This window comes from Cricetulus griseus, chromosome 4 (genome assembly GCF_003668045.3).
Source record: "Cricetulus griseus strain 17A/GY chromosome 4, alternate assembly CriGri-PICRH-1.0, whole genome shotgun sequence".
In the NCBI taxonomy this organism is placed as follows: Eukaryota; Metazoa; Chordata; class Mammalia; order Rodentia; family Cricetidae; genus Cricetulus; species Cricetulus griseus.
The window spans coordinates 221,567,294-221,638,140 of record NC_048597.1 but is presented as its reverse complement, the minus strand read 5'-3'; the positions used below and the strand labels follow the sequence as shown (position 1 = coordinate 221,638,140).

At 48.4% G+C, this 70,847-nt stretch overlaps 1 protein-coding gene across 1 annotated transcript; it reads left to right on the top strand.

The window, feature by feature from the left end:
• The first annotated feature begins 15,696 nt into the window (after nucleotides 1–15,696).
• Nucleotides 15,697–64,124, top strand: Trim71 (tripartite motif containing 71). The gene is made up of 4 exons (XM_027415544.1): nucleotides 15,697–16,509; nucleotides 51,149–51,316; nucleotides 60,071–60,205; nucleotides 62,673–64,124. The coding sequence occupies exons 1-4, from the start codon at nucleotides 15,697–15,699 to the stop codon at nucleotides 64,122–64,124; spliced, it is 2,568 nt and encodes an 855-aa protein (XP_027271345.1).
• Nucleotides 64,125–70,847: the final 6,723 nt, after the last annotated feature.

Below are 70,847 nucleotides of genomic sequence, written 5' to 3'. Positions count from 1 at the left end.
GCTCAAAACTGTCTATAGCTCCATTTCCAGGAGCTCTGGGACCTTCACAGACAGACATGCAGTCAAAACATCTATGCACAGAAAATGGAAATAAATAAATCTTTTTGTTTGTTTGGTTGGTTGGTTGGTTTTTAGAGACAGGGTTCCTATGTGTAGCTTTGGAGCCTATCCTGGCATTCTTTCTGTAGTCCAGGCTGGCCTCAAACTCACAGAGATCTGCTTGCCTCTGCCTCCTGAGTGCTGGGATTAAAGGCGTGCACCACAATGCCCGGCTGGAAATGAACAAATCTTAAATAGCAGAGTGGCCAGATTTGATGTAACCCCAGCCCCAGTGCTCTTCCTGTCAGCTGGGCAGAAGAGAAAGAACGGGTCAGAAGCTTGAAAATACAGTGACAGAAAAAGAGAGACCCTGTCTCTAAAATCAAGGTGGAAGGGGACATCCACTATGGAAAAGATGTCCCCTGACTTTTATACATGTATAGTATGAAGTATACAAATAACCACACAAATCCACAATCAGTAAGTCTCTCTCTCTCTCTCTCTCTCTCTCTCTCTCTCTCTCTCTCTCTCTCTCTCCTCTCTCTCTTTGAGACAGGGTTTCTCTGTGTAGCCCTGGCTGTCCTGGAACTTGCTCTGTAGACCAGGGTGGCCTGTGAACTTGCAGATTCTCTAGCCTCTGCCACCGAGTGCTGGGATCAAAGGCATGTGCCACCACTGCCCCAGTCAGTAAATCACTCTCTTGATGGCCAGTGGTAGCCCATGCCTTTAGTCCCAGCATGCTGGAGGAAGAGGCAGGAGGATCTCTGTGAGTTCAAGGACAGCCTGGTCTACAGAGCGAGTTCCAGGACTGTTTCACAGAGAAAACCTGTCTCAAAAAAACTTAAAAAAAAAAAAAAAGGAGGGGGCTGGAGAGATGGCTCAGAGGTTAAGAGCACTGTCTGCTCTTCCATAGAACCTGAGTTCAATTCCCAGCACCCACATGGTGGCTCACAACCCTCCGTCAAAATCTGGTGCCCTCTTCTGGCCTGCAGGAATACATGCAGGCGGAATACTGTATACATAATTAATACAAAAAAAAAAATGTTTTGCCAGATGGTGGTGGTGTGGGCAGGCAGATCTCTATGTTCAAGGCCACCCTAGTCTACAAAGCGAGTTCCAAGACAAACAGGACAGAGACACCCTGCCTCAAAAAAACAGAAACAAAATATAATAATTGTATTTATTTGTGCTGGTGCAATGGAGAGAGACAGAGGGGTGGCACCTCTGAGGGTATGGGATACTTGCCCTGGGATGAGTGGAGGTCAGAGGACAGCTGGCAGGGGTGGGTCCTCCCCCACCTCCTGGGTCCTAGGTATCGCACATAGGTCACCATGCTTTTACCTTCTGAATCCTCTCCCCAGCCTGAGTGAAGTTTAAAGCTGGCAGGCCCAGTAGAGAGATTGCTCAGTGGTTAAGAGTAATGACTGCTTTTCCAGGTGACCCAAGCTTGGTTCCCAGCACCCACACCAGTCAGCTCACAACCTCCTGAAACTCTTGCTCCAGGTGGTCCATACCCTCTTCTGGACTCCTTGGGTGTCTGCACTCACCTGTGCATATTCCTACGTGCAGACATAGGGTATACAAAAAGAAATACAATTAACTGCTTTAAATTAATTCATTTATTATATATACACAGTGTTCTGTCTGCATGTATGCCTGCACAGCAGGCCAGAAGAAGGCATCAGATCTCATTACAGATGGTCGTGAGCCACGTGTATGTGGTTGCTGGGAATTGAACTCAGGACCTCTGGAAGAGCATCCTGTGCTCTTAACTGCTGAGCCATCTCTTCAGCCCCCTAAAAAATACAACTAATTTTTGTATAAAGTGGAAGGAAAATGGAACGAAGGATGTGACGTGATGGGAGTCCACCGACTCAGTATGACCAGACCTAGATTGCGGAAGTCACCATGGGCCCACTGAGCGTAATTAGACCCAGCCTGATGCAACCACACAGGTTTCTTCCTTAGGCCGAGACGGAAAAGGGGCTCTTTCACTATGATCCCAAATGGGGGCATTAAGTAACACGCCCTCACAATCTCACTCTGCTTGAACAGGAACCCCAATTAGGTCTACCAGTCAGGGTCCACCTGCCAGGGCTGCTTGAGAGAGCCAGCCCACTGAATTAAAATTCAACTAATCGAACTTTAAGGGCAAGAGAGAGTATTTGTAAAAAAAAACAAAAAAAATCACACTAAACAGCACATAAAAGGCTCTGTGGGTTGACAGAGATGGGTGAACACAGCCTGGCTTTTGTTAAGGGGCTTTGGGCCCAATGAGTTAAACTTTTTTTTCAGGAATTTTAACAAGATAGTGGTCAAAGTGCAATTAGTTCGCGTAGTTTATTTAAGGTTTTTACAAGTCCCTCCAAAGAGTCCGTCGCCCTGGGTCTGGAGGCACAGAGCTGCTGACACCGGTGAACCCTTAGAGGGGGAGTTTTCAAACACGGGGTGGGCTGTGTGACAAGGCAACCCGACTGGAGGCCTGGCAGTTTCCGGAAAGACCAAGGGAGCCCGAAGATTCTACACTTACCCAGCTGATGAAATGTGAACAGCCTGTGGATTAGATAGTAACTTGTATCAACATGGGATTTCCTGGTTTTGATAACGGCACTTGGGTTGTATAAGATAATGTGGACGGTCTTAGGAAAGGCACACGGAAACGGTCGCGGTGAGAGGGCCGCTCACACAAGCGGAGGCTTGATTTGTAATTGGCAGGGGCTGTGTGGACAGGTGCCCCGCCAGTTAGTTGCATTATTATTGTTTTGTGGCTGGGGGTGGGGTGGGACTAGATAGGGTCTCTCTGTGTAATGCTACACAGCTGGGAACTAATAGTCCTCCAGCCTCCCGAGGGCTGGGATTTCAGGCACGCGGGGTTTTCTTTGCTTTACCCGGTAGGTATAGCTAAGTAGCACGCCACTGTGGAGCTGTATCCTCAGCCTTCCTTTTTTACTGTACGTGTTTGTATGTGTATTTGTGTGTGAATGTGTGCGGGCACACATGTACAAAGTGGGTGTGGAGGACACCAGGTTGATGATATTGATGGTATTATTATTTGTTTTCATTTACTGGCGGTGCCGGGGATCAAAAGGAGCATCTCGTGTGTGTTAGGTGCAAACTCTAGTAATCCCCACTGTGCTATACCTTCAGGTTCAAACTTTCTTTCCTTTATTTATTTATTTATTTATTTATTTTTGGTTTTTCGAGACAGGGTTTCTCTGTGTAGCGATGGCTATCCTGGAACTCACTCTGTAGACCAGGCTGGTCTCGAACTCATGAGATCCACCTGTCTCTGCCTCCCGAGTGCTGAGTGCTGGAATTAAAAGTGTGAGCCACCACCACACGGCTTTTTAAATACTCATTTATTTACTTATTTATTTTCGTTATGTATTTGAGTGCCCTGTCTGCATGTGTTCCTGTGTGACCCAAGAGAGCATCTGATCCTGTTAAAGATGGCTGTGAGCTACAAGTGGTTGCTGGGAACTGAACGCAAGACCTCTGGAAGAGCAGTCGATGCTCATAACCCACTTAACCGCTGAGCCATCTCTCCAGCTCCTCGATTTTGTCTTTTAGGCTTACTTATTTTTTTTTTTTCCTGAGACAGGGTTTCTCTGTATTGTTTTGGAGCCTGTCCTGGAGCTTGCTCTGTAGACCAGGCTGGCCTCGAACTCAGAGATCCACCTGCCTCTGCCTCCCTATTGCTGGGATAAACCAACGCCCTGCTAGATTTTCTTATTTTATGAGTGTGGCTTTACCTGCTTAGACCTACTTGCACCACGTGCCTGCAGCGACTGTGGAGACCAGAAGAGGGCTCAGAACCCTTGGAACTGGATTGCTCACACACCTTAGGTTTGAGACAAGCTTTCTCACTAACCTGAAGCTGGTCAATCTGGCTGGACTTGCTAGTCTCTGTCTCCCCAGCCCTAGGTAGGATTAAAGACACATACACTTCTGTGCCCAGCTTTTCTTTTATTGAATTCATTTATTTTCAGACAGGGTCTCACCCTGTAGCCCTGGCTGGCTGACTATGTAAACCAGGCTGGCCTAGAACTCATAATTTCCACCTGCTTTTGCCTCCCTAACTGCTGGGATTTATGAGTGTGCACCATCACTGCCCACCAGGCAATTTCAAAATTTGGAACTAATTATTTATTTTAATTAATTTTATTATTTTTCCCACATGGATGAATTATGAGTGTGTGTGTGTGTGTGTGTGTGTGTGTGTGTGTGTGTGTTACCATGTACATGCCTGGTGCCTTCCGTCGACAGACAGAAGACATTGGATCCTCTTAACATGGAGTTAGAGACAGTTATAAGCTTGGTGCTGGGAATCAAAGCCATGTTCTCTTGGAAGAGCAGCAGATGCTCTTAGCTCCTGAGCCTTCTCTCTAGCTCCTATTTATTTTCTTCTCTATGAATTGTAAGGTTGCTGGGCATAGTAGTGCCCTTTAATCCCAGCACTCTAAAAGCAGAGGCAGGAGGATCTCTGTGAGTTTGAGATCAGCCTGGTCTACAGAGTTCCAGGACAGCCAAAAAAAGCAAAGCAAAAAACAATTTCTTTTAGCTGGGCAGTGGTGGCACATGCCTTTTATCCCAGCATTAGGGAGGCAGAGGCAGGTGGACCTCTGTGAGTTTGAGGCCAGTCTGATCTTCAAAGAGAGTTCCAGGACAGTCTCCAAACTACAGACAAATCCTATCTTGAGAAAACAAGAACAAAACAAATTCTTTTAAGGCAAGTTCTCAGGCTGGCCTTGAACTCACAGAGATCCACCTGCTTCTGCCTCTTGTGAGTGCTAGAATTAAAGTGCTGGGACATTTTTTTCTCCTTTAAATTTTTTAAAATGTTTATTTATTAATCTGTTGGGATTTTTCAATTCCTATTTTGTGTGCATTGATGTTTTGCTTGCATGTATGTTTGTATGAATGTGTCAGATCCCCTGGAACTGGAGTCACAGACAATTGTAAACTGCTGTTCAGGTGCTAGGAATTGAACCCAAGTCCTCTGAAAGAGCAGCCAGTGTTCTTAACCATTGAGCCATCTCACCAGCCCCTAAAACTATTTTTACATTTGCCTATGTAGTGTGAATGAGTGTGCACCTGTATTATGGTGTGCTATGGAGGTCTTCCTGCTATTGGCAGGAAGTGGTGGTCCTCCTTCTGTCATGTAGCTCTCTGGATCAAACGCAGCTATTAGGTGTAAGACAGAGAGAGACTCACTATGTAGCCTTGGCCAATCTGTGCTCTGTAGAAGGCTGCGCTTGGACTTGCAGCAATTCTCTTCCTTCCCTATATCTTGTGAGTGTTGAGATCCCAAGTGGCCACCAGGCCCCACAGTCTCAGTGGCCAGAGAGTCTACGCTCTGATCTGAGGGAGGCAAGGCCCTCGGATGGAGAAACTGTAGACAGGGACAGTCCCAAACACAGCAGAGGTCAGGCTTGTGCAGACAAACACCTGGAGCCACAGAGTCTGCCCAGGCGTGGTTTCCCAAGGTGCTCATTCTCACCTGCCTGCAGGCTGCAGTCCCAGGCTCAGGATCCCCCAGGATCAGCACTTTTGGGAAGAAATGTTGGAGGGAATGAATCTCTTAGAGCCACTGAGGCAAACTGTCGGAGATCTCTAGAAAGGGCAGAAACAGAAGCTGATGAAGATGACAGCTGGATTTAGCATGTGAGACAGATTTCTTAAAAAGATCTATTATTTTTATCTTCTTCTCACCTGCATGTTTTCATGTGCAACCTGTGTGTGCCTGACATCCCAGGAGGTCAGAAGACAGTGTCACAGTGTCTCCTGCAATTGCAGTTACATATGGTAGGTAGTGAGCCACTATGTGGATTCTGGGAATTGAACCCAGGTCCTCTGCGAGAGCAGCCAGTGCTCTTAACCCGGGAGCCACCTCTCCAGCCTCTGTTGAAGAGATTTTTGTCTTCCAGTGTTCGTGACAGCCAAGTTGTGAACTCAGCTTAAGTATCCTTTGCTGTAGACATGAATAAAGGACCTCAGGGTGGGCACAGGGGTACACACAGCTCATTCCACCACTTGGGAGGCTGAAGCAGGAAGCTCAGGAATTTGAGGATATTGGGGAACTATACAGTAACACCCTATCTCAGAAATAAGAGAGGACAAGAGAATGGATGAATGGACGATAGGTGGATGGGAGGGAAAAGAGAAAGGAAAAGACAGGCCCATGTAATGGAATACTATTTAGTCTTGAATGATATTAATCTTATTTTTAAATTATGTGTATGTGTATGGATTTATATACACAGGAGCTGTGTCCTTAAATGCCAAATCACTTTTTTTTTTTTTTTTTTTTTTTTTTTGAGACAGGGTTTCTCTATGTAGCCCTGGCTGTCCTGGAACTTGCTCTATATAGATCAGGCTGGCCTGGAACTCACAGGGATCCGCCTGCTAAAGGCATTCGCCAAAACCACCCAGCTGTGTGCTCACTTCAAACCATTAAGTCATCTCTCCAGGCCTTATTTGTCTTCAGGAAGAAAGGAGTGAACAGGTTCAAGTGTGAAATCTGAAAAACATGCGTTAGCATGCAACTGTAATTCCACCTATTCTAAGGTTGATGCAGGAGAATCATAAATTGGAGGTCAGTCTGAGCTATACAGGCAACATAATGAAAATCTGTTCTTAAAAAAATTGTGGGGCTGGAGAGATGGCTCAGTAGTTAAGAGCACTGGTCTTCCAAAGGACCTAGGTTAGATTCTGGACAGTCACATGGTGGCCTGGACAGTCACATGGTGGCCCACAGCTATCTGTAATTCCAGTCCCAGGGGCACCAATGCAGGTAGATCTCTGTGAGATTGAGGGCAGTCTGGTCTATGTAGTGAGTTCCAGGATAGCCAGGGCTATATAAACAATGAGAGCTTGTCACCATGAGACCTAGTCTTGAAAGAAAGAAAGGAAGGAAGAAAGAAAGAAAGAAAGAAAGAAAGAAAGAAAGAAAGAAAGAAAGAAAGAAAGAAAGTTGGGCTGGGCAGTGGTGGTGCACCCCTTTAATAGCACTTGGGAAGCAAAGACAGGCAGGTATGTGAATTCAAGGCCAACCTGATCTACAGATCCAGTTACAGGACAGTCAGGGCTACACAAAGAAATTCTGTCTCAAAATAAAAACAACAAAAAGAAAGAAAAAAGTTGGGTCTGGGCATGCATCTCAGCAGCAAAGCATTTATTATTATTTTTTAATTTTAACCTTTTTTTTTTTTGGTTTTTCTGTTCTGGAACTCACAGAGATCCACCTGCCTCTGCTCCTGAGTTGCTGGGATCAGAGGTGTGCACCACCACCACTGCCTGGCCCTAGTAAAGTGTTTGCCTAGCACGCAGGAAATTCAATGCAAAGAAGACCAAGTGTTCATCCCTCCAGGGAGGGAATCCTTAGGTGCCGGAGTCAGGCATTGCATGTAGGGTAGGCGGGGGTGGAGGCGGGGTGGGGGAGGGGGCTCTTTTGTTCCAATGATCAATTTCTACATAGCAAGTGACTTTAAAATGTAGTAGTATATAACAGTCATTAAACTGGGTGTGGTGGCTGTGTGGTGGTGGCGCATCCCTTTAATCTCAGCACCCAGGGAGACAGAGGCAGGCAGATCTTTGTGAGTTCCAGGCCAGTGTGGACATTGAGAGCTACACACAGAGAAACTCTGTCTTGAAAAACCAAAATAAATAAATAAACTGGTTGTGGTGGTCCGCACCTGTAATCCTAGCTCTGGAAAAGCAGAGCCACGAGGATCTGGCTGATCTACTTGGCAAGCTGTAGGTCAGCCAGGATTGTGTAGTGAGATCCTGTCCCAGTAGACAGACAAAAAGGGCTGGCAAAATGATTCAGTGTATAGGAGGCTTGCTGCTGCGTTTAAAGATCTCCATTTTATCTCCAGGATCAAGATGGTAGAAGGAGAGAGCAACCCTCACAGTTGTCCTCTGTGCTCTTATGTGTGCACACACATGCACATATACATACATTCAAAATAAATAGGCCGGGCATTGGTGGCGCACGCTTTCTATCCCAGCACTCGGGAGGCAGAGGCAGGTGGATCAATGTGAGTTTAAGACCAGCCTGGTCTACAAGAGCTAGTTCCAGGATAGCCACAGAGAAACCCTGTATCAAAAACAAACAAACAAACAAACAAACAAAAAAAAAAACCAACCAAACCAAACCAAACAAAAATAGATGAACATGTAATAAATTTAGGGCTGGAAAGGCATATCAGTGGTTAAGAACACTGCTCTTGCAGAGGGCCCAAACTGAATTCCCAGTGCCCACTTGGTGGTTCACAACTGTCTAACTCCAGTTCCAGGTTATATAATGCTATCTTCTGTCATGGGCATCAGGCATGCTGATTACATTTATTTATTTAGTGTGTAAACAGATGGCTGCATGCATGCCACAGCGTGTTTGCGAAGGTCAGATGACAACTTATGAGCATCAAGTCTTTCTTTCCACCATGTGGAACTTCAAACACTTCAAACTGGAGATGTCAGGTTTAGCTGCAAGACCCTTTACCCACTGAGCCATCCAGCTGGCCCTTCATTTTGTTAGAGTTCACAATTGTGTGGATTGAGAATTCAGACTGAGTCTTCGGGGCTACGTTCAGCTTGGAGAGGCTCCAAGATGGCTTCACACATCTACCTGTCTGAACAGCCAGGAAGCTGAGCTCCAATGGACTCCTCTCTGCTTCAGGTAACCTCTGAGGCTTTCCTGGAAGGAATATCAGTCTTCCTTCCAAGGTGACGACAGTGGCATTCCCGGGGAAGGACTTGTGAACCAGACTGGAGACTGGAGGGAGATGACTGGGTAGAAACTATCAGGTCGAGCAACTTGGGGTCCATTAACTACTTAAAGGGGATCCCTGAGTGGAGGAATCAGACAGAAAGACTGAAGGACAATGTTAGGCAGAAACTGGGGGAAAGCAAACAGCTTTTCCACTGTCAGTTTAGACAGCATTCAGAATTGTTTTTCAATAGCCTGTATTCTGTGCCATGGGGTGTGTGCAAATGTGTGCACGGAGGAGGTCATAGCACAATTCTCAGTCCGTTCTATCCTTCTTTGTGAGTCCTGGGGCGCAAACTCAGTTGGTCAGACCTCGAGGCATGCTGGGCCATCTAGCTGGGTGACCCCTGATGATTGTCTTAACAAATCTATTTAGCGAGGATGGAGAGAAGGCTCAACATTTAAGAGCACTGGCTGCTTGCTCTTGAGTTCAGCTCCCAGCACCCACATGGTGGCTCACAGCCGCCTGCACCTGTAGTTGCAGAGGGTCCAATGCTGTCTCCAGGCCTGCATAGACACTGCACCCACTGCATCTGCAAGGTCCATAGACATCCACACGGGCAGAACACCCTTACACATAAAATAAAAAGACTTACAAAACATCTATTTACAGCTGGGTGGTGGTGCATGCCTTTAATCCTAGCACTTGGGAGGCAGAGGCAGGCGTGAGTTCAAGGCCATCCTGGTCTCCAGAGTGAGTTTCAGGACAGCCAGGACTGTTTCACAGTTGTTTCAAAACAACCGATACCAACCAACCAACCAAAGACCCTATCTATTTACTGAGCTTATATGTGCTTGGTGCTATGTAAACCACTGCACATTTAAGAGCTTAGTTAATTCTGATTGGCTATTTATATCATTCCTGTTATGCAGACAGAAAATTGGATGTACCCAGATTAATCTCCCCCAGAATCATGGAGTAGAGTAAGGGAACTGAAAGGAACCCCAAACCAGAGTTCTAAGTAACTTTGTCTCTGAGAGAGGGTCTCCTGTAGCTTAGGCTGGCCCTGCACTTGCTATGTAGCCAAGGATGACCTTAAATTTCTGAGTGCTGAGATTATAGCTTCATAGTTCTTCCTTCCTTTTCTCAGGAAAGCAATTTACCTTCTGCAGTCAAGTGTCACTTCTCCTTCTCAAGTCCCAGTGCCCTGCAACTAGGGACTGTCCATTTTAGGACCCAAAAGACTACTAGTTTTGTTTTGTTTTGTTTTTTGTTGTTGTTGTTTTATTTTGTTTTTCCTCATGTGTAATGTGAAATAGTAATAGAGAATCAGGTCTAGTTATAAGGGTATTTATTTAGGAAGATGCTACTCACTCAGAACGGCCTGGCCAGTCACATCACCCTGACCACGCCCAAGTGGGTGTGTACAGGCACACCTGTGTTTTCTTTGTTTCATTTTATTTTATTTTTGGTGGTGACGGGTTTGGCCACAGCTCTCTTCTGGAGGCATCTTCCTTCCAGCAATTCTCCTCTTATGGAGCCCCCAATCTGTCCTCCTCTTCCCTCCCCCCATCTGTTTTGCCTTTTTGTTATTTATTTGTTTTGGTGCTTTTGAAACAGGGATTTTTGTTGTTGTTGTCTGAGACAGGGTTTCTCTGTGTAGTCCTGGCTGTCCTGGAACTCGCTCTGTAGGGCAGGCTGGCCTGGAACTCACAGAGATCCACCTGTCTCTGCCTCCTAAATGCTGGAATTAAAGGCGTGCGCCACCACCAACTGGCTGTTTGCTTTTGTTTAAAAAAATAACCTTGTTTTTATATAACCAACCAGAAGCCTAGGATGTAGTTCAGCCATTGGATTGCAGGCATTGAATGCAGGCAGCGCCCGATAAAACTAAATCCAGCCTGGTGGCTTGTGCTCATAATGCCTTCATTTGGGAGGCAGGGGCAAGAGAACTAGAAATTCAAGGGGTGTCCTAAAGTACATAGCAAGTTTGACACCAGAAAGGCCACCTGAGAGTCCCCATCTCAATAACAGCAGCAAAACAGGAACTGGAGGGATGGCTCTACAGTAAAGAACACTTGTTTGTTTGTTTTTTGTTTTTGTTGACAGGGTTTCTCTGTGTAACAGCTCTGGCTCGCTGTCCTGGCCCAGTTAAGAACATCTGTGGCTCTTGCAGAGGACAGTGCTCCTTCCTTTCCCAGCACCCACTCTGTGCCTCATGTCTGTTTGTATCCGGTCCCTACTTCCAAGGGATGGGATGTGGCCTCCAAGTGTACTGCTTACATCAGCAGGAAAGCACTCATTTGCATAAAATAAAAACAAATAAATCTGTCAGGTATTATGGTATTCACCTTTAATCCCAGCCCTCGGGAGGCAAAGGCAGGACGGTCTCTGTGAATTCGAAGCCAGCCTGGTCTACAGAGTGAGTTCCAGGACAACCTCCAAAGCAATAGAGAGAAACCCAGTCTCGAAAAACAAAAACAAAACAAAACAAAATTTCTTTTTTCAATAAACAACAAAAACTCAAAACTACAACAAAATTAAAGTCAACCCAAGAAAGGAAAATAAGCCAGACTGAAAAATACATAAAATAGCCTCACAAGCCAGCCTCCATGGTAGGAAAGTACAGGTGTGTATGGATTCACCACTACGTTCTACATATTATTTTATTTTATTTTTTTTGAGACAGTGACTCACTACGTGGCCCTGACTAGTTTAGAATTAGATATGTAGACCAAGCTGGCCTTGAATTCACAGAGATCTGCCTGCCTCTACCTTCTGAGTGTTTGGATTAAAAGTATGATTCTATACCTGGCCAAAAAAAACTATTTTCAGGATTTATTAGTGTATATGAGTGTGTTGTCTGCCGTGTGTATGTGCACCATGCATGTGCCTAGTGCTGGAGGGAGTGGAGTCTCCTGGAACTGGGTTTACACAGGATTTGAGCTGCCATGTGGGTGCTGGGAACTGAGCCCAGGTCCTCTGGAAGCACAGATGGTTTTAATTGCTGGATCACCTCCCCAGCCCCTAGCTCTTAACCTTACAATAGAAGAATCCTGAATCGTCATCAGGCAATACTAGACAGTCTTTGCACACTTGGGAGGCTGAGATAGAATTTTTTGTTTGTTTGTTTGTTTGTTTTTGGTTTTTCAAGACAGGGTTTTTCTGTGTAGCTTTGGAGCCTATCCTGGCACTTGCTCTGGAGACCAGGCTGGCCTTGAACTCACATAGATCTGCCTACCTCTGCCTCCCGAGTGCTGGGATTAAAGGAGTGTGCCACCAATGCCCGGCTGATATCATCTTTTTTAAAGATTTATTTATTATATATACAGGGTTCTGTCTGCATGTTTTGCCTGCAGGTCAGAAGAGGGCACCAGATCTCATTACAGATGGTTGTGAGCCACCATGTGGTTTCTGGGAATTGAACTCAGGAACTCTGGAAGAGCAGCCGGAGCTCTTAACCTCTGAGCCAGCTCTCCAGCCCAAGATATGATTATTGAGGCTAGTAAGAGAAAAAATGAAAAGATGCCACACACTCCCACCCTTATTTTTTATTTTTTTATTAATTTAATTTTTCTTGAGACCACTATGTAGCCCAGGCTGGCCTAAGCCGTTGAATTTTGCTACCTTGGCTTTGAAAATCCTGGCATTTTAGACTGTGACATCACACCATGCTTTAGCTCATAATTTTATTGCTTTGTCTTTTGAGACAGGATGTCAATATGTCAAAGCTGGATGGGAACAAACCGCAATACTCCTGCCTTAACCTCTCAGAGGTGACAGTACTACATCCCAGCCTGCCCCTCATTTTTATTTAAACAATATTCATGGTTATAGAGAAGGTTGAGCAGTTAGTAGTGTTTATTCTCTATCAGAGGACTAGAGTTCAGTCCCCAGCCTACATCAGCAGCTTGAAAAATGCCTGTAGGGACAGTTTCTAAGTATCAGACGCCAGATGCCCTCTTCTGGTTCCTAGGGACACCTGTACTGTACACACACATGCACAGCAATAAATCTTTAAATAAATCTGCATTACATTTTACATTGATTTGTAAGTGTGTGGCGTATCCTTGCTACCACAGAGGACAACTCCCGTGTTTTGCTTCTCTCCTTCCACCACGTGGGTCCCAGGGATGGAACTCAGTTTTTCAGGTTTAGTAGCAAGTGCCTTTACCCCGCAGAGCTATCTTCTGAGCAGATGGTCATTTAAAATTATGTTGTTTTTTTTTGAGGTGTCCCCAGCAATTTTATTATAAACAGAAACAAGACATCCTCCTGGTTGGTCCTCAATGTCCCATCTTTGTTTAGTGGAGCTCTGCTCAGTTTTAGGGTACCCCCAATTTTCTCACTTCCACATCCCAGAAGTAGATGGTCACAGATCTGTTGTTTTCCACGTTGAGGACGGGTGCTTTGGAAATAGCTTCTGTCTTTCCAGTGCTTCAGGGCTCTTGTGGGCCCGAAAAGCTCTCACCCCAGGGGCATCGGAGCCTTAGGGCTCTTCAGCAGTCAATCCAGTTGAATTGATTCATGGTTCCAGAATGATCTCCTTGTTTTTTCATGGATAGACAGAGAGGTAGCATCTAGAATTGCGTCCCGTTCTCATCATTATGATCCCGGCATAGTTACTCAAACTAGAAGCTAAATTCTCTTCTAGTCTCTTTGATTTTCCTTTTTTTTTTTTTATTTTTAAATTATGTGTGTCTGTGTGCCCACAAATCCAGGTACCTGAGAGCAGAAAGAAGTCTATTCCCTGCTGGAGCTACGGTAGTTCCGAACCACCCAACGCCGGTTTTGGGAATTGAACTCCGGTCCACTTGAAAGACTGCAGAACCACCATCTCTCCAGATCTTTTATCCCTTGCTTGCTCTTTTTTTTCCACCAGGGTATAAACTACACAGTGAGATTTTATACACATTGTAGATGGCATTTATTTGTGTATTTTACTCATTCCTTAATCTGACGTAGGGTCTCACAGTGTGGCTCAGGCTCACTCACTCTCCTGCCTCAGCTCCTGCAGAATTATAATGGTACACTACCACGCCCATCTTAAATGACATTTTTTAAAAGTTTGAGAGCCTTTCCAAGTCATTCTTCAGAGAGAGAGAGAGAGCGCGCCTTAGAGTTCCTCTCCTAGAACAGCTTGGGGCACCCCCCAGATGGCCTAGGGGCGGTCAGTGGGTCACCTCCTCTTAACAGCTGCCCGGGCTCCCATTAAAAGAGTAACCGGCCCCTCGGACGATCAGAATTCAGATTCGTTTATTTCCACACATCCAACTACACACAGTGCGATGCTTTGAGGTCGGTCTAGGCTCTGCAGAGAAGAGAAAATGGGGAGGGGGGTCTGTGGAGGGTGGACCTTAGCTCTCCCGGGCAGTGGCCATCAGCCTCCAAGAGGCAGGGATTCCGAATGAAGTCTTTTTTTCTTTTTTTTTTTTTTTTAAATAAACGGAAGAGTCGCTCTGCGCTCCTCGCCCGGGAGGTTCCAAAGGTCGTCACACTGAGGCCTGGGGGCGATCGTCTCCCCCGCGGCCGGAGCGGGGGAGGAGGGTGGTGGGAGGAGGGGAGGCGCACACAAAAGCGGGCCGGGCCAAGAGGGCTAATGTTTCCTGTTTGCCTGGAACCCCCTCCCCGGCCTCCCCTCCCCCACCCCTCCCAGCACTCGGGCGGAAGTGAGTTTGCTCCTTTGGAGATTAAAAGGATTCCGAATTCCGATCAGTCCCAATAACCGGCGTACCGAGAGGCGGCAAAGCGGAGAAAGAAGGGAACACGCGCGCGCACGCTGCCCCCCGTTCAGGGGAGTGGTGCAAAAATAAATCCCCAAAGCAACCCGGGAGATCAGGGCACCGGGAAAGCCAGAGCCCGGTAGGCGCAGCGCAGCCGGGGCCACCCGCGTCCCCGCTCGGCGACTCGTTTGCAGGAGGATGACGCAGGCGGGAGCCGCGGGCGGCGCTGGCCACGCGGCTCCTGAAGTGGCCGCGCGGGTCCCTCGCCGGCTCCTCTGATTCCAGCACGCCCGGGAGGGAGGCTCGGTCCCCGAGGCTCCGGGATTGCAGGGGGGACCCGAGCGAGGGTGAAATGGCCCGATGACAAAGGAAATGTGATCCCCCTTCGCTGCCCAGGTTTCGGAGAGGACGGCCGTGAGGAGGAGGGGCGCGCGGCGCGCGCGGAACGCGGATAGCATTGCACGACGGCCCCGCGCGGAGCGGGCGGCGGGTACATCCAATATCTTCCCGCCGATGAATAATTCAGGGCGGCCCGCGGGGACCTGCGGCCCCGCGCCGCGGAGCGCCTGAGGCCGGAGCAGGGTCGGAGCGCGCGCTAGAGAGAGCGAGGAGGAGGCCCGGGGACACGCGGGCGCCGGGAGGGCCGCGTGGGGCGCGCGTGCGTGTGAGCGCACGGAGACCGCGGCCCGGCCGGGCTGCGCAGAGGCGCGCAGTGCGTGGAGCGCGCGTGCGTACTTGGCACGCGTGCTTCCGCGGCGGGCGGGCGGGCGGGGGCCCCGCACGAGGTGCAGCTGCGCGCTCGAGCCGACCGCGCGCGGGGGAGGCTGCGCCTCGGCCGCCACGCAGGAGCTCCTGCCGCCGCGTCATGCGGCGGGGCGGGCGGCGTCGCGCGCGGGACTCGAGCTGCTGCGACTTCGGGGCGTTTTCCCCTCCCTCCTGGAGACTCAATCCGTTTAGCCCGGGGCAAAGGGAAAAAAAAAAAAAACAACACGCGCAAGACTCCTCAGGACCTTTTTTTTTTTTTTTTTTTTTTTTTTGCGCTGAGGGGACTGGATTCCACGGCGGACTTTGGGACTTGGGCGGGCGCTCGCTTGCTGCCGAGTGGCGGTGCATGCCTGCCGTGCCGAGGTGGCCCGGGGGTCGCCTCCACCGCGCCCTCGATGCGCTCTGCTGAGTGAGCCGCGCGCCCTCCTCCTCGCCGCACGCCCTCTTCCCTCCTGCAAATGGCTTCGTTCCCCGAGACCGACTTCCAGATCTGCCTGCTGTGCAAGGAGATGTGCGGCTCGCCCGCGCCGCTCTCCTCCAGTTCGTCCGCCTCGTCGTCGTCGTCGCAGACGTCCACGTCGTCCGCGGGAGGCGGCGGTCCCGGGGCGGCGGCGCGGCGCCTGCACGTCCTGCCCTGCCTGCACGCCTTCTGCCGGCCGTGCCTCGAGGCGCACCGGCTGCCCGCTCCCGGCGGCGCCGGCCCCACCGAGGCGCTCAAGCTGCGCTGTCCCGTGTGCGACCAGAAGGTGGTCCTGGCCGAGGCGGCGGGCATGGACGCGCTGCCGTCGTCCGCCTTCCTGCTCAGCAACCTGCTGGACGCCGTGGTGGCTACCGCCGACGAGCCGCCGCCCAAGAACGGGCGCGCGGGCGGCGGCCCCGGGGGCGCGGGCGGCCACAGCAACCACCGGCACCACGCACACCACCCGCCCCAGCGCGCCGCCGCTCCGGCCCCGCAGCCGCCGCCCGGCCCGGCCGCCAACCCCGCCGCGCTTCTGCTGCGCCGGCAGCACGGCTGCAGCTCGTGCGACGAGGGCAACGCCGCCTCGTCGCGCTGCCTCGACTGCCAGGAACACCTGTGCGACAACTGTGTCCGCGCGCACCAGCGCGTGCGTCTCACGAAGGACCATTACATCGAGCGCGGCCCGCCGGGGCCCGCGGCCGCCTCCGCGGCGCAGCAGCTGGGGCTCGGGCCGCCCTTCGCCGGCGCGCCCTTCTCCATCCTTTCGGTGTTCCCAGAGCGGCTCGGCTTCTGCCAGCACCACGACGAAGAGGTGAGTGCGCGTGGGACGCGGGCGAGCGGAGCGGACCCTTTGGCAGACTTGTATCGTCCCCCTACCTCCCTTCCTCCCTCCCTCCCGACGTCCCTCGGAGAAAGAACCACGTCCCTGCGACATCTTCCTTCCCTGGGCATGTCCGAGGAGTCCCAAAACATTAGATTCCTTGCCTTTTTGTTTCTCATTTTTTTTGGGGGGGGGTTAGGGCTGATCGAACCCAGGGCTTTTTGCTGGGCAAGTCTACCCATGGAATTGGACTCCAAGCCCCTGGATTTCACTTTTATTTTCTTACTTAATTTTTGCATTTATTTGCGCTCGTGTGTGGAAGTCAGAGGATAACTTTCAGGAATCGGGTCTCTTTTCCCCTTATCTTGTGGGACCCGGGGATCGAAGTCGGGTCTTTCGGGTTTTGAGGCAAGTGCCTCTTGAGCAGTAAGCCATCTCGCCAGCCCAGCTTCATTAATATATATATTTTCTCCTGTGTGATAAAATGTAGTTGGTGTGTCCAGTTGAGCACGAGTTTGGAGGAGATAAATATGTTTGTGGAGTCGTGGATTCCTTTTGTATGAGTCCGCCAGAGGCCGCCCAACGTGCTGAGAGGGCTCTCCGGGGTGGGGAGGGATGGTTGAGGTGTGGACTTGCTTCTCACGTGTGTGTGCTGGGCCGGAGGACTTGGGTTAGGTTGGCATTTGCACGGGTTGGCGTTCACCGGAGTGTCTGTCTGGTTGTTGGTTAAAAAGCTTGTGGCTTTTTTTTTAGAACTAAGGAACCCCGGTGTTGAGTCCCTAAGTTTGCTTCTACAGTTGTTTTTCATGCTATGCGTAAAGCCTGCTCTGGTTGGTGAGTACCCACGTGCAATGACCATGTGGCCTCGTGGGGGCCCCTGAGAGAGCTGGAAGCCAGATTGGGACCACCGCAGTTGGGTCTCTTGGCGCTTTAACCATGCTTGGCCCCGTCTTCCATCTCGCGGGGCCCTGGGCGCTACCCTGCCCATCCACAGGTACTCACTCCACTTGGGCAGCGACCCCGCAGCTCGAACCTGGGGGTGTGCGGAAGCTGAGGGCTGTGCTGCTGCCCTCCGACCTGATTATCCCTTTGGACTCTTGATTTTTATTTCCAACTTGGATACCGGACCATCACCACCTATTAATACTAATATTATGCTATTCACTGGAAGCTCGTGGAGGCTTGGACCACCCTTGATGGGTTGGGTAGTCTCGTCTAGCTCTACCTGTACCCATGTGCGATGGCAGTGCTTGGTATTCCTGTCTCTGGGAGGAGGGCAGAGGACAAACAAGGCTTTCGAAATCCCGCATGATTTAGAGTGGGATTGTCCACACCGCCGCAGCGGGGTCCACTTTTTAACATGTTATTTGGGGAGGAGCCTTAAGTTGGAAAAATTGAAATTCTAATGCGAGGAAGTTACCTTTTTAAAAGGATTCTTCTGACGTGAAGTCGGTGGCTCACTCCCGTTTTCTCACACTCATGGTTTGATGTTTGTTTCTAGTATATTGTTTAGAAAATCCCTGAGCCAATTCACTGGCAGATTGGCATCAAATTCGAGGACGAGGCAGGGAAGAAAGCCCCCTGAATCCACGTTTGTTTTCCTCCATGGAGAGAAAGAGTTGAAATATCTTACTTTTCTTATTAATTTTTAGTCAAATATTCCATTTGGGCTAAGGCTGTAGGCATTTGGGGCTGGCTGATTGATAGGTTAACTGTAGCTCCCTGTGTGTTTATTTTGAGATAGGGTCTTTTTCTTTAGCCTAGGCTGGCCTGGAACTGTGTCACCTAGGTTGGTCTCCCTCCTGACTCAGCTTCCCAAATACTGATACTACAGATTTGAGTGAGTCACCGTGACTGGTTTCACTTAAAAAAAAAAACAAAAAACAAACAACAAAAAAAACGTTTTTGAGTAAGCTGACCAAATAATGAGTTGCTTGATGGCGTCTTCATAGGTGTGTTTTCCTAGCTGCCTTAATTGCCAGTTCTCTTGCTTAGATTTTTTTTTTCCTGCTTTTGTGTCATAAATACCTAGCTTGTGGTCTAATCTCGGGCCCCACGGTTTTTTGTTTTTTGACACAGGGTTTCTCTGTAGCCCTGGCTGTCCTGGAACTCACTCTGTAGTCCAGGCTGACCTGGAACTCAGATTTCATGGGAACCACCTCTGCCTCCCAAGTGTCCCTGTTGCCATCTTTGGAGCCCCTTATCCCCGCACAGCCCACATTTAGTGAAAGTCGGGCTTTTTCCTAGGGGGACGGACCTTGTTTCCATTCATTTCCCTGCAGATGACATGACTTCATTAATTTGCAGTCTGGTTTATTCACTGTAAATGATCAAACCACTTGAACTGTGTGGGAGACCGTGCATGAGTGAGGCTTTTTCCTACCCTGGGTCCCACCCAGGTACTTTAAAGTCCCTTTAACACGTGTGGTCAGGAAAACAGTGAGACGGGAGGCTGTTGAAGGGAGCGAGTTTGCCAAGTCTTCAACAAGATTCTGTTTTCTCAGTTTTCTATTAAAGCAAGAAGCTTGGAAATGGTTGGACACTTATTCCTTCTTACTGGGTGTGAGGGTGACAGACCAACAAATCTTCCTTTTCTCTTCTGATGGTAGTGATCTCCGAGGGTCTCAGGAAGTCCTTTAAAAAGTCATTGCCTCTGACTGAGAAAACCTGGGCTCCTTTTGGGGGATGGGATGATTGATAGATGGGCTGCTGTCCTCACTTTTGGGGGGGCGGTGATAGATGGACCCCTGCTTTGACTTTGGCACACAGAACTCCGTTCTTGGATGCCACCCTGTTTATTTTAAAATAGCATCTGTGTCGAGTTAATTCTGTGTGAATAATTTGGGGTCTCTTACTTCTGGGGACTGATGGTGACGTGGCTGGAATGCCTTGGTCATCACCCGGCTTTTGGTGGTGGTGGGGCGGGCGGACAGACGACGACCACGAAGCTTCCCCAGGGAGATGGCCTTAAGTATCTCCCAGCCCTAAATTGGAAACGGAGGCAAGATGTCTGAACATTTTTGGTTCAAATAAATCACAAGAGTTGGAAATGTAAAAGGAACCCAGCAATGGGTTACACCTGCAATTCCAGGATGAGGCAGGAGCATGATTATGAGTTTAAGGCAAGCCTGGGCTACAAAATGAGATCTTGTCTCAAAAAACTAAAAGAAAATTGCGGGGGGGAGGCATTTGGGCTTTCCAGCAAAGGGGGAGACCTGTTTGCTTGGGCTTTTGGCTAGTTCTGAGCCTGGAGAGCCAGTTAGTCCCTAGAGGCACTGTGTGCCCTCAGGGATGGAGTAGAGGCTTCTGAGGTCCCCATGGCCACACATTTCTTGAATCTGTTAGTGACTGGTGAACAGCTCACTGCTGTTTTTCTGAGGTGTGCTGCTGAGCTGGCTGCTACCACAGCCTACCAGTGACTAGGATGTGAGTGAGCCCTTTGCTTTCTTTGGAAGCCACACTGGGGAAGGAAACGTGTGTCCCAGAGCTGGGCAGAAAACTTGGTTAGAATGGCGGGACTCCTGGGGACTGCAGGGGACAGGTAGGTCACCATCATGATCCCAGGGAAACAGCATGATGGCAGTATTATTGTTCTTGGAGATAGGGGAGGGCTGGCTGGGATTTTGCAGAAAATGAACTTTGAGATTTAGGATTGAAGGCTGATGAAGGTCCTCATGGAGTTTTTCCAGCCTGAAACTGGGTTCTAGAAAGATTCATAATACAAACTGATTTAACTCAGCATGGAGTGAGTCTTCCTGGGACTGTCTTATCTGGCTCAGGTCTTCCGCTTTGAACAAGGCAATTTGCTGCCTAAAATAATGGGTTGTATGAGTTCCTGTCTCTCATCTTAGAGGGGGCATCCTGCCTGTATTCTGCATTGCTGCTCGTTTGTTTTGCATTCTCAGGATTGAAGCTGCTTTTAGTGTGTTAAGTACTGTGTGTGTTTTAAATCATTCATATTTCTTATGTGAATTACATAATTACAAAATGTTTTTTTAAATCATACAATTTTTGTTTCTCATTTATACTTGAATGTCAAAGTAGTTGGTTCCTTTCCCCCCTCTCTCCTTCTTGGTTTTAAGTCTGTCAGGATCTTCCATGCTGCACTCAATTCATCCTGATCCTCAGCAGGCCAAAGGGTGGTAGGATTACAGTGTCACAGCCAAACCAAAACCCTCTCTCCTATCTTTCTAAATCCATCCACCTCTGGAGGTCAGAATTATGGTAAACTTTGAATTCCTACCAAAAAAGGGGATTTAATTTGGATCTCATTGATGGGAGAGCTGGAGGTCTCAGGTCACAATGCTTGTGTCTCATCTGTGGGTCACAAAACTAAACTTCCAATAACCTCCAGGGTGATTAATTATAGAGGCTGTTTGTTGCCTGTGGTTTGGCAAGTATTTCAGTGAGTATAAAAAACATGATGGGCACTTGCTGACTGCTAAACTATGGAATATTTATTGAAGTGCACAGAGAGCAGGACATTATCTTCCATGTCCATGCAGGATGATAAGGTTGCCTCAGATTCATGAAAGACCATGAACTGGAATAAACTGAGGCTGTGGTGTCTGCACAGTACGGAGACCTTTCTTTGGGGGGGGGGGAGTTGAGGCAGGGTTTCTCTGTGGCTTTGGAGGCTGTCCTGGAACTAGCTCTTGTAGACCAGGCTGGTCTCGAACTCACAGAGATCCACCTGCCTCTGCCTCCCAAGTGCTGGGATTAAAGGTGTGCACCACCAATGCCTGGCTTATGGGGACCTTTCTGTGGTATATATGTTTCTGAAATTATTTTCCATCTCTTTTTCAAATTGCGTGAACACAATTTCATGGTCACAATAGTTGATGAAAATTGGTTTTCAGTGTTTGGATTATGTATTGGGTATCAGTGAAGGTATTTTAGGGGTAAAAAGGAAGACTTACAGACTTAACCGTTTTAGTTGAATCTGGAATAGAGAAATCTTGAAAGGGTTTGGAGACAGAAAATTTCTTTCCTACTCTGGTGCTCCCTGTCATTTTAGTCATATGAATACTAGTTTTTAGAAGAGTCCTGGCCCTTCAGACTCAGGAGGCTAGTTGGTTAAAAACACCTCTTAAAATGGTTGTTACTTTCTTCTTGAATGCCTGGGCCAATTGCAGAGCCTACTCTTAACTTTTTTTTTTATTTTAACTTATTTTGTTATAATTATCACTGTTTAGATGCCTGTTTATCGTCTAACTAGAGAGGAGTGTATGGATTTGGGTGGGAAGCAGGGAGGATCTGGAAGAGTTGGGGGAGGGGGAGCAGTAATGAAGAGGATGTATTGTATGGCAAAAAGTTTATCAATAAAAATGTGAATACATTTTTAAAAAGAGAGACAGGCTTGAGATGGTTCAGTGGTTAAACTGGCTGCTTTTTAAAAAAAAATTATGTGCATTGATTGGTGTTTGGCCTTCAAGTGTATCTGTATGAGGGTATTGGATGCCTTGGAACTGGGTTACAATTGTGAGCTGCCATGTGGGTCCTGGGACTTGAACCTGGGTCCTCTGGAGGAGCCACCAGTGTTCTCAACTGCTGAGCCATCACTCCAGCCACATAGCCTTGGTCTTTTAAAGCACACTTGCTTGTGTGTCCCACTTGTTTGTGGGAGTTAATGTGGGGTTTTGTTTTTGAAGTTTGCTGCGCTGGAAAGTATTTGACTTACTTCAGATTCTCATTTGTTCTCCTTGTTGATGGGGTGCTGCCTTGGCTGGCTTCAAAGTCCTCCTGCCTCAGCCTCTCCAGCCTAAGCCTTCACCACTCAGCAGGGCCCCCTTCTTTGACAGAGTAATCCCCTCTGGTTGATGCTCAGTCTCCAGGTTTGCTTACTCTTGCTGTTTCTCCATCCAGCTCCAAACAAAGGTCAAGGTTTATTGTAGCCACGTCCCTTCTTAGTAAATAATGACATGGAGGTCATTGGGATGAGTTTTATTAGCCTTATGTTTGAAGTTTCAGAATAACCTTCTTTCCCCTCCACCTGTAAGAGAAGCATAGCACCCCAAGGCTGTTCTTACTTCTCTCTTTTGGAAGACAGACAGCAAGAGGATACTGGTTAAGAGTGACAGTTGCCATCCAGGCAGCCTGAAGACCCTCTGTCCATCCTTGGTGCAAACTCGACAGTCCCTTGTCTGTGTGTATTTGTCCCTTCCACTTTGGAAGGCCTCTCAGGGAACCTGGGCAGCAGAAGTGACTTGGAACCCGGGTCCTTAGTTATTAGCAAAAGCATTATCTACCAGCAGTCTCCCCCAACCCCTTTTAGTTTGAAATGAATGATATGGATTGAAGATTTGGAGGCTGTGGGCAAGGTGCTGGTTATTTGCATCTGATCTGAAAGTGACTTAGCTTCCCTCGCTTCTGGTTAAAATGTGAAATCCTGCTTATAACTTTTTTTTTTTTTTTTCTCTCATGACAGGGCTTCTCTGTGGCTTTGGAGCCTGTCCTGGCACTCATTCTGTAGATCAGACTCACAGAGATTTCACCTGCCTCTGCTTCCTGAGTGCTAAAGGACTAAAGGTGTGAGTCACCAACGCCCGGCTTTGTTTTGTTTTTTAAGGTAGAGGGGGATGGAATAGGTGAATTTTTGTTTTGAGGGTCCTTTTTTACCCAGACAAACCCACTGAGTATTTTTTTGAGAAATCTATAAGGTTACTAGTGCGCTAGCTCTGTTTTGTAATGCAGATTTTCAGATCAAGTTTTAAGTTCTACTTAGATCAACCTCATCTGGTGAGGGGTCCCCAGCAGGGGTCCTGGTGTAATTGTCATGGATCTTTACCCCAAACCTTGCCAGTTCCTCAAGCCACATTCTAAGGAGGTCTGTTTTCTATAATTGTCTGCTAGCAAGGTGACTGGGGGGGGGGGGTTTGTCTTGAATGGTTTGTTAATTTGGGTGTGTTTGGTTGTTTTGCTTTTTTGAGATAGAGCTTTTTTGGCTGGCTTGAAACCGGATCTGTAGACCAGGCTGGCCTTGAACTCACAGAGATCTTCCTGCCTCTGCCTCCCAAGTGCTGGGGTGAAAGGTGTGCACCACCCGGGTTCTGCCCGTTAATTCTTTAAAATTTATTGTTTTGCCTGCATGTATGTCTGTGTACTATATGTGCCTGATGGTGAGGGCCAGAAGAGGATGTCCGGTGCTCTGGGACTGGAGTTATAGGTGGTTGTGAGCCACCATATGGATGTTGGAAATTGAACCAGGATCCTCTGGAGCCTTCTTTCTCTCCAGCCTCTCCTGTTACATTTTGATTGAAGTCAAGTGGTTCTTGGGATAGAGTGTGTTAGTCAGCAGTAACAGTTTGGAGGAGAAAAGCACAGAATGAGATAGAGGAGGCCTTACGGCTTTGCTTCCCCGTGAAAAGGTGTGTTTGTGGGATCGGGGTGTCTTGGATTTTGGAGTGTGACTAGGTGGGATTCAATTATGGAATTGAAGGTTTTGTGTCTCACCTGTTGTTAGCTGCATCCTGTCACTTAAGGATTGTTTGACTAGCTGCTTTCTAGCCATAACCATTCACAGAGCCGCCCCCCCACCCCCCCAAAAAAGTATGTTTTCAGGGGTCAGAGAAATGAATGGCTCATCCCTTAAGACTTGAGTGTGGTGCCTGGTACCCACGCTTGCAGCTCACAGCTGGCCTCTGGGCGTCCATACAACCATGTAGACACGGACTCTTGGGGTGGCTTGTGGACCAACCAGCTTTCCCTCTGTGCCTCTTACCCTGAAGGTTGAGACAGGAAGGACTAGGGGCTAGACTGGACCAGTGTCTCAAGAAGCAAAGTAAATAGCTCCAGATTGTGCTACTAAGCGTCTTTCTGTAACAGGTAAATTGGGTTTGTTCTGTCCTTTTCCTTGGGCATGGAACCCAAGGTCTCTTGGAAAGCAGAGAGCTTCGCTTCCAGCTGAGGCACAGCAGTGTGATGCGATGAACATTTTAACACCTGCAGTTAGTTATTTTCAGTCTGTGCCCTCCAGGATCAGTGCCAAAAGGAGATCATGTTTATTCAGAATCCACCGTAGGCATCTTGCCAATGTCTTTCCCAGTGTATGTATAAGTGCGGGTGAATAAAAACAGATATAATAAAGATAAGTAATGCATTGCTGTGTGTTTTTCAGATGTATTGGGTGCATATGTGAAGGTCAGAGGACAAGTCTGTGGGAGGAGTTCGTCCCCTCCCCCCTTGGTCTCCCCTTGGTTTCTCACTGTGTGTCCTAGCTGGCCTGGAATTCCCTGTGTAATATAGGATGGTCTCAGGGAGGTCCCACCACCTTTGCCTTCAGAATGCTGGGACTACAGACAGGCCTGGCCGGGAGAGAGGAAGCCAAGTCATCAGGCTTACTGAGCCAGATTGTTGGTTAAGACATCCGTAGCCTAGGCTATCCTCGAGCTCAGCTAATTCTCTTGTTCCGGGATTGCAGATGTGTGACTCTGGCCTCCCAGGTTGTGTTTCTTAAAGCAATAGTTTGTAGTTAGCTGGAGTTGACATTCTAGCTGAGGCAGGAGGATTGAAAGTTCCCAGGCCATCCTGGTTTACAGAACAAGACTCCTGCTTTTGGGGCAGAAGTTCCTGGCTGATGGCTAAAGTGATACCCTCACAGTATCTGGGATGTCTGTCTTCACACAGCCTGTGGGCTGAAGAGGAAAAGGAACTGGGCAGGAGGTCTCAGCCTTCCCAACCTGGTGTGTTCTGTGAACCCTAAGTGCTGAGGGTCCTCACAGGTTCAGGCGAGTTGGCCTGGATATCTTGGAGAATGAGGGAGTTTAGATGTTGGCTGTGGAGAGTGGTCTCCACAGAACCTGCTGTGGGTGGAGTCAGGAAGTGTGCCATAATGGAGGGCCTCACCCACCTTTTAGGAAGGCCTGAGGTTCCCACCTCTTTCCTGGACAAAATCCTGCAGGGTGGTGGACTATTGGAATGTGTCAGCTAGGAACCTTTGCTAGACCTGAGGTTGGCCTTGGTGATTTATGTTCATAATCCCAGCACCCAGGAGGCGGGGGGCAGGAGAATTGCTGCTGTAAATTCAAGGCCAAGCCAAGGACAAATAGGAAGAGCCTGCCTAGACAGGACCAGTGGGGTAACTGGTAAAGATGATGTCCATCAAATCTGAAGATCTGAGTTCAGTCCCCAAGACCCCACTTGGCAAACGGGTTGCCATCTGAGTGCACCCTTGTCAGGGAATGGATGCAAATAAAAGCAAACCTGGGAAGGAGTGAACTCCACTTAGCAGGCCTTAGGTGGGCCCCTGTGGCTGCTTTGTTTGTGCTGAGTGGCTCAGCTATTGGACCCTTGATGGTAAGGCGTGGTAGAACATGGGTATGGTGGTTGGCACTCGGGGGCCAAAAGCCTGGTATGGTGGCCCAAACCTGTAATCTCAGTGTCACACATAACGTTTGGAACCAATACACTCAGAGCAGGCCTTGCTGGGGAGGGCCTTACTTCTTAGCCCACTGAGCTGTGAGCCCTTCCTGTACTTGCTGGGCTTCCTTTCCTGACTGAAGGAAAGATGAAGCATGAGTGCAGAGGTTTGTCTGTTGTTTTTATGTGGGTGGCTGCCCCCGGAAGACAGTGGGCAACGCGTCGGTTCCAGAGATGGAATTCGGCATTGCGTGAGCACAGTCTTGAGATGCAAAGGATCAGTGCAGGTCACTGGAAGGCACTCAGGGTTGGAGCCCCTCCCCCTCCTAAGCTGGTGTGGTGATTGCCTCTTATGGTATCTGTCCCTCAACCTGGGCGAGAGGAATAGTCACCTGCCTAGTGACTCTCTACTTACTGTTAGCATAGATGTCAGCACATTTGGGCAACACCTGCTGTTGGTAAAAACTGCACTAACCATAACACAGAATAGACCCCCCTCCCTATCTCCCCTCTGTCTGGTCAGCCTCAAGAGCTTTACTCCCGTCCATGTTTTCGGCTTCTCTAGCGTGTTGGGAGAGGGAATTTTGAATTGCATTTGGCTTACCCTTTGTGAGATGGTGAGGGGCTTGACAGTCAGTTAAAAAAATTCTTATTATTTATTATTCGCGGTGTCTGGGGAAGCTAAGTACAGTGATTTATGATGTTCATCCCTCAGGGTCTCTGCTCTTAGGCCCACAGAACTTGTTTCCAGGCTGCTTTCCACCAGGCCCTCTGATTTCCGTTCTGTTTGGTACGTGTTGTCAGTGGGTGAGAGTCCTCTCTATCTGAAGCAGGTTTGCTCAGTTAACAGCAGAGGGTCACACATGGATCAACACTGAATGCATGCTACAGTGAGTTCTTATAAGTGGCAGAGCCCTTGCCAAATAGGCACCAAATTGGGGGTTCCAATCCCAACACCACAAAGCTATGTCAACTGCTTTGGTAACACTTGAAGTAGGAGCATGGGGTGACTTAGGCGTTTTCCTTTGTGTGCCCCTGGCTGTCTTGGAACTCACTTTAGAGACCAGCTGGCTTTGAACTCAGATCCGCCTGCCTCTGCCTTCCTGAGTGCTGGGACTAAAGGCGTGTGCCACCAACGCCCTGCGACAATTTTTCTTGTTCCTTTAGTCACACCAGAGGATCTTCTAAAGACTTCTGTAGAGTTGACTTGTCCATTAGGGTATCATTTTTCTGAGTTTGTTCAACCCTTTCTCTACCCTTCCCTCAGTTTACATACTTGTAGATTAAGGAAAAAGTCATTCCTGGGGCTGCCTTGTTCATATTTTGTTTTGTTTGTTTGTTTTTGGAGACAGGGTTTCTCTGTGTAGCTTTGGCTGTCCTGGATGGAACTCACCCTGTAAACCAGGCTGGCCTTAGAATTTACAGAGATCCACCTGCCTCTGCCTCCTGAGTGCTGGGATTAAAGGCAGTGGCCAGCACCACCTGGCCAGCCCTGTTCATATTTGTAAAAGTACGTTTATCTAGTTCATTCTAGTCCTGGTTTGGCATACCCATTGTACATAAACGTGTCCTTTAGATTACCTGTAATTTTATTTTTTTTCGAGGAAGAGTTACTCTGTGGCTTTGGAGGCTGTCCTGGAACTAGCTCTTGTAGACCAGGCTGGTCTCGAACCCACAGGCATGTGCCACCACCGTCTGGCTTTTCTGTAAATTTAAAGTAAAAAAATTGGATGTATTTTATATGTATGAGAGTTCTGTCTGCATATATGCATGTGCACACAAACATGTGGCAGGTTCCCATGAGGCCTGGAGAGGTGTCAGGTTCCCTGGACTTGGAGTTAGGTGTGGCTGTGAACCACCATGTGTGTGCTGGATGTCCCCAAGAATTCTTAACTCAGCCGGGCGTTGGTTAATTCCAGCACTGGAGAGGCAGAGGCAGGCGGATCTCTGTGAGTTCGAGGCCAGCCTGGTCTCCAGAGTGAATGCCAGGACAGCCTCCAAAGCTACACAGAGAAACCCTGTCTCGACCCCCCCCCCCAAAAAAAAAAAAAAAGAATTCTTAACTGCTGAGCTGTCCTGATGGCCCCAAATTAATTAATTAATTAAAGTAAAAGGGCCAGACCCTGGTTTCTTTATTCCTAGCAGCCATGTGTGCACACAAAGCCTAGGGATATGCCATTAAACCATTTGCAGAACCTTATTGAGTGATACCCAACCAGCTCCTTACTGCTCCAGGCTTGGGTTGCCTGAGGTCTTCCCTCCTTTGGGCTGATCTCAGGAGTATTTGATCTTTAACAGCAGATCCTGGCCTGGCTCTCATGCTGCTCAACCCTGTCAACTTGGGACTTTGGGACCCTGGAGAGAGGCACATTTGAAATGATAATAGGCCCAGGCCTTGCTCCTGGGAGCACCCCCCCCCAGCCCCATTTCCTCCCACCGTCTGCCCTTATTGCCATCAATCTAATGGAAGAAAAATGGTCAGTACTGTTTTACCCCACACTTCCGTGATTACCAGAAAGGGCGGATGGGTGTAGCTTTCATATGTCCTATTGCTCATTTGGGTTTCCTCCCTTGAGTTTTCTGCTCATTTACTTGACCAATTTTTTTGTTTGTTTTGTTTCTTTTTCTTTCTTTCTTTCTTTTTTTTTTTTTTTCAAGACAGGGTTTCTCTGTGTAGACCTCAAACTCACTGAGATCAGCCTGCCTCTGCTCCCGAGTGCTGGGATTAAAGGCACTCGCCACCACCACCTGACTTGGCCAACTTCTTTTTAAAAATGAAGTTTTATTTGTTTATTTTTGCTTGCATGGAGGTCAGAGGACAATTTGAGGGATCTTCTTTTCTCCTTCCATGTTGGCCTTGAATTCAGGTCTGCAAGCTCCTGACCTGTTGAGCCATCTCACAGGCCCAAGAAAATCAGGTGTACTTTTTGTTTTTTTAGGACAGGATTTCTCTTTGTAGTCTTGGCTTGGGACCAGGCCGGTCTCTTAACACTGGGATTAAAGGTGCGCTGCCACCACTACTTCCATTAAGTGGATGGGTCTTTTTTTTCCCTCTAAGATTTATTTTTAAAATTTGTTTTTAAATTTATTTTTTTATTTGCCTGTGCATTGGTGGTTTTATTGTATGTAAGGGAGTTACGCATGCTGGTATATCTGGATCCTGGAGATACAGAAAGTTGTGAGCTCTCATGTGGGTGCTGGGAATTGAACCCAGGTCCTTTGGAAGAGCAGCCAGTGTTCTCTCCACTGAGCCATCATCTCTCCATCCAAGTGGGTGGGTCTTAATGGTAGAAATTGCCATGTCCTGGTTCACTTCTGATGAGTGCAGGATGTGTCCCCACCTGAGAGCAGCCACCTAGTCTCCTCGGAAGGCCAGATTCTACCCCCTCCCCCATTATGAACTTTTGCTGTTTCAGGGCCACAATGCAAATGGCCTGGGCTCATTGTTTTCTGCTGAACAGATACCCGCTGGGAGTCGAATTCCTCGAGGACTGCCTGGAAAATGTGGAGGTGAAGTCCATCCCATCGGTCCTAAGTGTCCGCCTTGCCAAGTTATCAAGTGGTCGGTCACACAGTACGTGTTACAGAAGCAGAAAGGCAGCTTTTCTGTGATGTTAGAGAGATGACCAGGCAGGGTTAGGAGAGCCAGAGGCGCCTTTGGTATTGATGGTATATTTTCTGTAGGGGCCTTTGGGTCTGAGTGGCTAGTTGCCTAGGCAGCCAAGGTGGTTCCTTTCAGAAAATGTTGCATTTTGGCTTCTTAACGGGAATATAAAGTGTGCAGAGGATGAAATGGGGGCCAGTTAGACAGACATCCTACCAGTGGAGCTACTTCCCTGGTCCCCACCAGGGCAGTTTTGCCATGGACTGGCTATTGTGAATGCCTTTCAGAACAGCCTTCCTGGTGATGAGGTCCCAGGGGAAGTGACCTGATCGCACCAGTTGGGGGCACGTGACTCCCTGATCCTTGCAGTAGGCTGCAGGCTGCTTCCTTCCTGCAGGGTCTAGAGCCCCCCTTTCTACGATAGAAGCCTGACTGTAGAGGAAGGCTTCCTCACCAACCCTGTCAGGGACTCAGAGTGGAGGTATCTGCTTTTTCCCCCTACGTACCCATCCCTGAGCTCCAGGAGGATCTGAGTGTATTAAAAATAGGAAGTTGGGCTGGATGAGGGTTGGACTAGGGGATCTGATTGGGTGTGCTACCCAGGAAAGTGAAGAAGAGACATCAGTGGTGGTCTCCAAAAAACCTGGGAGAGCTCGTCTGCAATAGACATTGTTTCCAACCAGTGTCAAGTTAATTAGACTGGCTGCAGGAAGCTGCTGGGTTCCACTGCATATTTGCTTAATTAAGCTAATTAAATTATTTGAGAGAGGGTCTCACGAAGGCTATCTTGGGTCCCGCTGTGCAGCCCAGATTTTTTTTTGAACTTGTGGCAATTCTCCTGCTTCAGATTCTTTAGGGCTGGGCAATTACTGGGTGTGTGGCTCCATCCCAAAGCCCAGGTGTGTCCATGGTCATTTCCCAAGTCCCGTGTCTGTGCGGGGCCCTGGCCCGAGCTCCCCCCCCCCCAAATCACCATAGTCAGCAGCCAGGAACAGAGGCCGCCTGGTCTCCCTACATTCTCTTGGTGGAATCTCCCTGAATCATCTCCTATGGTGATGGTGATGTTTAAACAACCCCACCTTCCAGACTTTGAAGGGCAGGCCAGTGTGAGTGTTTGCCCCAGTTACCGAAAAGCCAGTACATAGCAGGAATACAAAGGAGACCCTCCAGAAGCAGTTAATGATTAAATCCAGGGCTTTGGGCATGTTTTCCTCCCGTTGCTCCTTCCTGAACTTTACTCCCTCACGCCCTGGGACTCACCCCACCTCAGCCAGCTCTCTGCTTGCAGACCTCAGTTTTGAGGTCTACTGGAACCCCTCCTTGGGACTTTCTTCAGGCACCCAGAGAATGGGCTTCTTGGTACCTCCTGTCCTGTTGCTTTTTCCTGCTGCAAAGGCTAGAATGGCTGTCCTGCAGTGCTTGGACAAGATGGCCTTGTCACGAAAGCCTGCCCCTGCCCTCAGGTGCAGGTATACCTGGCTGTGACCAGACCTCCTAAACAACCCTACATTGGACTTAACCAGTTAGCTTTTGTCTGGACTGACTGGGTTTCCTGGGGCAGGGGAGGCTGCTGAGTGAGTTCCTGTGGAGAGTCTCACCACTTACTAGCCTGAAGTGTTGGGTGTAGCCTTAATTCCCAGCTTTTTCCTTTTAAGGTGTGACTCGTCCCCACAGTTTACCAGGAAGCCTCCTGATACCTCATCACAGAAGGCAGAACAATAAGCTGTCCTCATTTGTAGTGTATGTGTGTGTCACGTGCAGGGTTAAAGATGCCCTAATGTTTTGTATGGTATCCTGAATGGTTTCCCTGCCGGATCTCCACAGCCCCACAGGGAGGGTATTTGTGTCCTTGAAGAGACCTGGGGTTAGGTACAATGACCTGAGAGGCTCTCCGACCTCCCACCCATGTATGCCTGGGGCAAGGGAGGAACCCAGTGATCAGGATACCGGAAGAAGAGCTGCTCAGCTTTCTCTGGCTCTCACTGGTACAGCCCAGGTTTATGTGGACCAGGACCCCTCCCACCACTTCTTCTTGAACTGAACCACGAGGACACAGATTATAACTCCAGAAGAGGGTTTTAGGGTTCAGTTCTCTCTGTGTGTATTATTTATTTTGTATGTTTGAGACTGGGCCTTATGAAGTTGTGGCTGTCCTGGAAGTCTATTTGTAGACTAGACTGGCCTTGAACCTCTGCCCCTGGAGTGCTGGGATTAAAAGTGTGCCACCAACATACAGCCCAGCAGACCCGGAACTCCTGAACCTCCTACCTCCTTCACCGTGAAAACCATCACCTTTGGTGTGACTTCAGCAAAGACTTCACAGCTCAGAGAAATCGCTGCAGGGCAGGGTGGGATGGGGCGCCTGGCAGATCTACACCTGCTGTCTTTCTGGTTCAGTTTGAGTGGCTTTGTCCCCGGTGTGGGGGTGGGGTGAGGATTGGTCTTCTTGTACTGATTGATGGTGAATTATGGCATAATAGTGTGGCAGGAAGCTCAAAAGCTTTACCCAGGTCTCAGTCTATCTCAAGGCCATCCCAGTTAGCATGCTTCTTAATCTTTAATTTAGATTTTGGGTGTGGGTGTTTTGCCTTCCTGGAAACAGTACCTGCAGAGATCAGGATCGGGCATTATTAGAGTCTCCGGGACTGGAGTTACAGACAGTGCTGAGTGGGATCCACCTCAGGTCCTCCGGAAAGGCACCAATTAACCACTGAACCATCCCCTCTTACTCTTACTGCCTGTGTTTATAAATTTTATTTCTCCACCTGGTGTGGTGGTCTGGGCCTGTGAGTTAAGCACTTGCTCTGCCAAGGTGGTAGAAAGAGGCCAAGAAATTGGAGGGAGTTCAGTCAAGGCTAGCCTCGAGGTGCCTGGGGTTTTCCTGAGACATTGGTTGTACATGAGTACCAGCACTCAGAATGCTAGTTTAAGGCCAGCTCTGAGTGTGACCACATCTCTGCAAGTTCTCTCTCCTTCGCTCTCCCTAACCCTCTCTCTGTCTGTGTGCCCCTCCCCCCCTTTTGAGACAGGGTTTCTCGGTGTAACTGCTCTGGCTCTCCTGGAAATCACTCTGTAGACCAGGCTGGCCTCTAACTCACAGATAGACGTGCCCTTTTCCTCCCAAGCTCTCGAGTGCTTGGATTAAGTGTGGGCCCCCACTGCCCTGTGCAAGCTACATTTTTAAAAGTTTGTATAAAGTTTTAAATAAAGTTGAAATTTGAGCTGGGTGTGGTTGTGTATGCCTTTAGTCCAAGCATCTAGAGGCAGAAACAGAGGCAGGGGGATCTCTTGAGTTCAAAACCAGCCAGGGCTATAGAGTGAGACCCTGTCTCAGAAAACCAAAAGACAAAACGGTTGCAATTTGAAGGATTGTGTATTTATTGCCCAGTGTAAGGGTAGTTTGTGATCCAGCAAAACTGACTGATGGGATGTAAAAGAATTAAGCCATTGTACCATCACAGCACTTGGCAAACAGACACTTGATCCTCCAACTCTCTTGGACAGAGTCCAGACCCGTGCCAAAGGGCGGGCCAAGAGGACTTGGTAAATTAGCCACACGAAGAAGACTGGGCTCGGGTAGAAATGGAAGCGTGAGGACTCTCTGGGTAGCCATTTCCTCTCCTTGCAGAGGCCCTGGCCAGGTGTAGACCCTTCTGATGGTGTTATCCCCTACCCCCACCCTAGAACCTTCTATTCTGCAATTTGGTACAACTTGAAACCCCTTCTTGAGAGGTGGGAGGAAGTGGTTAATCCCCACTTCCTTCCCTGGAGTTTTATGAGCCTCTGGGAGCCTGCCTTACTCTGCCTTAATGGTCATAAATGATCCTCTCCTCTGAAGGCAGGGCCAGGCCCCTAGGATTCTGTGTCTGAACCCCAAGCGGCTTGGCTCTTATTAAGTGCTTTTTGATGGCAATACCATTGGTCTTCTGTAACTGGGAGGTGGAGGGGAAACTTTAACATCACCACCAAGGTGGCTGGAAGGCCAGCTGGGAACGTCCTGACATGGCTAGCCTGGGGCTGCCAGGGTGTTGGAGCAGGGTTGTCAGACAGTTGCTGGAGGAGTATATGAATGGGAGACAGGCCGGGCTTCAGCTTCCAAGGGGCCCTCTCTGCTTCCAGCTTACCGTATCTGACCCGAGAGATGGCAGGTTGGGGTGAAGGAAATAAATTAAAAAAAGAGTGATTTTGTGTTTTGGAGGTTAGTCTTGCTTGCCCCCCCCCCCCAGGGCGGGGGGATGCCTGGTTGCAAAGGCCTTTGGGGTTGCATGGCTCTTGGAGGTTTGCTAAGTGGCCTTGGGAGTGCTGGAATTTTTGGCTTTGCTTGCTGCATTCTGCACATAGAGGTTGGTACAGGGACAGTTGATTATCAGCAGGACTTTGGGGACGCAGAACTCAGACCAGCAATCACCACCTGGCCTGCTAGTAGGTCCCAATTCCTCTGCCAGGTGTGTCCAGCCAGCCTGGTCTACAAGAGCTAGCTCTAGGACAGGCTCCAAAGCTACACAGAGAAACCCTGTCTCCCGCCCTCCCTCCCAAAAAAGTGTGGGCCACCACTGCTCCAGCAGTATTTTCTTCAAAAATCCTCTTAGTTGCTACCTGCGTGCTTGTCTGTCTTACATTCTTGGTTAGTGTGAACCCTTTCGTGTGTACCCTTCCTTGTTTGTTCCCTCTATAATAAGGAGCTGGCTGAGGCCAGGGAATGGCTGTGAATTTGTTGCAGGTGCCAGATGCTTGCTCCACTTGAAACTCTCAGATGTCCTCAGTGTCCCTGACCTGGCTGAGCAGCTCCCTCTAAGGAACAGGTTGCAGCAGGCCCTCTGGGCACTGTCTCTCCCCCATCCCCCCAATCAGATTTGCAGGGAGTCTTGATTTGGGAGTCTTCCTGGTACAGGCATTTCTTAAATACTATAGGCACTGAGTGTTGCCTGAACCATGGATTTCTAACATTCACACACCCAGCCTTGTGTATAAGTTGCCTTGGGATTTTTCTGGCTGTTTCTGAATGTTTGCATAAAGCCATTGCCTTGGGCAAAACTTGAGCTGTTTAAAATGGGGGTGGAGACTGGCCATCAAGTCATTCATTCATTCATTCATTCATTCATTCATTCATTCGTTCATTCGAAATGCCTCTGAGTAGGGAAACCTAAATAGTGGGCCACTTAAAGTCTTATTTTTCATTGATAACTCATACAAAGTTATGTGTAGGAGAATGGCTGTCAAACTCATTAGCGTACTTACTCATCATTGGATTTTTGTAGAACAGACACCTTAAACTTCAGCGATTTTGAAGCCAGCAGTTCATTCACTAAAGTCAGCAAAGCTGTGCAGTGTGCTTTACTTAATATATTATGTAAGTGTGTGTAGGCTGAGTGTTAGAGTTCCGAGGACAACTTTTCAGGAGTCACTGGGTTCCAAGGACTCCTAGCATCAGTCAGACCTGTATGGAAGGTTTTTACCCATCTTGCCTGACTCTCAAGTTTTTCAAAAGTTAATAAACAAATAAAATAGATCTTGATAGGGCCTTGTTCTAGCTCTTGGCTGCCTAAGAATCTTAGTCTTTCTACCTGGGTGTCCTCAGTGTTGGCAATGCTGAGTATTGAACTCATGGTCTTAGCACACCAGGCACATGTTTAGCCACTCAGTCCCATCTGCAGCAGCGCAATGCAAGTGACACACAGTATTTGCTTCTCGGTACATGGTGTGTTTCCCTTCCCTTTCACCACACCCTCTAGTTTCATGTCACAAATGATGGAATTTCTTGCCTGGTGGTCTAGGTGCAGGCCTGTAATCCCAGCACTTGGGAAGGCTAAGGCAGGCAGATCTGTGGGTCCCAGGACAGCCAGGGCTACACAGAGAAACCCTGTCAAACAAAAAACAAATGCCCAAATTTCTTTTTGAAGAAATTGTGTAAGGAGTGCTGGGGAATAGGTGGCATGGTTGGTAGTGCTTTTATAGATTCATGAGAGCCTGAGTTCAGATGCCCAACACCCACATAAAAATAGCTGGACACAGTGGCATAGCTAATGGGGAGTTAGAGATAGGCAGGTCCCCAGGTAGAAACTGACCTTGCCTCAAAAATAGGCTGGTGAGTGATCGAGGGAGATATTCAGCATTGATTTTGACCTCCACATAAAGGCACACAAACATACCCACATGCCAGAAAACATACAGCGTACAAGTGTAGGGGTAAATTAAAGCTGGAAGCTGGTCACGGTGGTGTGACGCCCCACACCCACAGTAATCTACCTAGCCCTTGAAGGTCTGAGGCCATATTGTCAGGAGGTCAGGGTAGCCTGAGCTAGAACAGCCCCCTGTGTTTTAAAGTGGAGATAGCAGTCGGGGTGGTGGTAGCCGCGGTGGCGCACGCCTTTAATCCCAGCACTCGGGAGGCAGAGGCAGGTGGATCTCAGTTCGAGGCCAGCCTGCTCTACTCTGTCTTACTCTGTCTTAAAACCAAAAGTGGAGATCGTATGTAGTACTGTGTTTTGTTTGTCTAAATAATCAGACTGCAGTCCAATCTTGTGAGTGATGGTTCTCTGATGGTTGTGAATGCTTGCATACACTTAAGTATAGCCATAGCATAATTGTGTTTTAGGGTTTTTTTTTTTTTTTTTTTTTTTTTTTTTTTTTTTTTTTTTTCTTTCAAGACAGAATTTCACTGTGTGTTACTGGCTGTCCTGAAACTGGCTTTGAAGACTACCACCCAACTGTGTTTTAGTATTTTGAGAGACCTTCACACTGTTCTTCAGAACTCAGGCCATAACTGTTCTGCTTTTAGGGTTCATGCATTTGCCTAGTGTGTCTCCTGTCTCTGAGCCTTGTTCTCTGTATGCAGTTGCATTCGGTTTCCTTCCCCTAGGGCAGACAGTTGGATAGGATAACCTGACAGTCAAGGTTTGCCCTGGGCCTGCTTTCTCTCCACCCCCATATGGAGCTCTTTTCTCTTCCTCTCTCGCCAACACCTGTGAGAGTACCAAGGACCTGCTCACTGCGGCTTGTGAGCTTGGCTCTCTGGGCCTTGAATTCCTGGTTGACAGGCTCAATCTGACCGCTGGTGTTCTGCTAGCACAGGACACTTGTCTCCAGCTGTGCTCCTGGGCCTGGGGCGGGTTCCTCCCTGCCCTCTTGTTCTGGGGTCAGAGGAATCCCGCCTAGGGAGTTCTGCAGGGTCTGGTCTCCAGCCCTTATCTTGTCTGCAGAAGTCAGCTGGTCTTGCACTGTCAGGCCCACATGCAAGGCGCCCAGGCTGAGTCATCAGGCCACGCTGTGCTGCTGAGGCCAGCCCCTCCTAAGAAAAAAAGGCAGGGACACTTGCTGGTTCTTTACTCTTTAGCATTTACACAACCAAATGTTCATCTCACTAATTTTTGGGCCACGAGGCCTAGAAGTTCACCTCTCTGTGTTTCAGGCAGTGTGCCAGCCAATGCCAGTTAGTTGTGTTTTCATCCCCTGCCATCAAAATCTTTATTTTTTTGAGACACTAGCTACATAGTCCTGGCTGTCCTAGATGAAGTAGACTGACCTCAGAGACCGTCCTACCCCTATTTCCAAGTATTGGGATTCAAGGTGTGTATCATCACATCCGGCAAAGCTAAGAACCTTGGAAAAGGGAATCTCCAGTCTGGGAAGTAGGGCTTGAACCAGCTCTTGGCAGATACTGTGGAGGCCTGGGCACATTTTGTTCTGATGTGATTGAACCTGGGCCTTGAGTACACTAAATAACACTGGTGTATTCTAAACTCAGCAAGCACAAGGCTACATAGGATTTAAAAAAAAAAAAAATTGAGAGCCGGTCTAAACTCCATTACATAGACCAGGCTGGCCTGGGACTTAACTTCTAATTGGTAGACACACATTGCCCTACTAGGAAGGTTATGTTTGTAAGAGATTACAGCATGGTTCTCAAGCAGGTGGGTTGCAGCCTCTTTGGGGGACAAAGGACTCCTAGCAGGGGTCACTATCAAAAACATAGACATTTTGTGTTATGATTCATTACAGTTATGAAGTAGCAATGTAGGGTCTCAGCATAGGAATATTGAGAACCACTGAATTAGAGGAAGGGTCCTGGATAAGACCTAACAAACAAGAAATTACTCCTACTTAGCGGCCTCCGGTGGGATACAGCTAAGCACCCTTAATACTGATAAACAGGGTTTCTAGTCCCAGGCTGGCCTGAAACTCAAAGACTTGTGCATAGCTGGGAAGCAGAGCATAATTCAGGCATGGTCAGGCCCTGGGATTATCAGAATTTTGAGCATACATTTAATTTGTGTGCCTGATTTTGATACAGGCCCTGGCTAGTTTTGGAACACATTCTATAGACCAGGCTGGGCTCAAACCCAGAGACCTGCTGGCCTCTGCCTCTCAAGTGCTGGGATTAAAGGTGTGTGCACCACAAAGGCTGTGCTGAGCACACATGTAAAGGCGGGTCTCATCTAGTTATATGGTGATAAGCTTTTGTGACTCAAAATAATCTTGGGCACTTCAGTGCTCTTAAACTGCTCTTAAAGCAAGGGGACCATCTGTTTTATTTTAAAAGTGGAACAACCAAAGGCCCAGCCATCCATACCTCTGTCTGACTCAGTCTCTCTCCTCCCCTCCCCTCAAACATGGAACTTCCCAAGCAGTTCTTTATTTTTGTTTGGTCTTTTGGTTTCTGGCTGCCCTGGAAACTTGCTCTGTAGACTAGGCTGGCCTCAAACTCACACCCACCTGCTTCTGCTTTAGAGGGTCCAGGTTTAAATCCCAGCACCCATGACGTCTCACAGCTGGGTTCCAGAGGCCTCTGGGTACCAGATACTCACACGGTACGTGTGCATACATGGAGGCAAAACATGCTTGAACCTTATTACTTACCTTTTTTATTTATGGAGTGTGGGAATAATTCTTGTTGAATCCAAAGAAAGTTGAAACATATCCCACTATGAGGCTGCTGCCAAAGATTCATTTTTATTTTTTAACTAGGTAGTCCTGGCCAGCCTGGAACATTGTAGACTGGACTGGCCTGGCCTGGCCTGGAAACTATTAATGTAGAGATGCCCGCCCCTGCTCAAAGTGCTGGGATTAAAGGGGTGTGCCACCGCACCCAGTTAGGTTCATTTCTGTTTTCTTTAATGTGTATATTTATTTTCCTGCTTATGCAAGCATGTGCATGTCTGGAAGTGCACGTCCGGTCCTTTGGAACTGGACTGAGATGGTTGTGAACAGCAGTGGGAACTAGCCGTGGTCCTCTATAAAAGCTATTTTTTTTTTTTTTTTTGGAGACAGGGTTTCTCTGTGTAGCTTTGGAGACCGTCCTGGAACTTGCTCTGTAGACCAGGCTGGCCTCGAACTCACAGAGATCCTCCTGCCTCTGCCTCTCGAGTGCTGGGATTAAAGGCGTGTGCCACCAACACCAGGCTGCAGCAAATGTTATTAACCTCTGTCTCCACATAAGCATTAGCACATTTGGAGGTCTGAGTTAACGGAAGGATCATGGGCTTGGTGGAGATGATCTGATGGTTTTTGTCATAGGTGTCCCCTGGGGTGGGTGTCCCAGTGTTTTAGGTCTCTGGATGGCCCCATCTTCCTCTCATTAGCTAGTCCGGTAACAGGAGAGCGGACAGCTCACCGGAGAGGAGGCACAACGCTTAGTTAGCAATTTCAGGGTGTCAAAAACTAGGGGCTATGGGTGCATGTGAGGGGAGGAGTGTGTGCTGCAATCGGGGTCCAGTCTTTGAACAGCTTATTTTCTGGTGGGGCCAGCGAGCGCTTGCTCCCCTCCCCACTGGTCTGAGAGTGTGCCTGGAACTCTTTGTCTAGTGAGGAAGTAGGAACAAAGGCACTGGTCTACACTGCTGCCATTTTGGGCCCAGTTATTTCATCAAGACCCTCTGCTTTGAACTATAAATTGATCATATATTCCCGGAAGGGTGGTGGCCTTTTTGATTCTGGGGGTAGGATAGTATTGTGGCCGGGCTGGGCATTTGGGGCACCTCTCGGAAAAAGACACTAGGGCTGTGTCCTTGTCTCTGACCAGAGGGAGCGTGGGTGGGGGTTGTGTCGCCAGTGTCTACATATCTGCTGCTGGGTTTTATCCCTGAGGGGGTTGTGGAGAAATCTGAGGTATTGGGAGCAGTGTGGCAAGGAGGTAAGAATGCAGTGATAAGGGAGGAACCAGGAATTGGGAACGGGACAAGGCATGACAACATCTGGCCAGAGATCTCACCCTACCAAGCTCTCTGGAGATATGCCATTGATGTCAGGCCTGTTTACCCAAGAGGAATTTATTCTCTCGGCCTGTTTGTAACATAATGGGGAGCCGTTCGGTTGCCCGGCTCCAACAAAGAAGTAGTCACTGGTTGTAGCAGAGGTTGGATTGCTGGAGCCTACTGGATGATAGGTTTGGAGAGGAGTCATGTTACAGCCTGAGGAGGCAGAGGAGCCTACTGGTTTCCACACTGACCGGACCTGGAGCCATTTCCGCGTCCTTGAGCAGACTTCGTCCATAAAACAATCGGAGTGACAGCAGTCGTCTCATAGAGTAGTGACTGGAGCAAAGCAGGAATAACTTCTAAGTCCTGTTACCTGCTGACAGGCTGTTTGCCTGCCATTAAACTCCTGTTGGCTCTGAGAAAGCTTGGGTAAACGGCCCTCACAGTGCCCCCACCTATCCTTATCTAAAGTTTCTGTATGTGTTTTATGGGAAAATAATGAAACTTGAGGTAGCCCAACATGGTGTAGAAATTGTTCTAGTTTGGATTGATTAAAAAGAAGTAACTTTCTCATGCTTTGGTTAGGATCACATGGGCCACTCATAATCTGGCGTTTTCCCTTGGTGTTGTACCATGTTAACATCTGGTATTACTGTGACTGTTTTTAGTTTTTTTGACGTATATGAATGTTTTGCCTGCTTGTGTGTATAGGCACCACATGTACACCTGGTGCCCACAGAGCTCAGAGGACAGTGGATCCTCTTCAACTATAGTTATGAAAAGTTAGTTGCTGGGAACCAAACCCAGGTCCTCTGCAAGAGCATCAAGGAGAGATAGGGTCACTGTGTGGGGGTAACCCTGGCTGGCCTCAAACTCACAGATCTCTACCTGCCTCTGCTTCCTGAGTGCTAGGATGTGTGGGTGTGTGTGTGTGTGTGTGTGTGTGTGTGGGTGTGGCCTTAAAAAAGAAACAAAATGGTGGCTTTTGTCATGTCCCAGAATGGTAATTCTAACTATTAGGAATGCTGAGACGGGAGGATGGAAGTCCAGGACAGTCTCAAAACTATAAAATGAAAAGAGGCTGTGGTTGTTACTCAGGGAGCACACTCAACGAATGCTGTGGGTTCAAAGCCCCCACCCCTTGTCTTCCAGCTCCCAGGCCTGCAGCCCTGGAGGGTATCACCCAATCAGACATGCTTGCCTAGTAAGTTATGTTCCCAGCCCTGAGTTCAATTCTTAGTGCGATACCCAGGCTGTGTGAGGAGGAAATGTTGGTGTTGGCTTTCACCATGCTTCAGTCACTACATTCTTCTAAAAGAGTTTTGCAGAAAGAAATTTCAGCCGGGCGTTGGTGGCGCACGCCTTTAATCCCAGCAGATCCACCAGCCAGAGGCAGGTGGATCTCTGTGAGTTCGAGGCCAGCCTGGTTGATAAGAGCTAGTTCTAGGACAGCCTCCAAAGCCACAGAGAAAGCCCAAAACATAGCTTGGGCGGTGAGGACTGGGAAGCTGTTTGGCACTCCCGTATTTTGGGGTTCTGGCTTTACTCTGAATGCTTTTGCTGTCTGCTCCACTAAGGCTGGCGTGGGGGTGAAAGGCACCCCATTTTGGTGGAATTAACTGCTGATCTAGGAAGAAGCCTGCTCTGAGTGTCCTCATCCCCCAAGCCTCTTAGGTAGCAGCAGACAAGGCTACTGGTTGGGGACAGCTATGGAGGGCTCTGCCGCAGCCAAACCCCATTGGGGTAACAGCTAAAGAGTTTTCCTAGAGTTTGGTAGGAACTTCACCCAGGCTTCTGCCCTCCTGTTCCTGTCGTGGCTGCAGCCATTCCACAGTGAATGGTCAGCCTGGCTGGAAGGTAAGAGGCACTCCAGCCACTCACACGCCCGCCCAGTCTTCCTCAGAGGCCCACCCATGCTGAGTTCCCTGTGCTGTAATTCAAGGGGCAGAGAGAACTAGAAAGCACCAGCACTATATTCTTAGGGAAAGAAGGCCTGAAGAGTGGCTTTCCCTCCTGGAACCCAGAGCTCCCTACCTAACCCAGCCTGCATTTTTACCCATGCTTCCCAGCAGGCTGGCTGTATAGTCTTGGCGTTTGTTGTTTTGTAGGGGTCACTCTGGATAACCCCCTATCAATTGCTGAAGAGTTAAGGGGATGTTGACTCTTTTCTGTCATAATTTTATTCTGGTACGATCCCAGCCCATTCTGCTAAATTGAATCACTGTTTCCTGAAAACCATTGTTTCCTCTATTCAATTCCTCAAGTATTTATTGAACGTGGAACTACCAGGTGGTTTCTGGGGGCTACAGTTAAGCAATGAACAAAAACAGCCATGTTTAAATTCTAGGGCACAAATAGTAGATACACACACTTGGAGGGGTGAGGGATGCCAAGACGGAGGTCAGTGGGATGATTACTTGAGTTGAAGACCAGCCTGGACAACACAGGGAGACCCCATCACAAAACAAGAAGGGGATGGAATTGAGGTGGACCAGTACCATGGTCAGTAGCTGGGAGCGTTTGAGGAAGTGACGCTGGGCATGACTCTCAAGTAGACCAAGGAGGTGGTCACAGTGCACACAGTGTAAGGGAGAGAATCCCAGAGGCAGTGGGATGACATCTCATAGTACTGTCCTGAGCACGGCCTGTTGGTCTCTGGTGCTCGCTGGCTGGCTGGCCCCAGGATGAGTGTTAACTGCCTTTTAAAGGGCTCTGCCCTCTTCACGGGGAGAGAGATTGCAGGGGGGGGAAAAATCCTGCTGCCAGGCATTGGTGGCTCAGGCCTTTAATCCCAGGCAGATGCAGGTGAATCTCTGTGAGTTTGAGGCCAGCCTGGTCTACAAGAGCTAGTTCCAGGACAACCCCCAAAGCAATACAGAGAAACCCTGTCTCGAAAAACCCTGCCTTTTGGTGTTCTGGGAAGTGGTATGGGACAGTCTCTGCGCTTGGCAGTTCCCCCCTTCATATCTGCTTACACATGTGACTAAAGTCAGACTCCAGCTTCGGGTCCCCCCACTGCTGTCATGATACCCCAGGCCCAGGATTTTCTCCCTCACCGGTGGTTTGATGAACTGTGACCAGGGCACATAGGTGGCTGGACGGAGCACAGCACAGTGAGGAAGCGTGCAATGTTGTTAGACTTTGCTGTCAGGAAGGGCCAGGCCCCTGCGTGGTTCCTCAGTGGAGGTGGGTAACTGCGGGGCCTGCAAAGGAAGTTGAGCCAGGGCAGTGTCAGAGGTGTCATTCAGTGCCTCTCCTAGTGTCAGCTCCTAGTGAAAGCCCTGATCTTTCAACATTCTTTCCAGCAAGCAAACAAATGACTTAGCTGGAGAATGGTGACCCAAAGCTCCTGTGGGTACCCCCTTGCCCGTAGCCCAGGTTGGCCTTGAGCACGCTGCTGGTAAGCCTCTGCTCCTCCTGCCTTCACTCTTGAGTGTTTGGGATTACAAGCATGTGGGGCCTCATCTATCTTGTGATTCGGGATCAGTCAAACCTAGGTGACTGGTCATTCTGCCGATGGAGCTGTGTCTCGCCCTCCTGACACAGACTTACCATTTAATCCCTTGTGGGACACAAGCATTCTTGCAGCTGAGTTAGACTCCCAGCCTCAGAGTTCTGGGATGGATGGATGGATGGACGGACGGACGGACGGACAACAGCCTTGGATTCCCTTTGTAGTTGAGGATGACCTTGAACTTCTGGTCCTCCTGTTTACACTTTCAAGTGCTGGGTTTACAGGTCCTACTCCTGTTTACTGCAGTGCTGGGGATTGAACCCAGGGCTTCCTGGATGCTAGTCAAACACTATTTCCAGCTCTTGTTCTTTTCGCCCTTTCCTCACATCTGTGCTAGCCCCAATACAAGTAATATTCCTCCATACAGGACCAAGCACAGTTTCCAGAACCCCTAGAAACAAACCTATCTGATGGTTGTGCTTAGTTTTCTTCTGAAGCCTTAGATTATGGAACTCATCCCTCCATTTTTATTAGCTTAGCTTTTGTCTTGTTTGTTCTTCGAGACAGGCTCTCTCTGTGTAGCCCTGGCTGTCCTGTAACTTGCTCTGTAGACCAGGCTGGTCTCTAACTCAGAGATTGGTCCCTGGGGTTACAGGAGTGTGCCACTACTGCTGCTCTAGATTAGCTTTTATTCCACCCCAGCAGGCTTGATTTTTCCTTTTCCCTCTCTCTTTCCTCCTTTTCTCACTGTCTGTTTTCCTCTTTCCTTTCCCCTGCCCTCCCCCCTCTGAGGTGATCTGATGGTATCTGGAAAAGTAGAGAGGGGAGAGAGGCTCTGTCACCACCTCGAAGACTGAGCAGGGGGGTCCTCAAGTGGCCTCTTTAAGTTATGTTAATTAGCACCGGGTCATTTGAGGAGGTTCTTCTTCTGAACACTACACCTGTGGTCCAGCCCTGTGAGAAAGGGGCCTCAGCTGAGACTGGACATTCATTCATTCTTTATTTTCCCAATAAAGGAAAAAGAAGCCAGGTTTGGTGGTGTAAAACAGTAATCCCAACACTTGGGAGGTTGAGGCAGGAGGATCACTACGAGTGATCTATGGTGTAGAGTTTCAGGATAGCTAGAGTAGAATGAGATGATGCCAGGAACTGAGCATTTTGAAGAACCAGCCTATGTCAGTGGCTTCCCTGACAGTGTTTATGGGTGTTGTTCTTTTTTCTTACTTAACTGAGTCCTGTGGTTTGGGCTCCCTGACTTCCTGGGGGTAGATGAGCAAGCAGGTACTGCTAGAGCATAGCTGGCGTCTGGTTATATTTTTGTTTGGTGTGTGATAGTGCCTCATGCTGTAGGACAGGATGGCCTGAGACTGACTTGTGTAGCCCTGGTTGACCTCAAACCCCACGACAATTTTCCTGAGTGCGGAGTCCCTATCATGCCCTCCTTGGCATCTATCTTTGATGTTCTTCAGTTTGGGGTGTGACTCAGTTGTGGTTTGTCTCAGTCCTGCTTACTGGGGCGTGTCCTGGCAAGAGCAGAGCGGAGAGGCTACACGGAGTCTGTTCCTGAAATAGTCCCATCACAGTTTAAGTACTGTCCTGCAAATACCCAGACTTAGATGAATGCTTAGCCTTCCATGGAGGCAACCGGCTCCTAACACTGCCCATGGATGTGACCTGTAACCAGGAACTGGGGGCTCTTAGGGATGGCCAGGCCTGGACCCTTTACACCCCAGGATCCTGATCCACTAACACCAGCCACAGAGTAATGGAAGAGCCCAGCTACCTGCGTGTGGAATTTAGTGGGAAGGAATGTTTTTTTATATTTGACAATAGAAAGCCTGACATTGTTAATATTTATAAAACTTGGTGTTGCTGGTGTGTGTGTGTGTGTGTGTGTGTGTGTGTGTGTGTGTGTGTGTGTGTGTGTGTGTGTGTGTAGTTATGTCCCAAGCCCTATTAATAATACTAGTCTGTTGGTCTCTTCTCATTTTGGCCAGTTTGTGTGCTTTTTCTTGCTTTCAAAACTACCCATCTCCACCCCCCACCCCCAAGGCAGGCAGCAGGCTTCAGAAGGAAGCATTGGCTTCTTGGGGCACTGCGGGTTTCAGGTGTACAGTGGGAAGGGGACGGGAGTTCCAGGCCACCTATTGAGCCCACCCCATTCTAAAGTCAGGTCCCCAAGCATTCCTGCTTCCTGCCTAGAACTCAGCTAAGAAACAACACGGAGACTCAAATACTGGTCTTCTTAGGTGGGTCTGGTTTGAGAATTATAATTTACACGAGCAGCGATCTCCCTGTTTGCACAGATCTCTTATTTCCGCCTGGAAGCCGCATAAATTGCTCATTAGAACACCAGAGGTCAGATGTTTGCCAGGGCGGCAGCTGGGACACTAATGATTTCATAGGCTTTGTGTGACCCCCTGGCCAAGGTGCTGTAAATCGGACAGGGGCTTCTAATTTTTAAAATTTCCTCCCAAGCCTTCAGGGAGTTGGTCCTTGCTTGCCTTGGGTGAGATAGAACTTAAGATAGTATTTATAGGGAAAAGTGATAGCTAATGGAACGTTGTGGAAACAATGGCGGCAACCCATTAGAAGCAAATTATATGGGGCCCCCAGAGCTAACTCATTTATAGGTTCCTTATTAGAGAGAGTGCCACAGAGGAGCCTGAGTCTGTGTCTCACCCTGTAGTGTTGTTGGATGCCTCCCTGGTGGTTTTGGGGGGTTGTGCTGTTACTAACTTTTCAGATTTATTTATTTTCATTGTTTGTTTATTTATTTGATTTTTCGAGACAGGGTTTCTCTGTGGCTTTGGAGGCTGTCCTGGAACTTGCTCTTGTAGACCAGGCTGGTCTCGAACTCAGATATCCGCTTGCCTCTGCCTCCCAAGTGCTGGGATTAAAGGCGTGCGCCACCACCGCCCGGCCAGATTTATTTTTAGATGTAAGAGTATTTTGCATGTATGCCTGCATACCATATCATGTGCGTGCCTAGTGCCAGAAGAGGGCATTGGATCCTCTGGAGTTGGTGTTTGGGGAGGTCGATATACCTGTGTGAGAACCTCTCCCTCAGGACGATGAGGCTGCAACCCTGTTTTACCCTCTCCAGGATGAGGGTTACTTACTCATCTTTGTAGTTGACTGGACCAGTAACTCATTCCCTCTTTATCTCTGTGTGTTCACATGGCATATGTAGCTGGTGGAGTTTTTTTGGTTATTTATGGCTTTTATGTTTTTGAGACAGGGTCTCACTCACTGTGTAGCTCTGGCAGGTTGGGAACTCATGTGAGATGGTGTCCAGCCAGGCTGGAACAGTTTTGAGAGGACGTTTCATGTAGCCCAGGCTGGCCTGGAACTTGCTAAGTAGCTGATGACCTTGAACTCGGCGGTCATCTTGTCTCTACTGAAGTTCTGGGAACACAGTATGCACAACCGCAACGTTTTATGTTTTTAAGTCCACATTTGGAGGCAGCGTCATGTGCCATGGCACACACAAGTACATGTGAGAGGCGTGTGCTAGAATCTTCTAATGTACTTAATACAGGATGCTTTGAGGTGTCATTGGAAATCAAGCGGCAGACTGGAGGGGTTTGTTTGTTTGTTTGTTTGTTTGAAAAAGCCAGGTGGTGATGACACACACCTTTAGTCCCAGCTCTTGGGAGGCAAGAGGTAGGCTTCAGGATCTCCAAGTTCGAGGCCAGCCTGCTCAACAGAGTAAGTTCTAGGACAGTCCAGGGCTAGCAGAGAAACCCCGTCTTAATAAGCAAAAACAAATCAAACAGACAGAAAGATTGGCCTCACTGTATTACCGGTGCTGGCTTCCAACTGTAGTACTTATCCCATTCCAGCCACAGGGCTGCCATGGGCTCCCTGCTCCTACAGTGAGCTCCAAATAGGGGAGATTTGTGGGTATGGAGAAGGCTTATTGAGGGTGGGGGAGGACTTTGACAACCCCAGTATGGGGGAGGTAGAGACAGTTGGTGTAGAATTAATATAAACAAACAAACCTGGAGTGGAGGGATGGCCCGGCCATTAGGGTGCTGGCTGCTCTTCCAGATAATCTGGCGCCCCCTCCGTCCTATGAGGGCATTGCAAGCAAAATACCACACAAAAAACCAACATGAGAAAATCTCCAAACCAACCTTATGGCATGTGGTATTTATTGGTGGTGCTGAGTAAATGCTGCATTTATTTTTTATAATGAAATTTTCTTTTTTGAGGCAGGGTCTCTCTAGCCCTGGCTGTCCTGTGTGAGATCCTCCTGCCTCTGTCTCTCTCAGGTGATGGGACTAAAAACCATGGGCCACCGCACCCTGCAGCAGTGCCTGTCTTTAGAAAAGTTTGTGGATTGCTCTTCTCTTTCTGCCAAAAAAGTGTTGCGGTTACATGGTTTCCTTCCACCTCACCAGGCCTCCCAACCCCGGGGGGCTTGCTTGCTCTCCCTCTAGCTTTCCTTTTGTAAGCATTTGTTTGTTGTGTGTGCACCCAGCAGTAGACAGATCCCTGAGCTCACACTCCAGTTACCAGGCTTGGCAGTAAGCTCCTCCACCCTAGGAACTCCCTCACCAGCCTGGCCATAAAGCTCGCTTCTTATGTTCTTTAGGTGATTTTCATGGCTCTGGAGCTCGGCTTTAAAGTTAGTCTCTGTTGTCTGTGTGCCGTCAAGGATCAGGCTGATAGATACTTCGAGTCCTTGGCCTGTGTGTGTGCTTGAGGCCTTCCTTCCTCTGTGAGAGACCAAGGAAATTTCAAAAGAATACTGACTGTAATTAAATTTTTTAAGTAAATAAAAACAAACAGTGGTTGATACTGTACCTCAGCTAAGGCATTTTTGACAAACTTAAACCACGTGGTGATCAGGGCTGCCCTTCCCCCCCTGTGGGTCCCTGTGCTTAGAACCATTGCCCGAATTTCCGCAACATGTCCCCTGATGTGTGTGTCCCAGCTGGTGCTGGGTGGAAGGCCACAAAGAAAGAAAAAAACCAAAACAAAAAAACAACTACACACACTGTATCTTGTTCGTTTTCTCTCATTAGGGGCCCTGACCAGCCTGCCCACCTTTTGTTGTTATTTATTTTTTTCTTCGGCCTTCCCCCACCCCCCTGTTCCTTCCCTGCTGGGCCTGCATTCCTAGGTCTTTGTCTCTGCTTGGTATTTTAGAAATTTTGGGAGAGGAAGGCTGGGAGGGGTGGGACCTTCTAGAAGCTGGGGGCAGGGAAGGGGGTGGTCACTTGAGGGTCAGAGGTCAGGCCAGCTCCTTTTAGCTAGAGCAGCCAGATTGTCGCCAGGCCTGAGGGGGCGTGTCCATGCATCTGCCAGGGTAGCCCCAAACAGGCGGCACGCAGGCCCCGGAATTCCTGCCACCAGCGGGCTCCACCCCTTCCCTTCCTGCTCCCTGGTAGTGACCGCCACTTTTGAGCTCCTCTACCAAGCTCAGTCTATTCTTTGGTTGGTCCCCCCCCCCCCCAATATTGGCTCCAAGGACCTTCCCACCCATTACAGCTTTAAATTACATTTATTTATTTGAGAGGCAGGCAGTCCCGGGAACAAACTCAGGTTGTCGGGTTTGGTAGCAGGCATTTAACCCACCGAGTCATCTCTCTAGCCCCAAGTCTATTCCTTTAATCATCCAACTGCTGGGAAGAAAGCTTGCCAGTGTCCTTCCTTCCTTCCTCATTGAGTTTGTATCTGTAGTTCTAAAATTCTGCCTTCCCCGTCTTAGAAATGGCAGGTGGGTAAGCCTGGAAGGCTCCCTAACTTAACTCCAACCCATAACTAGAAGACTTAAAAAGTTGATCCTGTTTTATGGTTTCACCACAATGCATGGTCTTAAAAGTTGTTGTTTCACTAGTTACTAAGCATGCCAAGGCTATTCTGTGCACATGAAGCTTCTATTAGCGGCCACTTGGGTGCTGTTGCCCCTCTTCACTCCGGCTTGCCCGAGTCCCCGCCCCTTGGACTTGCTCCCATCCACTTGTGATAGGATTCCGGGCCGCGTTTCACGTGGAACTGCCTTGACTCATTGGAAGCATTTGGGCTCTGCACATCTATTCTTCTGACACCACTGCCTGTTCCGACCAGAATTTCTCTTCCCTGGAGTCCTTCCAGGCTTACTGTAAGGCCTCAGGGGACCTCCTGTGCCTGGCATCATGGAAGCTCTATTGTAGGGTTGACAAGCCCAAAGGCCTAGGAGTTTCTTAACACTTGGACAATTGCAGCCCAGAGCCCAGTTTCTTATCTTAGCCCAGAATTGCTTGAAAGCTCTTTGCTTCCTGTTGTCTACCCCTAGACAGACTGGTTCCTGGGATTTTGAAGGTTGGAAAGGTTTTCCTGGGGGGAGGACCTAGTCAGACCCCATTTGTTTCCCAAGCTCGTCAGAGCAAGCGCTGGACAGGTGGTCCAGGCTGGGGGGGGGTTGCTGAGGTGCCTCTGGTTATGGGGAGCCCTGTAGGCTGGCCATTTGCTTTCACTAACATCTGGGGGAAAGCAAGGACGCTTTTGGTCAGTCCACATAGAGTCCCAGAGTTGCCTATCGAGGCAGGGAAGGCTTTAGCCCATTGTATTTTAATTTAAAAGGCACCTTCTGGTGGTAGGTTTTCACACCTCACTTCAGGAGGGGGCGATCCCTTTATTCCCTGGCAGATGGAGGGAGGGAGGGAGGAAGAAAGCGGGAAGGAATGCATGCAGCAAGGAAGATTGCAGAACCAGTGGAATTGCATTCTCACCACACTGAAACTTGCCAGGGATTGCTCTGGGTGATTCTTCGCTGCTGCTTTTGGTTGGTCATTTAGAGTTCTCTTGGGAATTTTCAGATTAGCAGACAAGGAGGACCCAGGTCAGGTCTAAAGAGTAAGCTTGCTTAAAAAGCCAATCGCTGCTTGGTTTTAGTGATCAAAACTGGTCACACTCAACATTTCCTTCTGCAGATCCCACAAAAGATCTGATCCATTCCTCTGTGAGATTAAGAATATCCAATTCTGTTTTGGGATACAGGCACGTTTCAACCCACCAAGCACCTGTGGGGGTGGCAAATGGGCACGGGAGACAGCAGCTTCTCACTTGGCTCTTTCTCAGCTCTACTCTGGAGACCTCTGCCTAACTTATCCACCCTTCCCCACAGGGGTGTGTCTGTCTCCTCCAGCCTTAAAAGCTGTCTCCCAGCCTTTCCTGGCTTCTGGGTCCAAGTTAGATCCTGGCTCCTCCAGGATCTGAACACGATGTGGTGTCTTGTCATGGGTGGGGTAGCCAGCCCCATGCTTGACTCCGAGTGTCCCCGCTGTGTGGTCCCGGGCACCACACCACCTCCTGTCTTCACGATGAGATTTAAGTGTGTTGCTGTGTGTGGCAAAGAATGCAGCTTACACATTGATTCCTTGTGTCGCGTGTCAGCTTTCCCCCGCCCCCAGCTGCTCTTGAAATCAATCCAGCCGAGTGGCTGGTTTCTATCCCAGCCCTCTCTCCCGAGAGCCTCTTGCCTGTCAGCAGGTGAGGGGTGTCCAGTGCTTCTCTTCCCCTACCCTGGCACATGGGTCTGGCTGCCTCCCAGATTCAAGTACTTGGAATAATTTGGCAGAGAAAAGAGGCAAGCTGATCTTACAGTTGTTAGCTCTTGGCCTTGATTCTGAAAACTTCATCCTGTAGCCTATTGGAGTGCCCAGTAGAGACAGACAAGTGCTGACCACTCCTTGACTGAGGGCTTGGAAGAGGGGATCTGTACTGCCTCTTGACCTTGTTTCTCATACAGGAGTGGTTACAAGGGACCCCCCCCCCCCCCCCAGCAAGGCTGCTCTATACTATCGTCTACTTTGTGGTTCAGTTGTGACTGACTCACGCTGCAGCCGATCACCCCTGGGTGGGGATCCCCCTCATTTGGGGCATTGGGCACCAAGTGTTCAGGCCCATAGCAGTGTTGTGTCTTGATGAGGGAGGGGGCACGCAATGCTTGTGGAGGGCTGTTTGGATCTAGGTCTGGGGTTGGGGTTGCTCTGCCTCCCCTCTGTTCACACCTGTGTTTCTGGTCCTCAGGTGCTGCACCTATACTGTGACACCTGCTCTGTTCCCATCTGCAGAGAGTGCACGCTTGGCCGCCATGGGGGCCACAGCTTTGCCTACCTCCAGGACGCCCTCCAGGACTCGAGGGCCCTCACCATCCAGTTGCTGGCTGATGTGCAGCAGGGCCGCCAAGCCATCCAGGTCAGTTATCTACTCAAACCTTCCTTGTCCCTTCTGGGGGGCATGTGGAAGATAGGTAGGCAGATTGTACTGCCGTGGTCATGGACTGTGACATCCGGACCACTGAGGTTTCCAGAGGGCTCCTAGCAGTGTCCAGAAGATGGCAGACGCGTTATCTGAGTTACTGTGGTAGCTTGGCAGAGGTTTGTTTAGCTCTTCCGAGTTTGGCAAGCATTGGGTTTTCATTGGGGTCATGCACCTGATGCTCTTTAGACAAAAGTATTTGATGCACAGATTTACTGAAAGTGGAGACCGGAACATGAGGCTTGAACTGTCCCCAGTCATTAGATGCTTGTCCTTGAATTCCCATCATTCCTTTTATGGTTGGGAGGGACATGTTTGTTAAACAGTGGTGTATTATACGTGGTTGATTGATGTTAATTCTTCTTGTCTATTATTCTATGTGACAAGCGTTTAGGAAATTATGACGTGTTTCCCATGAATTATAAGATAAGCTTGAAAGAGGAGAAACGTTGCTAGATTTCCAGCAGAAATTATATAGGAAGCTCATGATTCACATTTTTGTAGTATTTAGGCTGCACATTTTTTTTTTAAGGTCATCTTTTGGGTGGTATATACAGAACTGAGAGCACTCTGTTGACGGTTGGACAGTATCAGCTTGTTTTTTCACATGTTTTTGTTTTGTCTCTGTGTGAACAGTGCCCTTGGAAGCCAGAAGAGGGCATTAGCTTCCCCCCTGGAACTGGAAGTTCCAGATGGTTGAAAGTTGCCATGTAGGCGCTGGGACCCAAACCTGGGATCTCTGCAAGAGTAGCCAGTGGTCTTACATGATGAGCCCAGGCCCACTCTTCATCTTTCTTTTAAAATGTCTGTACAGCTGAGGTGCCTGGTGTCTCCTAACCTGGAACTCTAGAATTCCAGGCAAGCCTTGGCCGCATAAGGCCTTATCTCAGCGAAAAACAACAAAAGGCTTTTGTAGTACCCCTCTGTTGCTTCTTTAAAATTTTTCTTTTTTACTTCTATGTGCATTAGTGTTTTGCCTACATGTATGTCTCTGTAAGGGTAACAAACCTGGAACCAGAGTTTCAGATAGTTATGAGTTGCTGTGTGGGTGCTGGGAATTGAACCTAGGTTCTCTGGAAGTACAGCCAGTGCTCTTAGTTAGCCTCTGAACCATCCCTCCAGCCCCCCCCCCCCCCCCCCCCCCCCCGCCCCCAAGTTATCTCCATTGTTCTGGTCTGTGGTAATATGTCTGTCTCCATAGGTAATGCGGTTACAATTGGAATTCCCTCAGAACTGTTTTACTTTGTCTCCTCAATAATGGTGTCATCCCTGGCTGGGGACTAAGAGCTGTGGAGGGGGGGGAGGCTGGCACACAGTATGCCTTTCCCTGGGTCCAAACCAATGCAGGCACCCACCCGCCACCCTACTGCTCTACCAAGCAGACCGCATGATCTCCCACTTTCTTCTGAGGTCTTTGCATAATCTTAAATACCCCCTTTCTGCCCTTGTGTTTTGTTTTTAAATTGACAACAGGGTCTTCCTATTGACCCTGACTATTCTGGAACTTGATTTATAGATCAGGATGGCTTTGAACTCAGGGAAGAGTCTCCTTCCTCTGCCTAAGTGATAGAATTAAAGTTGGATGCCACCATATCTGGGCCTCCATTTTCTGCCCATAGAGACTGAGAGCATCCAGGCAGGACAGTGAGCATAATAGATCTAATGCTGTCCGTTCTTTGCTTTGTGTGCTCAACCACTGGAGGGAGATAAATGAGTTGTCAAGATTTAATGGAGAGGTCTGGAGAGGTGGCCTAGCAGTTAAGAGCTGGCTGCTTGCTCTTCCAGAGTTTAATTCCCAGCAACCACATAGTGGATCACAACCATCCTTAACAAGGTCTGGTGCCCTCTTCTGGCCTGCAGGCATACATGCAGGCAGAACCCAGTATAGATAATAAATTTAGTGGCACACGACTTTATTCTCAGCACTCGGGAGACCGAGAGGCAGGTGGGTCTCTGTGAGTTTGAGGCCAGCCTGACCTACAGAGTGAGTTCCAGGACATCCAAAGCTACACAGAGGGGACGAACACACACACACACACACACACACACACACACACACACACACACACACACAAAACAAAAGCGTTGGAGAAGTTGCAGAGATGGATCAGTGGTTAAACCCAAGTTTCCTTGGAAGCACCCACATGGCTGTTCACAAACATACATAACTCCGGTTCCAGGGATCCCACACATACATACAGATAGGAATATAAATACAATCAACTAAAACGTTTAAGCTTTAAAAATTTGCAGTTGGCTTAAAGGGAGTGGTTAAAACTGTAGACAGTTGAGCTCTAGGTGAAAAGAAGGAAATAGAGATGTAGGAGATTTTGTGTCTTGCTCAACTATCTAAGAACAAAACTCAAGCATGGGCCAAAGGACCAAGGGTTAGTTGGTGGCCAGTGTCCATCTGGAGTTCATGTGGCGTGCTTGGTAGAGGGACAGGGTTGCTTCGGGATGGACGCAGGGAGAGGTCATTGTGTGGGGCCTCCTCCCACAGCTGCCGTGCTGAGAGCTGCAGGTGACAAGGCAGAGCTCCCTGTCTTGGAGTGCATTTCATTTAAAGTCATATGAACGTATATCATGAAGGCATTGGGAAAAGTAGCCACAGATTTTTGTTTGTGTTTTGTTTTTAGGCAGTGGCTTACCTACTATGCAGTCCAGGTGGCGCAGGGCTTTCTCCTTGTATGTTTCCTGAGTGCCCGAGGATGGGTGTGTGCCCTTGTGCATGCCGCCATGTCTTGTCTTTTCTCAGTGAGGAATGTTGAAATCTGCACGTTGAATGTATGTGATCCATTGGGTCAGGCATGGGTACAGTAGTGAAGAGTCGCCTCACAGGACAGCAACCAAACGATTAAGTGTTAAATGGTTAAGGGTTCTTGCTGCTTCTGCAGAGGACTACTTAGTTCCCAGGGGATCCAGCCCCATCTTCTGGCCTCCGTAGACAATGCAGGCATTCCGAAACACATACACACAAATAAAACGGCTCAGTGGTTAAGAATAGCTAATGTCTGTCAGGAATTTCACATCCCAGCACCCACATCGTACAGCTCTTTATAACTGTTTGATTTGACACCCACTTTGTCCTTCACAAGCATCTGCATAGACAGACAGACACACACCCCAAATACACATAAACAAGTCTTTATAAAGATTTACCCAGAGGTAACCTACTGTTATTAATATGAGAGGGAGGAAAGGCATTTATCTTGAAAATATAGAGAGCCAGGCCCTTTATTAATTTGTAATTTTTTAGTCTCAAATATAGAAAAAAATCTGTTTATCCTTACATAAGAGTTTTCGCTGAGTTACAGTCGGGTTTAGCAGGTCACTACTTACTGCTGGGGGGGGGCTTTGATAACCCAATCACCACCGATCTTCATCTTTATATCAGGAACCCCCCCCCCCATCTTCTAAAATTCAGGGTTTCACCAAGCAAAGCTTGAGGCTGGCCTCAAACTCTTGTGGTGCTCTTATCACAGAGTACTGGGGTTAAAGGTTGCAACGCCACTCTCTGGTCTCTTGTGCTGAGGAACTGGGGTCTCCCGTTGGTTAGGAATGTTCAGTTTTTCCATTGAGTTACACTTTCAGTTCTCCAGCTTTATTTAGAAAATAAGATTTTCCTAGCAGTTCCACTCCTTTTCCCAAAATTGATCTGTTTGCTGCCTAGTCGTCCCGCCCCCCCGTAATAATCAAAGTGTAGACTTGTTGGTCACTGCCATGAACACTGATCATGTTTCTGTGATTGAATTGCTGCCAGGACCTGGACTCAGCAGTTGTAAGCCATTGCATATGAAGCCTGATTGCCCTTTCTCTGAGGAGCTTCAAGGGTGCCCCAATACTTCATTTCCCACCAGCTTTCCTGTCTGACACTTTCAAGATTTGCTGGTGTGTTTGCATCTCCACCGGCATCTCTGATTAAAATTTTATCTGATTAAAATTATGGCTTTGTCCAGTGACTGCCAGTCAGAGTCCCTGGGTTAACCTGCACTGGCAGGTGCCTTGAGAGACCCACAATAAGTCCTTAAATATTAGGTCCCTGCAAAGAAAACCCCAAGCTCCTCCACCACCAAGGAGGGAGCATCCCTGCATTCAAAGCTCTTAGGGTTTTCCATTGTCTTTATTTTGTCCCCTTTCCTGGTGGGTGGGTGAATGTAATGTAATGTAATCTCTTGCACTGTGTGGATCCCAGGAATTAAGCATAGGTCATGAGACTTTGTGGGTCCATTGACTTCCTAAGTGGGGACTGGAGAGATGGCTCAGCAACCGGTTTAAGAGCACTGGCTAATCTCCCAGTGGATCTGGTTTCCATTCCCACCAGCATCCACAGGGCACCTTTACAAATGTCTGTAACTCCAGTTCCAGGGGATCTGACACCCCTATACATGTAGCTGGCAAAACACCAATGCACATAAAAATAAATCATTTTTTAAAAAGAAAAAACAAGGCTGGGCGTTAGTGGCACACGCCTTTAATCCCAGCACTTGGGAGGCAGAGGCAGGTGATCTCTGTGAGTTCGAGACCAGCCTGGTCTACAGAGCGAGTTCCAGAACAGCCTCCAAAGCCACAGAGAAACCCTGCCTCAAAAAGAAAAACAGAAAAGAAAAAAAAAATCCATCTTCAAAAGTTTAAAATAAATTTTGAAGAATTATTATTATGTGTATGGCTGCTTTGCCTGCAGAATTAATGTATCGTGTGAGTGCCTGGTGTCCATAGAGGCAGAATCAGGCACTGAACACACATGATTGTTAGCTGATGTTTAAATGTGAAGAGTGGACTGTAGGGGTGTCCTGTGAGTCTTGTTTTTTTGTTGTTGTTGTTGTTGGGGTTTTGTTTTTTGTTTTTGTTTTTTTTGGTTTTTCAAGACAGGGTTTCTTTGTGGCTTTGGAGGTTGTCCTGCAACTAGCTCTTGTAGACCAGGCTGTGAGGCTTGAGTATATATATTCGAGAGGTTCCCACTCTCCTTGGCCAGTGTCACTAGTTCCTGGCTGTACCTAGGAAACAGCCGCACGAAGTGGCTGCCACACAGGAGCTAGCTAGCTGGTATGCACAGTTGACCTATCATGGCCCTCTGTTGCCATCTAACAGGCTGTAGTTAGTTCTCCAACCCCAGTCAAAATTGTCTGTAACTCCAGACAAACACTCATACACAAAATTAAAATAAAACCCACTTTTTAAAGTGACTATTCAGTGGAGCGCGTGTGTTGGAGCAGAGATCTCTCTTAACTGCCAAGGCCGCCACCTAGTCCCCTTTGTCCCTGCAGTGTGTTCAAGGCTGACCTATTGCACCTCTGTACAGAGCCATCTCTGTCATCCTTAGGGATGCTGCCACCCTAACTTCAAATGCTTTTTCCATTGCTTGGGTACCATAAAAGCTTTAAATTCCTTCTGCCGGTTGGAAGGTACAGATCTTCCATTAAGTACAACTGGGTGATAAACACAGGCCTTTGGGGATGCGCTAGGACACACAAATGAATCACCAATGAATGAAGGCCATCAATTGGGGGCGAGATCATCCACCCCAGGTGAGGAGGAGGGTCATTCTTTGCTACCACGTTGTACTGGTCCTTTCCGAAGGAGCCAGTTTGTCCCTTAGGATGACATTTGCATAGTGTGTTGACTAGTGACAACACAAGTTAGTCATTTAAGAAGAGCTAGCCTCAACTCAGAAAATGCCCCCCACCAGACCGGCCTATGTCTGAGCCTGTGTTGCATTTCCCGTTGATATGGCTGTATGATGAAACAAGCCTTCTCCTTCCCCAGGTTCTTTATCACAATGGTTTTAATCAAGCCATGAGACCCGTGAGATACAGTGTTACCTTTTTGAAAATCACTTTAAAGATGACGATTGGCATATGGGTGGTATCTGGTTAACACAAGTAAGCTCGTGGCAGGTGTTAAAGTGCTATAATTTATCAGACCAGCGCTTGGTATATTTTACTAGATGACTCTGTGGGAAATTCGTGTTCCTCCATGTTCATGTGGGGTCAGAGAACCTTGGGTCCCAGCCTTGTGGCCCCTCATTTGCATATTTACAGAGTAGTTTGTTTTCCCCTGGCTTGCTTTCTCCTCCTATTCCTCCTTGTCTTCCTTCTTGTTCTAAGACAGTCAGGGCTATACAGAGAGACCCTGTCCTATCTTGAAAAAGTAAAGAATCTGCAGCTGGGTCAGCTTGTTGGCTCTGTGGGTGCTAGTGACCCATCTGAGCAGAGGGGTGCTGATCATTAATTCTACACTTGCCGATTGATTCAATTATTTATCTTTGGAGAGGCAAGATCTGTATGTAACTCAGGCTGCCCTTGAACTCGGAACCACTTGCCTCAGCCTTCTGAGTTTAGGGATTGATTATATATAGGTTTGTGCCACTCAGGCTGGGAAGCTTCTCCTTACAGGTCTTGGAAAAGGGGACCCCATTGCTTTAGAGACATAGACTTCACAGAGGTTAATTAGGGTAAATCTGAAGGCACGTGCATGTGCACACAGACACAATAAAAACAAATTCTTTTTAAAAAATTAAGATGGGCCAGGCGTTGGTGGCACACGCCTTTGATCCCAGCACTCGGGAGGCAGAGGCAGGCAGATTTCTGTGAGTTGGAGACCAGCCTGGTCTACAGATCGAGTTCTAGGACAGCCTCCAAACAATAGAGAGAAACCCTATTGTCTCAAAAAAAAAAAAAAACCAATAAACAAACAAATAAATATAAGATGGCGTGTGTAGAGAGATAGTTGGGTGGTTAAGAATACTTGTTGCTCTTGAAGTCTTATTTTGAAATTATTTATAATTCCAGTTCTAGGGCTCTAATGCCCTCTTCAGCCTTTTGCCAGCATTAGGCATACACATGATTCATATATATACATGCAAGCAAAACATTCATACATGAAATAAACATTAAATAAATAAAACCTGTTTTAAAACAAACAAACATCAAGGCTGGCTGTGGTGGCACACACCTTCAATTCCAGCAGAGGCAGGCGGATCTCTTGAGTTTGAGGCCAGCCTGGTCTATAAAGTGAGTTAAAGAGAGAGAATGCATCCTACCCTGTGGACAGTCTGTAAGTGCCCAATCTGCCTAGAGACACCTTCAATTTAGCACCTCACAGTTTGGGGTTGACAGGCAACCATTTGAAAGCCAGTGAGTGTTGCACAGTACCAACATGTCAACTCGCTCAGGCCAGGAGGTAGCATTTAGGAGTTCCAGTCATACATGTCAGAATAAGTAAAAGGTATTATTGGGCTTCCTGGCTTGGAAGAGTGTTGGTGAAGACAAGGCAGGGCCATCCATGTACTGTCCATTTAGACAAAGCAGCTGTAATGGGTAGCTGTGTCTCAGCAGAGAGGTGGTTTCCATGGGAAGGGAACCTGAGTTGCAGTGATGGTTGCACTGGGGACACTAAATGTCATTGATGGTAGTTTCTGTTCTATGGATCTCACCGCAGTTGGTAGACACAAAATAAATGTTGGAGGCAAGTGAGATGGCTTGATGGCTCAATTTTGCTTGAGTTCCATTGCTGGGACCCACAAGTGTGGAAGGAGAGGCTGACGGTCACATTGTCCTCACACCTCTTTCTGCATGTCTGCCGTGGTTCATGTTGGTGTACACATACATAACACATGAGTGTGATTGAAAAAGAACAGCACACCCCCCCCCACTCCCACCCCTTATTATCAGCCTAGGTCCGAACCCCGAGTAACGGCAGTGTTTGACCGGTGCTTGGTTCTCTACATGTTTTGTCTTGGGTTTTTCTCATGTTACCGTCAACCAGGGTTTAAGAGGAGCTGGAATTTGAACCTGGGTTACCCTAATAAAATACCTCACCAGACTGAGGTGCCGAAGACCTGTCAGTTGCAGTATCTCCCATCTCTTGTCCAGAGAGCCCCCTGCCCAAGCAGGTACCATCAACTGCTTCCCCACCTGTTTGTCTGTTTGGCCTTACTCTTTCTCTACCCACCTGGTCGGACCATCTGCTCTAAAATGGGTCCCATTGATCGTCAAAAGTCCTGATACAGTTTCTCAGTGTCTCAAATAAATGCTTGGTTTTTTTTTTGTTTTTTTTTTTTTTTTTTTTTTTTTTTTTTTTTGAGGCACTTCATGTAATATTAACAAACACGCCAGGCCTTCTGGATTAATTTTTTATGAACAATATGTCTGATTCAGCCAGCGGATATACTGGGGCTGGTTGTGTAAGATGCAGGCCCCCTGACTGCAGGGCGTGATTGATGATTTTCTTAGCTTAGAGCAGGTGATACTCCCAGAGTGCACATTGTCTTCCTATTGGGTCAGGGGAGATTGTTGACAACTGATACAAATGTGACAGAGAAGCCACTAACCTGTGTCTGCGTGCCATGAGGGCCTCTCTCGGGTTCAGGCAGGAACTAACTCCAAGAGACCTGAAATCTGTATGGAGAGAGCTGTAAACTTTGTATCTGAGGCTCATTCCCAGTGTTTGGCACCAACCGACCTATAATGGTTGCTCAGTTGTCGGAGTTTCCCTTAACAGTCTTGATACTCAGTGGAGGTGCCATTTCTAAAACAAAGAGACCCCCCTCCCCAACTGTCAGCTCCACCTCAGCAGGTGCCAGCAACATTGTTCAAGCATAAGCCCCTCGGGCCCGACGGAAGCTTCTGTCTGTCCCAGGTGATAAGTGAGGTCCCTTCTTCCAGTGCCTAAAGCTTCTGTTTGCTTTTCTAGCTGAGCATCGAGCAGGCCCAGACTGTGGCAGAGCAGGTGGAGATGAAGTCAAAAGTGGTCCAGTCGGAGGTCAAGGCTGTGACAGCCCGCCACAAGAAGGCCCTGGAGGAGCGCGAGTGTGAGCTCTTGTGGAAGGTAAATGCGAGCATGTCTCCCCACAGCCGGCTCCCCGAGTCTGGCCTGCGCAGAACTCTCTAGCTTCATTTCTGATCTGAGGCCCAAGCTCTATGTTTAGAATAGTTGGTAATTTTCCAGAAAGATGGGGTGGAGGGAGGTGTCCCTGGTACGCTGGATGTCACTCATGTAGCGAAACAACAAGAAATCCTTTCAGAAGTGCCAGTATCCAAGATGGGGCAGGGCTCAGGTTCTCTGTTGCTCGCCCTGGAAAGGAGGCAGACAAGAGGGAGACAATCAGAACTCTTGTTAGCAGAGGGGTGGGTAGGAAACAGCCCTTATTTTTGGTGTCCTGGCTGACTATACTTCCTGACCCTGTGTGGAAAGCCTCTACTTGATGAGGGCGGGGGTGGTGGGGGAGGCGGGGAGTGTGTTTCCTGTTGAAGACAGGGAAGAGTTCTGGGCACACTAGTGGGCTGGTAGACAAAAATCAGCTGGGAAGATTCCCACTGATCACCTGCACCAGCATCTTAGCCATTCTCATTGTGTGCCCCCACTCCCCCAAAGAAAGGCCAGCTCAGGCTACCCACAGTACAGGCTGGTATTCAACCCTGATTCTGAACACAGGGCTGCAAAACTGACTTAGAAGAGGCCTCTGACAGGTGGCTTGTTTTGAGGCAGTATAATGGTAGGGACATCTTAGTTCCCAAGAAACACTCTTAAAATTAGTTTAAGACTTTTTTCTTTTTTAAAAATTATGTGGGCATGTGAGTGGTGCCTGTGGAGGCGTAAGATCCCCTAGAGGGGTTTCTGGTGAGCATCCTGAGTTTGGTGCTGGGAACCAAACTCTGGACCTTGGCCATTCTGCACTCTCAAGTACTTTGCCATATCTCCTGCCTTGTTTTGTTAAACTGTGCGTGCGTGCGTGCGTGCGTGCGTGCATGTATGTTGAGTGTGGCTTTGGGCACGTGAATGTAGGGGTACACAGGGGCCGGAAGAACATGGTGAATCTCCTGGTTACAGGTAGTTGTAAGCTTCTTGACAAGGGCTGTCGTTTGGATGGAACTGGGGTTCTACAAGAAAGAGTGCATGGTCCTAACCAGTGAGTCATCTCTCCAGCCCCCTGCCCTGTTCCTGTTGTTACACCCTGAGATGTTCTGTGTCAGAAGGTGAGAGTTGGCTCTAGCAAGCCCCCACTTCTGGATTCCCTGGTGGAAAAGGTGACCTTGTTTTGGTTGTGCTCCTTCCTCACCGGCTAGGTGGGTGTTTCTATTTACACACACACACACACACACACACACACACACACACACACACACACACACACACACACACACACACACACACACACACACACACACACACACACACACACACACACACACACACACACACACACACACACACACACCCGCTGTCCTGGAACTCACTATGTAAGGGCAGAGATGCTCTTTCCTCTGCCTCCCGGTGCTGGGATTGAAGGTGGGTGTCACCATGCCTGGCCCTGTATCGCTTCTTTTGGAGAGGTTGGAAGATGGCATCTCTTCCCTGTGTGTTGCTAGACCATGTCTACTTGCCTAGAATCCCTGTTTTTAAATAAACTTGCTTGTTTCATAGACACCTCCATCTCATCCTTCTTATATGCCTGTTTTTTGTTTGTTTTTGTTTTTTGTTCTATTCTCATTTCTGTTGGTAAAATAAAACACCCCAACACAGGACAGTTTAGTCTGCTATATAGTCCATTATTGTAGGGAAGTAAAAAGCAGCATGCCTTGAAGCATCTAGTCGTATGACGCCCACATCCCAGAGCAGAGGGGGGGGGGGGTGGCGGCCCATGGCCCAGCCAGCTTTTGGGGTGGGTCTTCCTCCAGTTAATCCAATTCAGAAATACTTCCTCACATACAGACCCATAAAGCTAGGCTACAATGATCTAGGCTGTCCCACAGAGACTCTCTTCCCAGGTTGTTCTAGTTTTATCAGATTGACAGTTAAAAACTGCCATGCCTTTTATTTAGGGCCTGCTCAGGAAGAACACAAAGCAGTTGGATTTCTATGAGTTCAAGTCCAGTCTGGCTTACATAGTGAGTCTCCCCACTAACAACTGCCAGGGATCCAGCGCCTCTGACCTCTGTGGGCGTCTGCACCTGTATGCACAGACATACTTAATTAGAACAGTAACATTTATTGTTTTAATGCTAGACCTCGGAAAAGTTGTTGTGGGCCTTTCCTAGCTTTCAGCCCAGTCTTGATGCTCACAGACCTGGGATTGGGTGACTTCTGGTGGTGGGGGTCACCTTGCTCAGAACTGAAGACTTGAATGCAAAAGGATGAGGAAGGAAGAAACTGCTCTGTCTTGTTGGTCAGATAAGATCTCTTTACACATAATTCAGGCTTTTTTGTGCTCCCACTTTAGGTCTCCGCGTGGGTTTCTCACACACTCTGTGTGCTTGGTTCTGAGTCTCTCTCCTTCCCTCTCTCCCGTCTCCAGGTGGAGAAGATACGGCAGGTGAAGGCCAAATCTCTATACCTGCAGGTGGAGAAGCTTCGTCAGAACCTCAACAAGCTGGACAGCACCGTCAGTGCGGTGCAGCAGGTCCTGGAAGAGGGCCGGGCCTTGGACATCCTGCTGGCCCGAGACCGGATGCTGGCCCAGGTGCAGGAGCTGAAGACCATCCGGAGTCTCCTGCAGCCCCAGGAAGATGATCGAGTGATGTTCACGCCCCCTGACCAAGCCTTGTACCTTGCCCTCAAGTCTTTTGGCTTTGTCAGCAGTGGGGCCTTTGCCCCGCTGACAAAGGCCACAGGAGATGGCATTAAGCGGGCCCTTCAGGGCAAAGTAGCCTCCTTCACTGTGATGGGCTACGACCATGATGGTGAGCCTCGCCTCTCGGGGGGTGACCTGATGTCAGCTGTGGTCCTGGGCCCCGATGGCAACCTGTTTGGTGCAGAAGTGAGTGATCAACAGAACGGGACTTACGTGGTAAGCTACAGGCCCCAGCTTGAGGGTGAGCACCTGGTGTCTGTGACCCTGTGCAACCAGCATATAGAGAATAGCCCCTTCAAGGTAGTGGTCAAGTCAGGCCGCAGCTATGTGGGTATCGGGCTCCCTGGGCTGAGCTTCGGCAGCGAGGGTGACAGTGAGGGCAAGCTCTGCAGGCCCTGGGGCGTGAGTGTGGATAAGGAGGGCTACATCATCGTGGCTGACCGCAGCAATAACCGCATCCAGGTGTTCAAGCCCTGTGGCTCCTTCCACCACAAGTTTGGTACCCTGGGTTCCCGGCCTGGGCAGTTTGACCGGCCAGCTGGGGTGGCCTGCGATGCCTCTCGAAGGATTGTAGTGGCCGACAAAGACAATCATCGCATTCAGATCTTCACCTTTGAGGGCCAGTTCCTCCTCAAGTTTGGTGAGAAGGGAACCAAGAATGGGCAGTTTAACTACCCGTGGGATGTAGCAGTGAATTCTGAGGGCAAGATCCTGGTCTCCGACACCCGAAACCACCGCGTACAGCTGTTTGGGCCTGATGGGGTCTTCTTGAATAAGTACGGCTTCGAGGGGTCTCTCTGGAAGCACTTTGACTCTCCACGGGGTGTGGCTTTCAACCACGAGGGTCATCTGGTAGTCACCGATTTCAACAACCACCGGCTTCTGGTCATTCACCCCGATTGCCAATCAGCACGCTTCTTGGGCTCAGAGGGCAGCAACAATGGACAGTTCCTCCGACCACAGGGCGTAGCCGTGGACCAGGAAGGGCGAATCATTGTGGCCGATTCCAGAAATCACCGGGTGCAGATGTTTGAGGCCAACGGCAGCTTCTTGTGCAAGTTCGGTGCTCAAGGCAGCGGCTTCGGGCAGATGGACCGCCCCTCAGGTATCGCGGTCACCCCGGATGGATTGATCGTCGTGGTGGACTTTGGCAACAATCGAATCCTCATCTTCTAATTACATCTTCTGGGTTTCTGTGTTTAGGGTGTGCGCATGTGTGCCCCTCTCTCTCTCTCTCTCTCTCTCTCTCTCTCTCTCTCTCTCTCTCTCTCTCTCTCTTTTTGAATTTCAAAGAAGAAATCGTCTCAGGGATATTTCTTTTACTTTTCTCCCCTTTTTTATTTTATTTTTCTTTAAAGAGAACAAAAGTACAACATTGCTTTAGTCCTACCTCATCTTATTTTTTTTCTTTCTTTCTTTTTTTTTTTTCTTTTCTTTTTCTTTTCCAGATGAATGTAATTCTCTTGTGCAGGGACTGAGCCTGTGAAGTGATAATTTCTATCTACCTCAGACCTTTGCATGTTCCTCTCTAGCAGCCCTCTTTGCTCTCCACAGAGCTCACATTCCCTTCCCTCTCGAGGGCATGGAATGCACAGGCCAGCACTCCTGCATCCTTGAGGGCACTGGGAAGCATATGGTGGGGTGCATTTTGTAGATTGAGCCAAGGAAACCCAAAACAAAAAACTACTAAGTGAAAAAGAAAAGTATAAGATGTTGGAAAGATAGGATTTAAAATTCATGATTCTAGTGTATTTGTGTTCTTGAGAATACTGTGTGCGTGGGGTTTAGGTTGTTTGGTTTAATCTTTTGGGGGGGAATTTTTGGGTTTTTTTTTTTTTTTTTTTTTTTTTTAATGCTGCAACAGAGCTTTTCTCTGTTCTCGGGTTACCTCAGTGTCTAACATCTTCATCCCTAGGATGGCTGTGGCTTGCTAGCCAAGAAAAGCAGACCATTCATATTTTAGGTGTCTGGTCTTTTGTTTTTGCTAAAGAAGGGTATGTGTGTGTATGTGTGTGTTTCTGAAGCCATCTTCGCCTGGGGCGGGGGAAAGCTGGACTTGACACATGGCATCCCAGGGAACCTTTTCTTACCAGTTTGTTTTCTAAGAAATAGGTTTAGCTCAGGACTCTCAGTTAAAAGTGTTCTCAAGTTAAGTTTCCGTGTTTTGTTTATAAAGATTTAGGTATAAGCAAATAAGTTAACCTTGTTCTCAGAGAGGGGCTTTTCAGATAGATGTGGACGGGGTGCCACAAAAGTGGGGGTGCTGGAGAAGTGAGGCACCCCCACATCAGGGACTGTTCAGGAGAGTGGGGAATCCCGTCCCGAGAGTGAACGTTCTGCAGGAGTGTATAGTAGGCAAAGGGATAAACTTTTATTTGAAAAGCACAATTTTTTTCCTGCTTTGGAAGTTCAGGGAATCTAGAAGAATGTTTGAATGACAAGTAGGAGCACCCCATCCCCGACCCCTTGGCTCAGGTCTCTTTTTTTCTCAGGATCCTTGAACCTGAGTGGAGTCAGACCTCAAGGTTAACATGAACCCCACTCCCTCCCCCCAAAGGCCTTTGAATGTAAAGCATTTGTAAACCAAATCCCCCCAACCCGAAGTGCAGGACACAATATGTATCCTTTTTAAACCTGTACCAAAGAATAGAAACGTGGGGTTACGTGGCTCCCATGCCACTTAAAGACTGGTTGTGGTAAACCTCAGACTGGGCCCTGTTGCCACCATCATCTGTCTGAGGGGGAGGACCCGGCCAAGCCCCTGTACGCCTCACTACTGAAATCAGATCGAAATCGAAAGGGGCTCGCATCGCTGGCTGAGGACGGAAGAGTTCCTGCCCGAAAAAGACCAAAAGATCAGTTTCTGTCCAGAATGGATTTGGTTTTAAAAGAAGAAAATTAATAAATGGAGCAGTTTACTTCCTGTCATCCCAAGGAGAAAGAAGGTGGTGATGGGAAGTGTGTGTTGGGTCAATCAGATTGCTTGGGGACATTTGACTTGCCAGTGTGAACTACGGTGTCCATTCACATGACTTTTAATTTCAGGATTTCCAGGTGACCCAAATGGGGAAGTGGGTGCCAGAGTCACTTCATCAGGGAAAATGGTACACAATCAGGGAACCCCAAAAGTAGCTGGTGGCTGCCAACTCCCCATTTCCAGGTTCCTGGGGATGAAAGGTGCATAAGCTCCTTTGTTGAAATTTAATAGTGGATCCTTCTCCAGTTCATATTCCTATAGACTTTATTATGCCCCCTAATTGTTAACCTGACTTTTTTATAGGGCGGAATAACCGGGAGGCAACTCTCCCTCCCCTCCCCCCAATCTGCCCAACATGTTGCCCTTAAACATTCAAAGCAACTGACTTTACATCCTTAACGATGATTCTGATCGGGAAAAAAAATGAATATTGATAACTAACATTCTCAGGAACTGGATTCTAATTGTGGCCAGGGAAAGGCTATTTTTCAGTGCTATTTTAGTTTTTTTCCGTTCCTCTTAACAGCTTACCTATGGCAGAAATACTGGCTGTTCAGTGACAAATTTTTCTGGTGAAGTCCGACAAATAAAAATACTTGATAGTTTCCTTAGGGTTTGATCGCTCAGTCCAGGTTTCCACCTCGTGGCTGAAACGGTTGGGTCTGAAAGAGTAAATGGACAGGCCATCGCAGGCTTAGAGCAAAGTGGGTGTGTCCTCAGAGGTATGTGGCTTTTCTGCCTTTCTGTATCCAGAATGGTGTTTGCCTGGCATCTGAGGGACATGGTCACACTTGGAGAACTTTTGTTTTTAAAACAAGTGGCCATTTGTGGCCGCCTGAGATTGACTCCTGGCCTGTGGGGGCTTTGGTGCCAAGCACTTTGGAGAGTGTTACAGTGGACTGTTCCCATGTCACGATACAAACCATGCTTGGTGCACCCTCGTGTGAGGTCGTCGTTCATGTGCACACCTGAGGGAATGCATGGCTGCAACAGGAGGGAGACCGGGTCCTGGGGAGGCATGCAGGTGGGTAGGCTGTGGTCCCCGTGTAGATCTGCTGTTGTTGGGTAACAGGAGCTGGAGAGGGTGGGAATTCCGAGGTCCCTATTGGAAGTGAGTATATCTAAGTTTGAGTATTAAACACCTGGTTGCCATCTGCTTAACATTCCAAAAGTATAATCTAAAAGTAATCTCTAAATTTGTTCATGGCAGACCCTGTCTGTCTCCATACTGGTGCTCTGCTGTAACTGGCAGGTGACTCCTAAAGTTGGCTCCAGCCAGTTGTCTGGGCTGCCCCCCAAGTGCACTAAACTCCTCAATCAATACCCTTTTTAAGTCTAACTTATCTGGGGAAACATACAAGGGTACCCTAAATAGAATTGGACTTAGTGTTGGGCCAAAGAAGCTGCCAGGATGTGCAGGCACTTTGGGGTGGGTGGCTCAGTATGTCACTGTAGTTAAGCCAAAGCTTAGTTATTGGAGTTGGGAGGTCTTGTAGGCTTGAAGCACACAGTACGGTTGTTTGTGTGTTGTCTTCTGGATTTGGAAGATTGTAGGGTTGCTGTGTTCTGGTAGGTAGTCAAAGGTATGCCAAAGTTTTTAGGCTTTTTTTTCCTGTTGTTTAAGAAATAACGTGCATATGCGCGCGCGCGTGCTCAGACAGACAGACAGACAGACAGACAGACAGACAGACAGACAGACAGACAGACAGACAGACAGACACACACACACACACACACACACACACACACACACACACACACACACACACACACACACACACACACACACACACACACACACACACACACACACACACCGGTGCCAAAGCGTATTTATTTAGAACACCTCTCTCCTAAGAGGCTCTGACAGTCTGGGGCTGTAATGAAGGCTTATACCATCACCTGTGCACATTAGGTAGGCTTGGGGCCTCCTGACACTGAAGGGCTTTTCTCTGGCTTCGTGTGGGCCAGGGTCACAGGACACAGTGCCCCTCACCACACTGATTGGGTTATGTAGGGTTTTCTACCTCACAAAGTCATCTACCTCATGTCGGCACCTGATGGGTCTAGTATTAATCCATTTGGGGAGTGGACAGGCCTCGGAGAAAACGTTTAGGAATCCAGAACGAACTGACTTCCGGTATCGAAATATTTGACCTTGAACAAGAGACATTAGGTCAGTGTAGTCATTCATCCAGGGAGTTTTCAACCAATCTTGCTTTCCCCTGCCACAAACCTGAATTCTGCACACAGTATTAGGAACTGCTTCTGACCTAATGGAGAACTTTACTAGAATAAAGGCCTTTAGGCTCTCTTCTCTTCAAGAGAAAGCTGTTTTATCTGCTAGGAGTGTCTGCAAACATGCCCTTTTAGTTTGAACTGTAAAGGTCTTGTGGGGAGCGTTCAGTATTTGAAGGGAAGGAGAATCTGACCTTATGATTGTATTTGTAGCTGTCTGCACCCAGCGGCAGGATGTCTGTGGCCATGGTGCGGCCCTGTCTACAATGACTGGTGACATGTGCATTGCTCTCTGATCTGATTTGTTCTTCCTACCAAAGGCAACACTTTGACATTTGTTGTGCCCCTTCCCCCTTTGTTCTTTGTTAAATACTTGATAAATTTGAGAAGCACATTATCTGGAAGTGCTGTACTGTTAACCTACCTCTGTACATCCTGGTAACTTTCTGGTCGACCTGGATGAGAGCATCCTGAAGGCCACCAGAGTAACTGGGTTTTGGGTTTATGAATAAATGTCACCGTGAAGAAATACCTCAATAATGTCTATTTTTAAAACTGGTCTTACGGGTTAGCAGGTCCAGCCTGGTGGGCTGTTTTCCATCATCATTCAACCAGCAATGGTTCTAAATGTTTTTGTGTATCCACATGGTCTTAGACCTCCTTTTAATGATTGTATTAACTTACGAGCTCAGGTCGTATCTTAAGGCTATCTCAGAGCACACTGGCATTATGTTGGCGCTCGTGGCAGCAATGCGTTTACTTTGTGACCAGCTTTGCGATGGTTCTAGCAGTCTGTGTAGTTGTCCTCCTTTAGAGGGAGGCTGTTCATATGAATGGGGCTTTCTTGTTTTTAGGGTGGTAAAGTGTCTTTTCCCTTTCGATGCTGATGAGGGTGGGTGGTTTAGCGACGTTTAACTAGCTTGTTATATGTAGTTGTAGGTGGGAGGGTTGTTCGGTTTTTGTTTTAATGGATCTTTAAAAATACTATCCATTAGCTCTCATGCCTGGTCAGCCAAAAAAAAAAAGAAACTTTAATTTTTAAGTAACTATAGAATACATGACTCAATGGGGTCTCCCCCCCCCTTTTTTTTTTCTTTTTTCTTTTTTTTTAAAGACGTGAATACAGATCTGGGTGGAATTCACCAAGTCTTGTTGCCTGGTGTTAGTGACTAAGTTAAGTCTCTGTTATTCTCACAGCAAGCTGACGAAGGAGCGCACTGCAGGCATACCCCCCTGGCAGCGGAGCCCTCACTGCTAACCCACCTGGGATTCCAGCTGCCTCTGCCACTTTTAGAATTGCTGTGGCATTTCAGAGCTCGTCAAGGCAGTGGGTGGTTAGGGGAATTCCCCCCAAACCTCAAAGCAAAAGTGGGTTTTTTTTGTTTTTTTTTGTTTTTGTTTTTGTATTTTTTTTGGGGGGGGGCAAGTCCCTTTCCTTGCGTTTTGAGCTTTTACTTTTAAAACCTTAAATGTTACTATTGCCAGCCACAGGCATGACGGGCAATGAGCAGGTGAAGAGCCAGTGGAAAAGCATTGCAAACCTCCTGTGAGCGAACAGGCTTCTGAATGTATCTCTGTGCTCCACAGGGAAGGCTGGGGAAGTAGCAAGGAGACGTATCAGCTACTGCAGCCTTAAAACAAAGCCGGTGTCTCTTTGGACTTTAAAATTGTTCCTATGCAGCTTATTTTATTTTTGTTTAATCAAATAAACAGAGGGTCTTCCTGTGAAAACTGTGTCTGTGTATATTTCCATCTGGATTAGGTATGGGTACCTGTGTGCTTGGTGGTGGGAGGATGGCTCCCTGGGGTGTGGTTACCCCAGGACTCTGCATGGGCACATGTGTTAAACTGAGTGTTGGTAGAATTATTTTTTAAGAAAACAGGCCTAGCCAGGTGGTGGTGGTCACACCTTTAATCCCAGCACTCGCGTGCCAGAAGCAGGTGAACTCTGTGAGTTCGAGGCCAGCCTAGTCTACAGAGAGTGCCAGGATAGGCTCCAAAGGTACACAGAGAACCCCGTCTCAAAAAAACCAAAAAAGAAAACAGGCCTAGTGGTGTTGGTGTACACCTTTAATCCTAGCACTCAAGGCAGAGGCTGGCGGGTCTTGAGTTTCAGGCTAGCCTGGTCTACAGAGCAAGTTCCAGGATATCTAGGACTTACATAAAAGAAGAGACATTGTCCCAGAACACACACACACACCGGGGGGGGTGGGGGGACGGACAGGCTGGGGCAGTCTGACAGGTTGGTTGGTAAAGGCACTTGTCACCTAGACTGGGCGGTCGATCGAGAACCAACTCCCACAATTTGCCCTCTGACCTCCACGTATACACCATGACACCTCCTCCCCCTTGTGTGCCTGTATTTAAATTGAAACAAAAAGCAGGCTCTATATCCCTGTCCTTCATTCTCCCAGAGGAGGAGAGTAACAGATGTCTCTCCAGAGGGCCAGTGCTGTGTGTGACTCACCAGCTGCCACTGCCCCCGCCCTTTTTTTTTTTCTCTTTCTCTTTTTCCTAGTGGGTATCTGCCTTTTAGCCTCAACCCGGGTGATGGGGGAGGATCCATTTGAGAGCGAGGCTGTGGCCCCAAGGAAAGTGAGTGACTCCTGGCAGGCAGTCCTGCTTGTGGGGGAGGGGAGCATGTGGGAGGCACATACATGTAGTAATCCCAGGAGAACTGAGGC

Bases quoted from the DNA above. Each gene is read 5' to 3' on its own strand.
- Trim71 (XM_027415544.1), top strand. From the start codon at position 15,697: ATGGCTTCGTTCCCCGAGACCGACTTCCAGATCTGCCTGCTGTGCAAG. The intron at 16,510-51,148 runs GTGAGTGCGCGT...TCTGGTCCTCAG, and splicing joins GCCAGCACCACGACGAAGAG to GTGCTGCACCTATACTGTGA. The intron at 51,317-60,070 runs GTCAGTTATCTA...TTGCTTTTCTAG, and splicing joins AGGGCCGCCAAGCCATCCAG to CTGAGCATCGAGCAGGCCCA.